Source organism: Phragmites australis, chromosome 2 (genome assembly GCF_958298935.1).
Source record: "Phragmites australis chromosome 2, lpPhrAust1.1, whole genome shotgun sequence".
Taxonomy (NCBI): domain Eukaryota; kingdom Viridiplantae; phylum Streptophyta; class Magnoliopsida; order Poales; family Poaceae; genus Phragmites; species Phragmites australis.
In genome coordinates this window covers 38,717,497-38,773,621 of record NC_084922.1, presented here as the reverse complement: position 1 = coordinate 38,773,621, position 56,125 = coordinate 38,717,497, and the positions used below count along the sequence as shown (strand labels likewise).

The window sequence follows — 56,125 nt, the reverse complement described above, 5'->3', positions numbered from 1 at the left end:
TCAGTTGGTCCCCATAGCATTTGCATTGACAGAGGAAGAGAAGAACAACAGTTGGTCATGATTCTTGTACTTGGTTCGATGTTACGTAATTGGATTAGCACACCATATCTGTATGATATTGGATCGGCACTAGGGTCTCCTTAATGCAGCTAGAGAACAAATGGAGGGTTACCCTCCTCTTGTGCACCGGTGGTGCATGCGTCATTTTGTTGCAAACATTTAGAGAAACAAAATAGCAAGGAGGTAATTAAGAAACTGAAGATACTTTGCAAAGTTAAAGAAGAGAGAGAGTTCAAGAAAAGGCTTCAAGAATTGGAGAAGGTTTTGAACGAGCTTGCGACAAAGTGGTTGAAGGGTGAAATGGCTCATAAGTGCAAATAGGTACTAGCATATGACGAGTGTGGTTGTAGATATGGAACAATGACCACAAATATCTTGAAGGTATTCAACAACGTCCTTAAAGGCATTCCTGCAATGCCTGTGTCTGCCATCATAGAGTACATCTTTCATAAATGCAATTTCCATTTTATCGATCGATGGAAGAAAGCATGTAGTGGACTTGATGCTGGTGAGGTGTGGAGAAAAGCTATCTCTAAGCACCTTACGAAGCAGGTGAAAATATCTGCTACCCAAGAGACACAGCTCTTTGACCTAAGGACCTATGTTTACCGCGTCACATCAGCATTTCAGACTAGTGTAGGGGGGAGAGTTATGGCGGCAGGATCTTTAGAGTCGACTTAATTACAATGGAATGCACATGCAGGACCGCTCAATTGCTACATTTACCGTGCTCTCATGTCATCACAACATGCTGGATGAGAAGAGTGGACCACACATCATCCTACTACTTGACCCTAGTGTATTCTAAGAGAATAGCTTTAAAGACTTGGGAGTCCACCTTCAAGCCTGTATTTGATCCTTTGTAATGGCCATAGTACACTGGTGATGAATATGTACCAGATTATGGTCTACTGAAACAAAAACAATGGAGGAGGAAAAGAAAACGGCTCTAAAACAAGATGGATGATTCCAATAATAACTATGATGATGACATATACAAAGCTGGAGACTTTAATGAGGTGTCTATTAAAATAAGTTGCTCCATATGCCACTAGTTTGGCCACATAATTATACAAGAAGAGGCCAAAGAATCAGACAATTTGTAGGAAAAAGAGAATTCTAGAAGAGGGGCAGTAAACCGCAATTTGGCATAAGTGAACTATTAAATACTGTATTTTGTTCCATGTCGATTATTTAAATATATTATTGCAACTATCTTGTTTTTGTTCATTATCTAACGACTGTGCATGTTTCATATTTCAGAGCGATGGCACACCTCGATTACCCGCTCCTTGAGACGTACTACGACAGGGAGCACCGAGCTCACCTCATTGTCAACAACAACGAGATATGACTTGTCCGTAACTATTACGTATAATTGGTAAGTAGCGTGCAGGTGTAAGTAACAATTTTAATTTAAATTGTTTTCTTCAGGTGCTGAAACATCTTTGGATACGCACTCACAATCATCTCAGGTGGGATGAGAGGTACGCCCCAATCACCTACATTCGGCATGCAGGCTTCTTGCCGTTGGCTAAGTTGGTCACGGCGGGGTTGTCGATGTTCAACGGTGCAGTGCTGACAACACTTGTGGACCACTGGAGGCTGGAGACACACACCTTCTACCTCCCTTGCAGCGAGCTCACGGTCACGCTGTAGGATGTGGCCATGATACTCAAGCTACCAGTGGAGGTGTAGGCTATGTGCGGGATGGTGCAGCCTGTTAGATGACGCGACATGGTGGAGGCACTCCTTGGTAGTAGGCCTCCTGAGCCAGAGCAGGATGTGAAGCACAAGAAACCTTCTAGCGCCAGTTTAATCTGGTTGGCTACAGTAATTAACTATTCTTGGCATCCATCTATTATGCTACCATCATTATTTTAGCATAATTATTACTCTCATCATTATTTTAACGCATTCAAGTTTCTCAAATAAACATACCAAACACAAATAAAATAGTAGTTTATATATTATAATCGATAATGTTTACGCATGAAGTTCACAAATAGTTTATCACATAATACATTAATATAAGACACTAACCATATACCCATCGAACTGATCCCTCATGCTAATCGTCCGACCCATCATAGAGCAACTCATCATCATCATCGTTCGAGACTAGCATAGGTAAATTAGCAACAAGAGCCTTTATTGTCTCCATTTGCATCGCCTTAGCTGCTTACTCTTGATCCTCTATGACTCTCCTCTTGTGCTGGGGATACATAGCACGGTAAAACTTACGAGTTGCCTTCTTATGGTGCTCTAGATAGATTGACAGCATCATCGGATGACGCTTACTTCATCACGCAATCTCATGACCCACCTTATCTTTATCAAGGTACTCCTCCTATGAACATCTCCACGTACTCTATTCCCCAAAATCAATTCATATGAACTCTCATTAACAAGGTACAACCAACATAAGATATCAAAATAGAAAATATAGAAAATACGTATAAAACTAACCATATCCTTTCCAACTACATACCCGCAGTAGTATTGCACACCAAGTTCAGAGGACACTATCCCATATCAAGCTTTCACACCACAATTGCAACTCCTTGGATGACGTGGTTCTATCACTCTATTCCCCTTCACTTGATCCTCTTCCTCCTCTATCTATTCACCATCGGGACCGTACAATAAATCTTAAAAGTTACAAGTAGCACCATAACGCTGCATTAAAATTCATGATACAAGGTACATGGCATCTAATTCTACCTCATTCAAATTATAAACAAACAACTATGTTCAGTTTTTACCTTTATCATCCCTTCATAACCGAAGTAAGGAGATCCCCTAAAAGGTTCACAAAGCATGATTCGCTTTCCACACTTGCACAACGGAGGATTTGCTACATGTCTTCTGCTAACTTCTCATTTCTCTTTATCCGTCAGTTTTGGTGGATTTGGTGGAGGGGGAACTCAACGAACAAACTTGTCATATGGCTTCGGATACTGACTAAACCATTTTACCTTTAGAATCATATGGTCATATATCTCAGGCTCATCAATCTATTGGAAGAAGTAGTACATCTTCCACTCCTATAAATTATTAAAATATCATATCAGCAAAAGTAATAACATATGTTTCTACCCTTACCCATAATGAATATATACTCACATGATAATCCTTGCACATATAGTAAGCGTGACCACCAATATCTTCATATAGCGACTGAAGGACCACGACATGCTTACCACAGTCACAAGTCGGGATAGGGAGAGAGGGAGGAACCAGGGCATCCTTGCAACTAATATCAAGATACTTCTTGCTGATGTGTGCCCAATTTTACTTACGTCACAAATTGGTCGTCATACCATACAACTGCATAAATACCAATCTATTACGAATTTGGTATGCACTAAACACTTTTACATTCAACACTACCAAATCCTATACACTAAACTTGGTTATCATCTTGAACGATCAATTTTGCAACACAAATTACAATAGTAAAATAGTTTACGTACAAACATAATAAACATGCTACATTAAGCATTGAACAACAACAAACAACTATTAGCTAATCTAACCAAATTTTAATATTTTAATCACATAATTTCCAAACCCTAGCTAGCCCACAACCATCTAAAACTACAGAGAAAATCAAAATTGAATGGATGCAATGAAGTATTTACCTTCAATGAGCAATTCCCGATGAAATCCCCTTTGATTTGGATCCAAAATTGATGAATTTGATTAAGGATTTAGAGAAGAGGGAATATGAGCGAAATCAAGATCCTTGGGCTAGGTCTGGAAGGAGGAGGAGGGGGAGGAGGAGGGAGAGGAGGGAGGCCGACGTGGCGCTCTGTATTAGCCTAAGTCACGCCAAGGTGTTAGCATGATAGCGGCTGTGCCAACACATTTAGCGTGATTAGGGGTGCTATATCAGTCTCATGTGTAAAAGCGATAGGGCTGACGTCAGCGTGACCACCTTGGTCACGCTAATTCATATGGCATGATCATAGCGGGGAGTTACGCCAAGGACTTTGACGTGATAACAAGGGTTACTTTATATAAAATCAGATTTTCACGTGCTGTTTTTAAAGCATTATTTTAAATAGGACTAAAAAATCTGAAAAATTGTAAGTGCATCCTTTTCCTCTCTCGGTACTGTTTTGTTCAAATGCAAAGCGATAGGATGTACTATTTCTTTACACAAGTATAGATAGAATGATATCCTGGTACTTGATGAAGTGGTGAGTTTCCCAGATTAGTCATTGTGCATCATCATTTCTGCTCAACAATGAGGGCCTGTTTCGTTTCGTAAGCAACTAAAGGAAAGTGATGCACTGACATTAAAACTGTTCTCATGAAGGTGCGTGCCTAACACTGTCGATGTGGTGGGTGGCAGCCGAACCCAAAGATCATCAGGCTGCTGTTAGGCGTGTTGCACACCATCTCCACAGGCCTCAGCAACCATTAAATACATGGTCGTCCGTACTTGTATAATGCCATATGGATCTGTATTCTATCTGTGACCTTAATCAGTCACCCATTCTGTACGAAATGGAGGAGTTGATGCATCTGTTCTCAAATTGCCACATTGCATGCTCTGCAGTTAATAAGTAGGAGTAGATTTTTACCATATTGCGAGGCCTTCCACAATGTGCCCAGTGAAGCTAGTAAAAACAAATGGGCCGCATGTGAGAAATAAAACTCGAACTCCCTATGCTGCAACGTGTGAAGAATTAGTATCGTAGCTATCTATAAGCATGAGATCTATATGAAATATTAAATATCGCTCCCCTTCATCAACCATTCATTTCCTTCGCGAGGAAAAATCCCCTCTTTCTCTCTTTCTTCCCTCAGTCTTGAGCAAGAGCAAAATTCCCCACTTAATTTCTCTGTCTCCCAAACAAATTGAATGCCCTCCTCCTAGATCTTGCTTCTATAGATGTTTCCTTAGCCAGATCTGATAGCATCGGAAGGAGGCAGGCAGAGACCAGCAGCACAATGAGGAAGTGGTTGGCGGCAGCTACGTGAAGAAAAGGTGACCCACGGACGGCGACGCCACGAGACGAGGCAGGCGGCAGGTGGATCGATGAGGCCAAGGGCTGTGCGTCAAGGATGCCCGGCGAGTACGGCCATGGCGGGGCCCAGGCGCTCATCAAGTTCCCCGGTAGTGAAGCGCTACTCCGATTCGTGCACACCGTGTGCGCCGCCGGTGCTACAGTAAATTTATTGTTGTTTAATAACCTAACACCGGTGCATGTTCTTACCCTGCTCCTACTTTTTAGGCATCATTGAATAATTGTTCAAACTTTACTTTTTGCATATGGCGTTGCTTCTATGGAATAATTGTAGTTTGTCATGTTGTCTCTGTGGTACTCTAGAATTAGTTTAGTGAGGTTCATAACCTGCTATGTTTTTTAGTTTTTGTTTGATTTTTCTTAATTAATTGAACATATCAACATATTAAACTCTCCTATTAGTCGATATAATTGGCAGCTCTCCCATCAGTTTGTTTGATTGCTGGGAGACGTACCCGGACAACTGTTGGCTCTCACTTGTCACCAGTAAAGTTCAAGTTTTAGAAGCAGTTGGCATCGACGATTTCAGTGCCAACTATAAATATGGTAACTACGACTGAAATGGACTTGGATGCAATGCGGAGGCATCTCCACTGAATGTCACGTCACGATCATTACCACCGATGGCACGGGTTCACTTCGGCAGCGCCAATTCATCACTGGATTAGCTTTTTTGGCCCCCTCTATCCATTTTTTCCTATCTGTTTATTTCTCACTTCACGTGGGTCTCCTTGTTGACAAGCTTATGATCTGCTGGGTGATGCGTACCATCGTCCCTTCTCTTTCCCCTCTCATTTTCTCGCCAATTTGGCCACTATTTTTCTAAGGACCAATTTGGCCACTACTCGTACTATAGGGCAGTTTGGTTCATGGCCCTAGAGTGCCAAGCTAAAAGTTAACTATGTCTATAGAATTTGACTACTATTTAGTCCCCGGCAGGATTTGGGTGCTGGATTTGCTCGCCCCAGTTGCCCTCCTGCCAACCAAATCCTATGCAACGACATATGGCAGCAGAGTATAGACATGCTAAAGCACACTGATGGTTGGCGCATAACCTTCAAATGACTATATCTCTCAAGTCGTGATTCTAATTTATAGTTCATTTGAAATAATGTATTCTTTGCAATTTAATCAACAAAACAAGACCCATATTAGCTATGTTCTAACGATCAAAATTCTAACGTCATATAGGATTCACGTATCATAGTCACTGCTTAGAATTATTTGAAAACATTTTAGATATTTGACTTGACTACATCGCCAAAATTTTAATGTTGGGTTGGCGCGATAGTGACACAAACCAAATAGCCCGATGACCTGATAGGATGTCCTTGCGCTATCCTTTTGTCATAGAGGACTCGGTTTTTATCGTCTAGGCCGAACCTTTGGATCGCCAATCTAAAAGTACTGGACTACGATCAAAAGGCCAAAAGGATGACAAGAACGGATAGAGCCATCGCGTGCACCTAGCCGGGCACAGCCGCTCGTAGGCGCTGCGTCGGACGGCCGGTCGGCCAGCGCCGCGTCTCGCCACGTTTCGTGGCGTCGAAGCGCTGCCCTTCTGCACGCCCGAGTTAGATTGGGGTCTCCTCCCACGACCCCATCCGCCTATTCGTGGCCGGCCGTTCGCTTCGGTTCGGCGCCGACCCGCATCTTTCGGCCGCGCACCCATCCTCGTGGCCATCTATCGCTTCCATTTGGGCGAATAACTCCTGTCACTTCACTAGTTCACTTCAAGTTCACCCCCTGTGGCCTGTGCTAACGCAGCGCCACGCACGGAGATCAACGGGCACAAATGGACAGACGCACGGCAAACCTCTTTGGCCTCACTTCGTAGCATGGCAAACGGCAAAAGCAGCGCGGCGCACAGAGGGACGGGCGAATGAAGGAAAGTGTCGGGTGGCGGTAGGGGTGAAAACAGAATCGATCGGAATAAGATTTTACTGTATTTGAAACTATATTTTTATAAAAAAACATATTTGAATATGAATAGTCCAAACATGAATATGATCATAAGATATTGCCAGAAACTAATACAAAACGAATATAGATCAAAGACAAATACGACCGATGAATTACCGGAACCTAAAAATCACTCAAATTGTATGTAATACAATAAAAAAAAGAATATATTCATACTAGAAAGTTACTACACAATAGCTGAGATAATATAGTTTATACATTTATCACTTGAATAATAAACAACATAACTTAGTTCATAATAATTTCACAAACTCGCATGTTATGCTTATACAAGTTCACACAATAGCATATATATTTAAACTTAGTTCACCACAAATTCACAAGACTAGTAAAATACTAATGATAACATATACATAAATGAAAATGAGAGCCTTTATCAGGACAGGCATGTCGCAGTAGGGGAAGAAGATGGTGAGGGCACCCAGCCCCACGCTATATGCCGCATCGAGCATGGACTGTGCCCTAGAACCACCGTCAGGTCGGACAGGAACCAGCAGATGACCATGTCCTTGCCCTTGATTGTCATCACGTATGGTGGATAGCGATCAAGAGAGAAGCACACTGTTAAAAAAGTAAATATCTCGTCCTTCCAATAGGCGATACGTTTAAAAATAAAAAAATATTTTATTCTTTTACTCTTAAAATTTAAAATACTATTGAAACTATTATAAAACATTTTGAAAACTTTTGATGATATAGCGGATACTTTGATCTAGCTCTATAAAAATTTAAACAGAAATATGATTTATACAATAAGAAATAAAAAGACAAATTTCATTGTACACGGAGATATTATACAATGAAATTTGTCTTTTTTCGTTCTTATTATACAAATCATATTTGTAGTTGAATTTTTTAAGCTAGATTATAGGATCCTCTATATCATATATACTTTTATAAATTTTCATAATTATTCCGGTAATATTTTGAATTTTGAGAGCATTACAATGTTGTATCGACGCCCATACTTTGAATAATATCTGAACTTAGAAACTCCAGATATCCAATGCCAATATCATCGGAAATGCTAATTCCGAACAAAACTTATTCAATACCAATTTTGAAAAATCTTTCCGTTTCCTACTCGAATCGGTCAGAAATTATCAAGCCGTTTTCACGCCTACGTGGCCGCACCGAAAATGGGCGCACACGTTCCGTTGCCGAAGAGGAGGAGTCTGAAAGCCGTTAGGGCCCTGGTTGGTTGGTTTGCATAGAAATAAACCGATGGGAGCGGACGTCGCCGTCGCAGAAGATACGGCGCGTTTACGACGGCGCCAATTAGGCAGTTACACGGAAACGATTCCGGTCAACTCGGGTAGTATATCCCTTTGCCATGTCAGGCCCAGGCCAGGGAGATCAGAGATGGATTACCAGGGGCTCTGTGCCTTGGCTGGGATCGCAAGCTAAAAGGAAGCGAGAGTGGGGGGATCAAAGCAAAAGCGGCCAAGAGATAAACCAGCGCCCCCACCCCCCCTCTCGTCGCAATTATTTAATCGAATCCATCGTGTTTCCACGTGGCAGCCCAACCCATCGGGGGCGAAGACCGGAAGACCCGGCTCGGCGTTCTTCACCACGGGATCCAGTCCTGGCGCGGCCGTTATATACCCGCCCCCGGCACGCTCTCGCCTATGTTTCGTCGCCCTTCGCCTCTGGCCTATCTGTCTGTCTGTCTCCCTCTCCTCTCCCCTGCCGTGCGCGCCTTCCCCTCTTTGCCTCGGGAGACAGAGGTACACCTGGGTACGTAGTGGCAGACCGGCCGGTAGTTGAGTTGAGAGACGGCTGGTAGGCGGGAGAGAGAGGAGGCCTGAAGGAGAGTTAGCCTAGCGATGGTGTTCTACTACAAGGCGCGGCCGGACGCCGGCGACTACACCATCTACATGGGCGCCGACAAGAACGAGAACGAGGAGCTCATCAAGTACGGCCTCCCCGAGGACGTCTGGTACGTACGTCACGTTGCCCTCGCTTCTTCCCTTCCCCCGGTTCATCTCTCCGTGCCGCTAGACCTTGCCGATCGACCGAGCCTATCGCATCTGCGATGTTGCGCACGTACGGTCCCGTTAGAATCTGGCTTCCGGTACGTAGCAGCATTGCGCAGCGCATGCGGACAGAGCGAGGAAAGGTAGATGTAGATGACCAGTGAGAAGCCGCGGCGACGGCCGACGTGCGACGGCGCACGAAGCATGTGGCGTGGCGCCGCGGTGATATCTCATCAGTTACCGAGAGAAAGAAGAATATGAGAAGAGGAGTCGGATCGACACGTGAGTCAGCCTTGGCGAGAGGCTGGTGGCGACACCCCCATCCCAACGCCCCAAGCCCCAACTACCATGCTACCAATATACGACCAAAACCAAGGAACAGAACCGATCGACAAGTTGCACGCTGCCATTGTCATCTCCTCTGCTGGCTGCTTTCTGTGAGACCTAAGAAAATTATATGAGACTCTCTACAGAAAGACCTTCGTGAGATCTTGATCTATACCGTTCGTTCTGGATTCAACGGTCTGATTGAACACATGTAAAAAGAGCAGAGGACACGTGTCACACGCAGATAGAGATCTTTCTGTGAGACTCGGTCTCATATAATTTCCTCCCCTCTCCTGCAGTCCTGCTGTATCCGATCCGACTTGTTTGGACGAACTCCTGCTGTATCTGTTTATCTAGCCTCTAGCTAGAGGACCTCACCACGGCCTGGGAATTTTCTTTCCTTCAACATCTGAAATTACTAGTTCGCCAAAAAAAAAATTCTGAAATTACTAGTTACTACAGAGCAATCGGAGTGAACATTTACTGGAGAACGTTAGTTGATGAAAGAACATGTGGATTAACGAGCTATGTTGCTGCAGGTTCCATGTGGACAAAGTATCCTCGGCGCACGTCTATTTGCGGCTCAAGAAAGGCGAGACGATAGATACCATCAGGGAGGGCCTACTGGAGGATTGTGCGCAGCTCGTAAAGGCGCATTCCATTCAGGGTACGCGCCTATTTTGAGCAGTATGGTTTATACTATATCCTTTTTTTTTTTATCTTGGATAGAGCACTGAACTCATTTAAAGATTACACAACCTAGATGCTACTGTATTGAATCCTAAGCATGATCAAGTATAACACGGTGGCGCATGATGTGACCTGTGTGTGTGGAGGCCTTTCTACCATTTTTGTGTTAGCTTGAGTAACTAAAAAGAGTAGGTTTAATTTCCTAAGAGCATCTCCAATCAAGCTCTCTTCTCACCTCCTATCCTATATTTGAGAAAAAAACGATGAAAATTGATCTCCAATCGATCCTCTATCCGACCCCTTTTATTTGAGTACCTCTCAAATCTCCTCTCTCACCCCTTACATTTAAGGGCTCCTCATCCAACCCCTCATTTGGGAGAGAGGGGAGAGAGAGGAGAGAGAGTTACCGGATATTAATAAAATAGAGGTGATTCGAATATAAGGAGTCAAATATGAGGGATCGGTTGGAACACGTTGAGAAATAGGGAATGAAATCTGGATGAAAAAACCCTAAATAAAAGAAATAAGAGGTCAAATATGAGGATTTGGTTGGAGATTCTCTAAGACCATTTAGCACCCAAGTTAACTATTTGCATCTCCAATTATACTCGACCTGCACGGAAGAATCAAAATAGAGTATGATGTGACCTGTCGGGTTTTCGCCTGCCCTACAAAGCTTCAGCGCCACATTGCATGTTGCAGGCCGCCGGAATCTTATTTTCTCGATCGCTTTTTCCTTTCGTGCTGCATCGGCATTCCCTCCCGTATTATTAGCTCTCCTTGGGACCACTGAATTATCTGCTCTCCGTGATTGTGATCATGGAAACTTGACGACAGTTGAGTGATGCGTGCAGCTTTGCATGTGCTTGTTGTGCAGGGAACAAGATGAACAATGTTGAGGTGGTCTACACACCCTGGTCTAATCTCAAGAAGTCCCCATCCATGGATGTCGGCCAAGTTGGCTTCCATAACCCTCGTATGGTAACTACTCCACTAATTATGCAGCTCCTCTACACTTCTTTCATAAATCGTATTCTACGCTGCAAGATGAATATAACTTTATTTTCGTAAGTTGCATGCATGTACGAGCATGTTAATCACTTAATAATTTCACTCATCACTAGAGAAAACCTTGTTACTGCTGGCTAGTAAACCCACTTCAGTACCGATTTTTTTTGTCGGCAGTAGAAAACAGACAATGATAGTCTCCGATTATCACTGTCGGTCCGAAGAACTGGCAGTGAAGGAGGTTATCACTGTCAGCTCAAAGTTTCAACCGGCAGTATTCTCCCTCTCCTACCTCTCTCTCCTCTTGATCTCTCTCTACTATCTCTGTCTCTCTCTCAATACATGCATACAATAAGACATATATTTAATGTAAATCAATAATAAAAATATTTTTACTAATACATAGTAATTCATGTAATTTATTAATATGCAAATAAAGCTATTTAATCTAGCTTAATGATTCGTCCTTTATTATGGTCATGACGTATATAGAGAGGTTGGTCGATGTCTTTCATGAAACATAGGTTGACATCCTTTCCGAAAGGAGATAGCGCGTCGAATTGAAAAATATGGTGTCATTTGAACATATATACGCTGTCAAACCCCCTGGTAGACTTTCTTCTTTTCGCATACTAGAAGGTATGGTGTCATATGAAGGTCTCTCACGCGGTGACAGCACAATCAGTTTATAAAACTCATCGTTTGGGTTAATAACATGTTCGATGAAGAACCCGACGATCTGTTCTTGAATGGCATGTATTTCTGCAGGGAGTATCGCACTTGTACGGTGTTTGAAGCGCTGCATTTGAAGAAATGAAAGAATTAATCCTTGAACAAGTATATAAATTGAATAAAAGGCATCAATATGTAATTTCATACCTTAACATAATTAAACATGGCAACGTCTCCATCTTCGCTGAATGTATGTATAAAACTAAGAATATAGAGCCCGCAGAGATTGTTGCCGGGTGGTTGTCTCATGCACTTCAAGATAAAATGATTCGTCGATGGAATAAATTGAACATTTTTATTCGTACATACGATTCGTTAGTGGAATAAATTCAACATTCGTCAGAGGAATGCAAGATATGAATATTCCATGCATAATAGAAAGTTAATTTTTACATCATATTGCTTCTTGTATAAAAAAAGTAGATAACACTTTTTTTGCAATATCGTGTATACGCCATGTACGTGAATATGAATACTAATTAAACTTAGATGAAATTGATGTGAAGATTAAATGATCGAGTTTACCTATTTAGCATGTTGATGAGATCTTGGTAAGTTGACTTATCTCTTTTTTTTGAGTCCAATACAATAATCTTGCTAAGTCGGGGTGGATGACAAGGAGGATCTAATGAAAATTGTATAAATATGTCACCATTGTAAATTAGTACTAGAATCGAGTTACCCATAAAATCAGAACGACCTAGCACGCAAACACGTACGCAAAGCTGTAGTAAGAGTATGAATGTCTTATGTTAGTGGCGAAGGAGACACTTCAATAAGTAATTCTCAGTGAAGTCTGGATTCATCTTTATAAGTTCATTGTTGAAAAGCCCTGGATCGATGAATCATACTTTATTATCTAATTATTATCTGTGTGTGGATCTCAATTCTCTGAAAGAGAAAAATTAGTCATGCAATTTCAAAGTATAAGATCATATAACATGAATTATATACATAAGTCACTTACAGAGTTCACACTCTGATTATGGACACATCGAGGGCATCTTTGTTATACAATTCATACAAGCACTCGAATTTCACCCAGAAGGAGATGTCCCCAGTGAGAATATATTCATCTATGTATCTTACGGAGAACACATTCCTATATATCCTACCTGGATTGCTCCAAGTACCATAGATGTAATTAAAGCATTTGAGTTATAAGGTTATTTTTTATATCTAGTTTGACTAAAGGTTTGCCCAACTTAAACAGACATCTAACATCCAACTTTGGGATTTGCGCTCCCGCAATAAATCATGCTAGTTGCTCTACTGTTAATCTAGAAGTAGCCAGAAAGCCCCAAATACTTGGAGCTTCCTCAATTATTGGACTTGATTTGCTCTTGGCCACAATTTGGATAAATCCTTCTTCTTTCACTATTATGTGAACCTAATATGGTCATATTTTAGCATCCTTGAGCCATATCATCATCGGCAAAATTGGCTCTCAGTTCTATTAATTTAGTTGGCCCAAGGGCTAAATATGTGCTGCTCCCTAACTAAACCAGCTAGCACATCATCAACCGTGCAAAGGCAAGATTTCAACTAATTAAAGGCCTATAACAGTGAAAGGAGAGTTCAATGGATTTAGTTGGCCCTAGGGCCAAATTTGCCCTGCTCCCTAACTAAACCAGCAAAGGAGAAGGACCAGGAGCCCCATGTCGCCGTTGACCCCGCAAAGGAAGAGGAGTATGGAAGGGCCTATAATTATTGTACTTGCGCAATCCCACTTTTAGTCCAGCTAATTGTCATCGAGCATAAAAAAAAGAGAGAAGGACCAGGAGCAGCAACAAGGCAACAAAGAGAGAAGGAGCAACATTTGTTCTTATCAATTTTAGCAAAAAGGCAGCAAAGAGCAACTAAATATAAACTAGATCAAGCAAGTATCTGTTCCTAGCATGTTTTGAGTATCATCATAGAGCAAGATCAGCAACAGTGAATTGATCATAGCAACAGTGAATTGATAACCACATAACCAAAATGACAGAGCCACCAAAACAACAGCAACACCAAATTCATACAAAGACTGGATAGCAACATTCATTAGCGAAGCACGTTGACCACTTCATTAGCCGGACATATCAGAGAGATAAAAGTAAAAACACTTCTGGACAACATGATTGTAATAATTATTTGCTCTCATATTATACACATTAACTAGCCCAAGGACTGGATACATTAGCTAGCCCAAAGATTGGATACATTAGCTTGCCCAAGGACTCGATAGTTCTTCCTCCTAGCTAAGCATGTTGAACACTTCATTAGCCAGACATATCAGAGATAAAAGTAAAGCACTTCTGGACAAGATTATTGTAATATTTGTTTGCTCTCAAATTATACACATTAGCTGGCCCAAGGATTGGATAGTCCTTTCCCCTAGCTAAGCATGTTGAGCACTTCATTAGCTGGACAGATTAGAGAGATAAAAGTAAAAGCACTTCTAGACACCATGATTGCAATAATTATTTGCTCTCAGATTATACACATTAGCTGGCCGAAGGGCTGGACAGTCCTTCCCCCTAGCTAAGCATGTTAAACACTTCATTAGTTGAACATATCATAGAGCAATAAGTGCACCGAAAATTTAAATAGATCAGAGCCTACTGAACCAGGAAAAATAAGTTCTACTCTACTAAGACAAATAAGTAAAATCATGCGAAACAGAACTAAAACTACAAATAGATTGTGCACTCTAGCTTTAGTGCAACAATAATCATCGAGCAACAAGTTCAGTTAAGTGCAGCAATCATCATCAAGCAACAAGTCCAGTTTCAGTGCAACAATCATCATCGAGCAAGTAACTTAGGACCAGCTTAAGTGCAACAATCAAGTCCAGCTTTAGTACAACAAGATCTACACTACTATATGCACATCAAGTCCATCTTCAGTGCAATCATAATTGAGCAAGTAAATTGGGAAATGAAGAGAAACTAAGGAAAATTCCAATACACACTTCACATCATCGAGCATATATAACTAAATTCAACCAGGGCATCAGAATAACAGAGAGGGAGACCACAACAAGATCGAGCATTTCACCTCACATCATCAAGTAATTTAACCTGGCATCAGTATGCTGATCGACACACATCACATCATAACCAAGTGATTTACCCTAGCATTTCACCTCACATCATCACATAGAGGAAATGAACAATGATATACACCATCAATTCACCAAGTTAAACCATAGGTTGTTGGAGGGGGAGGGGATGGAAGGGGAGGAGTGGGAGGCTTATCTCGATGGCGACATGGGATCCTGTCGGTCCTATGTGGGGGTGACGGCAGCGCGGGTGGCCTCTTGGTCTTCCTCCTCTTGCTCGGGGCTATGATGGTGCGGATGGCTCTTGGCCCACCTCTTTCTCCTCGATGGCGACACGGACGGCCCCTGGTCCTCCTCCTAGATGGCGACACAGGAGGCCTCCTGGTCCTCCTCCTTAGTGGTGACGACGGTGGCACGGATGGCCCCTAGTCCTCCTCCTCGTCGGTGGGGTGATGGTGGCGTGGGCGGCCTCCTAGTCCTCTTCCTCTTCCTCAGGGGCTATGACGACAGCAGTGTTGGCGGGAGGCATTTAGCGGAGGGTTCAAGTGAAAAAAATTCTAAGTGTCAGAGGACACAGGCGCTTAAGTGTTTTCATTGTAGTTAGTACTGAGATTCATTATTAACATTCAGTTAATCTCTAGTAAGCCAATATTCATATTAATTTTAATTTTAAAACATATTTATTTTAATTTCAACTTTCTATATACCTAAATTTTGCTATATACCTAAATTTTATAAATTTTTTTATAATTCATTAAAAATGGTAAATAAATATGCTTATACCTTAATTTGTATATTGGAGCTTGCTAATTAATTAAAAAATATAATTAGAGCTTTCTATATACCTAAATTTCATGGCTAAATTTTCTAATTCATTAAAAATGAAAAATAAATATGTTCATACCTAAATTTCTATATTGGAGCATGCTAATTGATTAAAAATATAATTGAGCTTGCTATATACCTAAATTTCAAGGACAATTTTTTAATTCATTAAAATGGAAAATAAAAATGCTCATACCTTAATTTCTATTTTGGAGCTTGCTAATTAATTAAAAATATATAACTGGAGCTTGCTATATACCTAAATTCCATGGCTAAATTTTCTAATTCATTAAAAATCAAAAATAAAAATGTCATATATATATATATAGCTAATGTAATCAATAATAAAGACATATTCATTAATACATAGTAATTCATGTCCTTAATTTATACGTAGTAATTCATGTCCTTTATTAATATGCAAATAAATCTACTTAATCTAGCTTGATGATTCGCCATTTATTATGATCACGACGTATATAGGGAGGCTTATCGGTGTCTTCCATGAGACCTAGGTCGACGTCCTCTCCGAAAGTAGGTAGCATGTTGAATTGATTGTAGTCTTTCTCATCGACGATATTCTCCACTCCGATAATCCTTCTTTTTTCTTGAAGAACCATGTGGCGCTGCTCTTTGTTAGCCGGGTTCAGGTCTTCTATATAGAAGACTTGGATAACATCTTTCGCAAGTATAAATTGTTCTTCTCTATATTCGATGAGTTTTTGATCCACTGTAGTCATATCATACTTGTTGATCTTCACACCCCCTGAAAGTCCGATCCATTGGCAGCGAAAAAAGATGAACCTTTAACACTCTATATCGAGCTCCTAGATCTCCTCTATGAATCCATATTAGGTCTCTCTATTACCATTGCAGTCGTAGGCATCTATACGAACACCGCTATTTTGGTTGGCGCTCTTATTATCTTGTGCTCTTGTATAAAATGTATAGTTATTTATGTCATATTTTTTGAATGTGAGGGTTATAGTTAACGGTCCGTGAGCCAACACATTCAACTAAGCACACTCTATCTGCTTATCCATCACCTGTCTATGTAACTAGGCGTACTACCCTGGGTCTTTTGTGCGTAGAATCTTCTGTTATTCTTTGACATACAGGATCATTACAACTAATTATTGCAGAACTGTGAAGTGTGCTTGCGTGAACGAAACGAGATTGTTAGTGCAGATTGAGTTTGCACATATCGTTCCTTTCCCCTATAGCCTCCACTTATGACGAGATACATGCACACCAATCGATTTGAGATTCATGTAGTCGACACAGAAATCAATGACCTCCTCGGTTCTCCAGTCGTCGGCATACAACCTTCTGGCCTATTTCGGTTACAACCATATTTCTTTAGAACTCTAATGAACCTCTCGAAAGGGTACATCTGATGCAGAAACACAGGACCAAGAATTTGTATCTCTTTCATAATCTGAACAATGAGATGCACCATGGTATCAAAAAATGATGGAGGAAAACACGCCTCAAGCTAGGATAGAGTATTAACCACGTCTTCCTATAGCGTATGTAGCTTGGTTGGATCGATGGCCTTCTGTGATATCATATTGAAGAATAAGCACAACTTATGATTGAGTTTTGGACCTTCAGCAACATAATATCTCTAATTGCAATTGAAAACATATGTGTCATCACCACATGACAGTCATGAGACTTCATGATAGTTAATTTCATATCTTTTATCTTTACTAGTCTCTTTATGTTGGCGAGTAACCAGATGGAACTTTGATTCCATGAAAGCACTTGCATATTGCAATGTTCTCTACTTCGCCCAGATTGTAGCTAGCGGGATAAAGATATTTGTCGCATTCTTCTATATCTTCAAGATGTAGATCATGTTTGATTTTCAAACATTTCAGATATTTCCATACTTAGAGTGTATCCTTTATTTTGCCATATATGTCTAGTAACATACTAATCAAGCTATCACACACATTCTTCTTAATGTGCATAACATCTATTGCATGCCAACCACCAAATCCAGCCAATAAGTTTAGTCAAAGAAACAAATTTCTTTTTTAATATAGGAGCTCTAAGATTAGATTTTGAAACTGGTGTACTCCAAGGACAACCCTAAGTCCTTTTACCATTTCATATACCTATCTCCTAGTGCGATACTTAGTAGGTGATCGAGTCTCATGTTTTCCCATCAAAAGCTCTTATATTGCTGCGATACGGGTGATCTTTGCGAAGAAATTTACGATGACCTAGGTATATTATCTTTTGGCAGTTCTTCAGCCACAAGCTCTCTGTTTTATCCAAGCAATGCACACATACAAAATAGCATTTGACAGTTTGGCTCGATAGGCTACCAAAGGCTGGCCAATCTTGGATTATTACGAGCAACATTACGCGTAGGGTGAAGCTCTCTTGTTTGTATTCATCCCCTAACCGCAAACCATCGTTCCACAGTATTACAAGATCTTCCATTAATAGTTTCAGGTAGACATCGATATTGTTATTAGGTTATCTCGGCCCTTGTATTAGCACCTGTATTATAATATACTTTCGCTTCATACACAACCAATGAAGAAGGATGTAGATACATAGAGTCACATGCTAAGTGCTATGACTATTGCTCATATTGCCGAATGGATTGATTCCATATGTACTCAACCTAAATATTATATTCCTCATATCTTCTGCAAATGGATTCTTGTATTTCCTATCGACGTTTCTCCGCTGCATACAATATAATTGGAGCTTGTTATATACCTTAATTTTATGGCTAATTTTTGTAATTTATTAAAAATCAAAAATAAATATGCTCATACATATAGCTAATATAAATCAATAATAAAGATACTTTCCACCATAAGCTACTAATTGAAGCTTCTATATTATATATATATATGAGGTATAATAGCATCTACATTGTCTTAAAACATCATGGCCATAAGTTTATCTTTATCATTTCAAAATCTAGAGTAATTTAGTAAATAAAATTTAACTAGAAATGAATTGAAGATGAAGTTAGATACCTTGGAACACCTATGACATGAGGATTCCTTAAAATTTTGAATCCCTCAAGAACTAGGTGACAAAAAATGACTGTTACTGAGCAAGAACAAAGCTCCTATCTGTTGTGCTTGGGCTGGGAGAAGGAGAGGGCCATTTTCATATAGCTGAGACATCACTGCCAGCTCATATCACTAGACAGCAGTGGATTTCTGCTATCACTACTGGTTAGTGGCTTCAGCCGTCAGTGATGATCTTTATCACTGCCGGTTTATAAGACATGATGATTGATTCTTCACACGCGTATTATGAATCAACAATGATATCTTATCACTGTAGGCTCATGGGTTGGAATATAAGATTGGTTCGATTTGCAGTAGTGACTTATACTAAGGTCATTTATTGGTACTATATGAACACAAACTTTATGAGGTGGTTTCCACCGGATATTTAGCCTAGTTCTATATACGTAGTACTACATTATCATAGTGACACATATGTATGCATGATGAACTTAAAACATCATTCATGAAACCATACAAGGACTAGGGCGTATGATTTTGCACTTAATTTGTTGCTGATGAGAAATGGTATACTATGAATATTTTTCCTGTCTAAAATGAATAGCATAAATAATTTTGTTAAAGGAAAAAGTGAGGAAATACCTCCAGCGCTGCTGATCAGGGTGTATCTGGACAGGAACACACCTGAATACAGCATTTTATTACGACCAAATTGCTTTATGTCTTGCATTATTGCACGCAACCTTTTGCATTATATATGTTATGTTGGAAAAGCATTTTGGATTGAAGAGTGGCCAGTGAGTGGGTAGATAGCAGGCTATTTCCGGGGTTTGTTAAATCATCTCGCACAAGTAGTTTGCGAGCATTGCCAATAATACTGGTAGCTATCTTACAGTGACCAATCCTGAAGGCATGCATGTCCCGTGCATATCTGCTTGCTCTAGCGCAAGTTCCTTCTCCATCTTCAGTATTCAAGATCTCATCTTCTAACTACCAACTGACCCTCACGTGCTTTCTTTGTGATAGCTTTCCTAACCTATTTCTGCAACAGTATAATTCATAATAGCTATCTACTGACTGACAGGTCCGTATGTTGACAGTCGAGAAGCGTGTCAACGAGATCATCAACAGGCTGAACAAGACCAGGGTAGAGCGCCGGCCGGACTTGAAAGGTAGGAGGTCATGCATTATATAATGCTGACATGCATATACTAGCTTGACATATGATATGTGCTTAATCTTTCGTTGGATTCCTTTGTGTACAGCCGAGAAAGAGGCCTCAAATGCAGCGGAGAAGGCCGAGAGGAAGATGCAGTTGAAAGAGAAGGTACATGTGCATGCATGCCCTCCTGGAGCTAATGAACACAGGTTCCTCTGATGTTTAAGCAGATTCCTGGAGCTAATATACTGGGCGTTTAATGGACTTGCAGAAGCGTAGGGAGGAGATGGAGAGGCTGGAGAAGGAGAAGTGGGCGGAGATACGGAGCTACAAGGGCCTCATGGTCGCCGAGAAGATGACGTCCAACCGCCAGATCGCCTCCGCCGGCAAATCCATTCAGGAAATGGAGGATGAGTTTGTCTGATGATTATGTATGTCGTGTTTGTGTGTGTGTGTGTGTGTAGTAATTATGTACGGATGTATATCCATGCGCGCGCGTGATCTCAACGAGTTAACCAATGATCCATCGATCATTCGATCCATTCCCTGACACGTCTGTACATACGGATCATGATCGTTGGAGACATAGATTATGATGAGAAGAGCGTACACATAAGGTGGAACAAGTGTCAAGCTGTTGGGAGAGATATGGATCCATGAGGCTGGTGCAAGGCTCGAGTCAGCAACATGCTGCCATGGCTCAGCCTCACAATCTAATTAAGCCAGCCTTCTTCCAAAAAAACAAAATAAAAATAAAAGCTGGCGTCCCATTCCCGTTGCGACGCCTAAGCTAAAAACTTAACAGGATACGTAATTTTCTAGATGGGATCGGCACGTGACTAATCAGTAATCAATCGATCGCAAAAAATACTATTAAATCAATCAACGTCAAGCCGTCAGCACCACTGGATAGGCATGCTGAATGCTGAGTGGTAGCGCATCAGACCAAACAGAGCGAAGTGACGGCAAATCTTTAGGACGAACCACGTACCGGGCTTCTCCTCCTGGGGTTGCAGAATTATTTGGGTTAGGCCTCCGCGATTCCCAACTGTACAGGCCAGATGCAGCCACGGGCTCGGCCCGAGAGGGGAACGCCGAACTGGCGGGGGCTACCGCTACCAAGGTCTGTCAACAACGAGTTCGAGCGACCTTGAGCTGTCAGGCTCGTGCTCGATAAAGGATCTAGCCGAGCTGGAAGGAACTTACGATGATGACCGAGCTCGGAACAAGTAAGTAGGTTTGAGTTTAGCCCATTTAAGTTTTGATAATGGAAAAAAACCTTAAGTAGGTCTTGTTAACTTTGTTGGTTGTTTATTTAGGTAGGCTTACAGATAATACCTCTATTTCGGTCCTTACAAGGTATCTTTAGGTCTTTGAGATAAAAAAAAAATTAATGTCATATAGACTTAATAGGTGACACACTTAAATAAAAATTACAATATTTATTAACTCGAGTCTTATTGAGCTTAAGCTCGTGAGGCTCGTGAGTCTTGACCTAGGTTCGAGTTGAGCTCGTTTTGAGATTGAGTTGAGCTCGAATTAAGTTGAGAACGAATCAAGTTTAGAACGAGTCGAACTTGAGTAGCTCGTGAGTTTACAAGTTTTTTTATAGCCCTAGCTACCATCCTAATCATATCCACCATTAGACCGCATAACAGTAGAAGTGCTCACCTCGGTGTCGCTAAGGCCCCCAACCCCACTCCAAGCACGACGCGACATCGGCCGATGTCACAAGCACGCTATTGCTCGTAGCACACGCCATGCGACCATGGCCTGACAATGCTATATTGCTAGGAGTCGTGAAGCGCAAAGGCCTGAGTGCAGCTGCTTAGAGTGTAATTGGTTATCCACATGAGAGAAATCTGATCTACGAATATGTATAATCTTAAAAAAAAAAGTATTAGGTTGCCCGTATATACTATTCTAACTTGACCTGACAGATACAAATATACACCCGTAAATGAGCCTACTTGTTAGTGTCAAAAATATTTTATACGAGCAACTAATTACAATTCAACTCTTACATCCCTCCTATAATCTTAAATAAAAACTCAATTTAAAATATTCAAATAAATACAACCAATCAACCAACATAACTGCATACAACCCATTCAACCAACATCAAAACCCATACGGACAAGAGAACGTACGTGCCTGCACAATCCGAAATTTGAGCAGTCAATGTATCACTCGATCACATGAGGGGTGGCAGAAGCCAGTGCCCAATAAAACCTTTCCTCTCCTTTGACAAGAGCTGCGCATCCGGCTTTACCGGTCCCATCTCTCCACAGCGGTCAATTGGTCGTGGTAGCGTGAGATAGGCAAAGGATGCACGGATGCCCAGGCACGCGCCGCCCTCTGCCGCGGTCGCAGGCGGGTGTCTGCGCGCCCCGGCGCGCGTACACTGCTCCCGAAAGCGACCATCCCATGCCGCTCCCGTCCTCCAACACCCAGCGGTCGCGCCCTATCCGTCCGCTCTCGCCCATCCGACGGTGGAGAGCGGCCCGGTCCGGCCCGAGCGCCGAGAAGAAATCATCGTAAACCGCGCGCACCGCTCCGCTCCCACCTCGCGGCTTTGAAACATTTTTCTCGTGCTCCCACGCGGCCACGCGCGCTCGCACTGCCACTGTACATGCTCTGCGTCCATGGGAACGCCCACCGTCCTGTTCTTCTCTCGCCTCCCCCTGCTCCGCCTCGTCTTCGTCGCGGCCGTCGCCGTCGCGTTCGGGGGTGCGGCGCCGCTGGACCCGCAGCAGCTGCTGGCTCTGCGCGCGCTCGGCCTCAGCGCGCGCCGAGCGGCGGACCCCTGCGGCGCGGACGCTATGGTTGGCGCGGTGAACGCCTCCTGCGACGCGGGAGCGCCGTTCCGGCGCGTGACGTCGCTCGCCCTCACCAACTGCTCCGACACCACCTCTGTCTCGGCCGCGGCGCTCGAGGCGCTCGCGCCGTCTCTGAGGGCGCTGGCGTTCTCCGACTGCCCGGCCGCGCCGCCGCGAGCTCTCCCACCGGAGCAGCTGGCGTCTGGGCTCCGGGCCTTCTCCTGCACCGCCTCGCTCCACCGCCTCTCCGCTGTGTGGCTCTCCCACCTCACCAACCTCACCGAGGTCACCGTCGCGGACACGCTCCTCGCGACTGGCTCCCCCACCGAGCTCGCCGTCGTCGTCTCCCACATGGAGCACCTAACACGCCTCACCATCTCCAACGCCAACCTCTCCGGCTTCCTCCCGCACCACTGGCACTGCCCCAACCTCACCCACCTCGACCTCTCCGGCAACCACATCACCGGCGCCATCCCGGACACCCTCACACTCCTCGGCGGCATCACCCACCTCAACCTCAGCTCCAACGTCCTCAACGGGCAGATCCCCACCTCCATCGGCGACCTCATTTCGCTCACCACCATGGACCTGTCCAAAAATTCCCTCTCAGGCGGCATCCCGGACACCGTCTCCACGCTGCCAGAGCTGGAGGTGCTCAACCTGGGCTCCAACAGGCTCAACGGGAGCATACCGCGGTTCCTGGCCGAGATGAGGGGACTCAGGGAGCTCAACCTCGAGAACAACGACTTCGACGGCGTGGTACCTTTCACCGCCAAGTTCCTGTCGAGGCTGCGGGTGTTCAGGGCCGCCGGAAACGGCAAGCTGTGCTACAACCGGTCGGTGCTATCCGCTGAGATCGTCGTGGGCGTAGCTCCTTGCGACAAGTACGGTTTCCCGGTGCTGCCACCCCCGGCAACGGCGCGGTCGGAGCGGAGCGCGGACTACGACGACGGCGGCGGGGACGGGGACGCGGACGCCGGGGCCGACACGAGGGGCGGGCCCAGCGCGGTGGTGCTCGTGGTGGCCATCGGGCTGTCCTGCCTGGCGTTCTTGGTCATCTTGCTCGTCTGCCTCTGCAAGGTGTGCCGCTGATTGGCGCGGCGCCCGTGTCGCTTGCGATTTTTCCATGCCTCTTTTGCTGAGTTTGTTAATCGGCCTTGCTCGCTGCTGTGCTGGAATTGTATGAACTACTGATAGCTAATTCTTATTTTGCTCTGTATTTTTTTGGCGCCATTCTTCGCTCTTGGTCGGGTTAAAGTGTTTAAGACCTTGAACCAGGAGCAAAGAATAGCTGTATACAAACGAACATCTTTCATTGGAGCATTTGCAAGAACAGATTACGATCTCCCTCCAATGTTGTCAGCCCGTATTCGTGCACAATATATGCTGTGTCACACTGTCACAGTTCACAAGAGCAAAATTAATCTGTATCATGACTCATGAGCTGCTGCAGGCATAGCCCAGTAGTCCACTGTGGCCACCCCAAGAAAACACACTGCTAAACCAAGCTGGCAGCACGGTTATAAGGGCTCGTTTGGCAGGGCTCCAGATTCTTCTAGAAACGTTTCGGTTTCAGATTCTTCCTGGAAACGTTTCTCCGGTGAATCACCTTCAATTTTCTGAAAACGTTTGGCAGGGATTCTGGATTCGGATTCTTGAAGAAAAATGACCTGAGTGATTCTAGAAACGGGTGAAACACCATTTTAGGTGATTCTCCTCGTAGTGTTAAAAATGAGAAACGTTTCAGGTGATTCAAGGTGAAACGTTTCACGTTTTAGTGCGTTTGGCAGGGATTCTAGAGAATCACCAGAGAATCTGAAACGTTTCTTGCAACCAAACGGGACCTAAATATCGCCTTGTTTATCACTGTTACCAAACGATTCGGTTTAAATCACTTTTATAAATCGAGCGGTTACCGATCAAACTTAAATTTAAAATTCAAAATAAAATAAAAAAATTTGATAAAAATCGATTGGTTTCTATCGAATTTCTTCGTCAAATCAGCGTATAAGCTGGTTGTGCCCATATGTGACTCTCGAGCATGAAGATGCTTCTTCTTCACAGAGTTGTGCAGCCGGAAATAAGAGTTTGAAGTGGTATAAGATCTGGTAGTTGACAACACCAAATAAAGTTACTATGTTTGTATGGCGGCTTTGTTCACAATAGTGTCCTTGTTTATCCGAATGTAGTGAGAAGGGGCGTGGCCCTAGATACGATTTGCCCAGTATGCATGAGACCTGATAAAGACTGTAATCACCTTTTCTACAAGTGTAAAAAGGTGAAAGAATACTGGCGCCTGATGGGTATGAAACATGTACATATAGTCAGGCCAAGATATGATGCAAAAAATATGGGTAATGGACCGAAAAATGCAGTTGAAAGTCATTGTGTCCCTCTGGAGATGGTGGTCAACGAGGAACAAAGCTAATGCAGGTGAACGAATGCAAAGTGCAGCTGAGATTAGTAGCTCGGTTATATATCATTTAACTGAGTTCGCGAAACTTAATGCGAAGGAGTAGAAGGAGCATTCTTGCAGACAAGACAAATGGAGTTCACCGTCGGGAGAAATATACAAGATTAATATCGATGTTGCTTATCATGATGACACGAAAACTGGAGGTTGAGGATTGGTAGCAAGGAACAACATGCGGAGGCAGAAGCAACAATGCAAAGCTTGCGTCTTGTTCACTTGGGGATGGGAAAGTCGCTACAATCGACAGAGAAGGAACGGAGCCAAAACTGTGCTTTGTTCAGGCAGATTCGAGATTTTATGCATTATGAATTTATATCTTGTGATATCTCGGGTTGTTTTAGAGAATCTAACAGAGTGGCAGATTGTTTAGCTGCCTATGGTGCATCTGTAGTTGCCTCTGGCTCGTATGAGCTGATGAGCACGCACAAGACTTTGTATCTGAACTTGCATCCGGTGATTTGCTTGGATCCGTTGTTTAATGGAATTATGTGTTCCCTAAAAAAAGGAGCTTGGTTATCATGTAATTTTGGTTCGTCCGTGCGGGTCCCCTCGTCGCCCCAACAATCCAAAAACTTAGCTGGTACGAGAGTAGTCGCTTTTGAGGCCTTTTGGAATGAAGGAAGATGTAGGAATTTTAGAGGATTTAATTCCTATAGTAATTTTTTCAATCAATCTTTTTGGAATAAAGGATCAGGCTTCTCAAAATCCTATAAAATTCCTATGAAATTGCATGACCTATAGAAATTTTGGAGGATTCCACCACCGGATTTCGAGACTTTGCCGAGCCTAAAAACACTCGGCAACGTGTTTGCCGAGTGTAACACTCGGCAAAGCACTCTCGGCATACACAGTGTCAGCAAACAGATGTTTGCCGAGTGTTTTATATCGCGCACTCGGCAAACATATTTGCCGAGAGCCAAATACGACACTCGGCAAAAAAAAGCGACCTAACGACGGCAGGGCTTTAACGGTCTCTTTGCCGAGTGTCTAAAGGATACACTCGGCAAAAACGAGGACACGTGACGCTCGCACATCGTCCCTTTTTTGGGCAGTTTGCCGACTTTGCCGAGTGTCCGTCGAATACACTCGGCAAAGTGAGCACAGAATAGCGCCCAGATAGCACAGTTTGGCGACACGTGGCACTCTTTGCCGAGTGTATTAGAGCACACTCGGCAAACTGGCATCCAAAATGCCATATTGAACAGCCTTACGACACGTGTCAGGTTTGCCGAGTGTAACACTCGGCATAGCCGTGTTTGCCGAGTGTTACACTGGGCAAACTGTTATTTACCAGATCGACAATTGATCCATAGCAGATTCAAAACTGTCGTTGCAATTCAAAACAATTTATATATATTTCACAGATTACCACCTTCACATAAACATCGCATATTACATAAACATCATATAAACATCGCATATTACACAAACATCACATAAACCGTCGCATAAACATCACATATGCCACAAACAGCGCATAAACTATCGCAAGTGACACAAACATGACAAATTGTCGTGACAAGATAGCAAAACATAGTCCAAACAAAAAGAAAATGTAGCAGGCCGTAACGGACTCAACACTTGATTACCACCTTAACCTGCATCAATTAAGGAGTAGAAACGCTAATTAAAAAGTATGCATTTGAAAGTAAACAGAAATGGTAAGTATGGATATGGGGTTACAAAAGTAAGTTTTCAAAGTGAGGAGAACAAACCAAAGTGAAATGGAGTACCAAAGTGCGAACCTCCAGCTCCAGGCGTATTCGATCCCTCTGATGGATACTGCACAAAGGAGGAGATAGTTAGCACAACACTCTATAGCTGTAGGAATGGCAATAATGGTGATTACAAGGTTATAAACTAACTCACAGGAGTGTATGGAGCCTGTGGAGCAAGTGGACAAGAAGGCGGTGGCATCGGTGGCGGAGTTTGGCCCATTGCAGCATAAAGGGGCGTCATCATCGCATATCACTGGGATTGTTCTACCACTAGCCTCTCCTCGAACGTTCTCTCTAATTCGTGCCGGAGCCTCCTTTCTTTATCCAGCTGGGCCTACAGTATGTCAGCGCAATCTCATCATCGTTCCAATGCAAAGCATGTACATCCACTCACGATCATCCATCCTCTAACATATTGGGAAACATACACATATAATATTTTTTATTCAGCAAGTAATATAAAAATCAATTTCATCTACCTATACAATTAATTATTTCCATCAAATATTTGTGTTTTACCATAAGAGGGAATCGGCATGCATCAAACTATCTAATAGGTAAAGATAGGTCATAATCCCACCCGACGATGTGTAGATTGGGCCGTTTCCATGCTCTACTCCGATCCGAGACAGAATTTCAGCAGTACCTCCCCGCTGTTCTCCAAATACACGTCTCGGCAACAAGCCAAGAGAATGTGTATCCGGAGAACAACGGGAAGACGCTGCCGAAACTCTGTCTCGGATCGGAGTAGAGCATTGAAACGAACCCAATCTACACATCCTCGGGCTGTCCAAAAAATGTGGACAATTCGAAACAGTTACGGTTATAGATATGCAAAGACTTGCATATTTATAACCATAACTCTTTCAAACGGGAGACGCATAGGTTACGCGACATGCACATCTTAAAGCCTAAATTAGCCAAAATTCAAAATTTCGGCGGCACCTCCTTTGTAATAAATAGCAAAACTGGCATAACAACACAGGCATAACAACACAACAACACAGGCATGACAAATATAGATGATACGACTATCTAAAGACTAATTAGAGGACAACCCAGACTGAAATATGAATCAACTTTCATAATCCATTCCCCGGATAATATTGCCACGAGGACTCCATATGATCTACTTCATGTGCTACCAGCAACACATGCTCACAATGACATGAGTCACATATGAAGTCCTCATGGCAATACTGTCCGGAGGAGGGGGGTGGCCGGAGGAGGGAGGAGCACATGGCTTCAACGGCGCATGGCGTGTGGCGGTACCTTGTACCCGGGCGTCGGAGGGGGGCGGCACGGGGTGACGCTGGCCGGCGCGGGGGAGGCGACGTCGGGCAGCGCGCGGCAACGGCGGCGGCGGGCCGAGGCGGCGGCGGCAGGAGGGGAGTCGCGCGCGGGATAGTTTTCGATCTGTCCCCGCGCGCGGGGTGGGGAAACCCTATATTCGGTAAATTATCAAGTGTCGACTTTGCCGAGTGTCAAATCTAGAACACTCGGCAAAGCACTTGTTTGCCGAGTGTGAAATCAAGACACTCGGCAAACAACTGGTTTGCCGAGTGTAAATGCAAGACACTCGGCAAAGAACTGTGTTTGCCGAGTGTGAAAGCAATAACACTCGGCAAACACCTGATTTTTTTTTTGCTACATATACACTTAATGAATTAAAAATAGCAAACAGACCTAGAAAAATACCAAATTTTAACATCGAATATGCTATGTTGTATGTTGAGTGTAGAAAAAGTTTCAAGGTCAAACGACGATTCAAACGTCACTTCGGTTTCAAACCTGATCCGTTCCCTCTCGAAACCACGATTCTTCCTCGGATGACAGCTGGAATGATAGTATATAGCAGAGAAATTCCTTTTTTAAGGCAAGTAAGAAGAATTATCATTCTCCTTCAGAGCACAACTGATTCCAAGGGCCGCTCCCAGGAGTCCACATCTGCTGCATCTCAATCTTGAAGCACGACTGAATTCTAACTCTAAGTTCATAACAATATCATCCTTAAACCATACTGTAGTAGTACCGGAATCGATGTGTGGCGGCCTTTGGTTGGTTGTTATTACGAGAAAGAAAAGAGAACAAAAGGAAACCAAAAAGAAAACAAAGAAAAAAAATCTTTTGCCGAGTGCTTCATATCGGGCACTCGGCAAACATAAATGTTTGCCGAGTGTCCGTTAGACGACACTCGGCAAAGGGGCGACTCGCCGTCAGCCGCCGAACGGAGGGACACGTGGCGCGTTGTTTGCCAAGTGCCCGAATTCGCCGAGTGTTTTTTCTCTATTTTGCCGAGTGCTGTTGTTTGCCGAGTGTTTATTGAGGTATTTACCGAGTGCTTAATTGTTTGCCGAGTGCGTTAGTCGGGCACTCGGCGTAGGTGGTTGTTTGCCGAGTGTCCGATATAATGCACTCGGCATACACGTAGGCACTCGGCATACACATCGTTTCCGGTAGTGTTCATAGCATGAGGTCCACCTCATGGAAAAAAAATATTATGTTCTCTCTCATCTAATTTCTATATTTTTTCTGCGCTCTATCCAAATGGCTATTTCTGTATTTTTCATGTGTTTTGCATTCTTCTGTTTTGCATTTTCATTCCTACCAGAATCTAGGTTTTCTCTCTATTCCTGCATTCCAAAGAGATCCCGAGTTATGGATGCCACTTCTGGCAAGTGCGAATACTTGTCTGATACTCATATAGTATGACCCGTATTATGTACTCCTGTAGTCAAATTCTTCTGCTTGCGTATGCTATACTTTGTTAAGTACAACAGAGAAGAGATGTATGATGATACTAGTAGCGTACATATTGTGCACTCCACGTACTGAAAATGGACACGCAGTCAGCAGATCACCGTGAATCGCCAACTTTGGTCTTTGAACATTCATGATTGCATGAGCATCATATGAAGGATTGATTTCCCCAACTCATGAATCATGACCCTGCATTTATGTTGTGCAAGACCCACGGTCCCACCGTGCAAGGCCACCGCAGCAGATCGACAGGCCCTGGTAATTTTATAGGTCTTGCCAAGTGAAGCACAAAGGCAGTATTCACTAAGCCCCATGAGTATTTGAGATTTGGCTTGAATATAGGAGTCATCACTGCAATCCGGTAGGCATCATTTCGTCACGGCGCGCACCGCATTTGTTGACACATAGATTGACCTTATATGCAGTTCATGACAACTAGGTGGAAGCGGATGATGTTGAAGCTGCTAAGGGAAGGGACCGTACCCGCATTAGCCGTCATCAGCGCTCCCTTTCGTGAAAAGAATGCAGAAAATAGTATAGATCTGATCTATGTAGCGCAGAAAATAGTCAGGGCTCAGAAAGCTGATGTTGAAGTGTTGGCGCTCCTACATGCCAACAGTTCGTGTGCTTGGTACTCGAGGATTTTTAAGGACCTAGTGCACATCTTGTTTACACCAATGTTTAGTGGAGTACTAATTATGTTTTTCTACCGAAGTCCAGTGCATAAAATTCAGTTGGGTAGCAATCATCGATCAGCTAGTCTTCTGCTAAGACAGCACTGCAATTTCAAGTCCCACCGATGTAAATGATATCCCCTTTGGGTATGGAAGTATATAAAATCTCTTCTCCCACGTTTCTATGATTTACACACACTTGAACAGTGGCTCCTTACAATTACAGCGAGTTTAACATCAAAACTTTTCATGTCACAGACAGCAGTTAACAATTCGACGCAACAATACTAACCTAATCACCTCAGTCTCACTCAGATCGTGGGCAAAGGCCTGAGGCAACAAAGAGAGGAAACCAACCGTCTTCACGTCAGATGCACACATTCGCAACCATCGTCTTCGAGGGCACCACCGGCGTTCGGTGGTTCAACAGTCGATGGTGCTGCAGCTGCTGGTGTTGGCGGTCTCCGAGCTGCCAATAAATGGGTCGATCTTGACCCAGAGGAGGGAGAAGACAGAGGCGAGCAGGACAGACCAGAGCACGACAATGGTGGGCGTCCGGTTCTGGCGGCCCATGAGCCCCTTGAGGAACGGGTACAGGTGCATGATCACCCACATGGCGAAGAACACCTTGCCGAAGAGCGGGCCCCATGACTCGTAGCCGCTGTTGAGCGCGTCCGAGAACCCGGCCACCACGCCCACCAGGTTGAGCACCAGGATGGTGGTGGGCGGGATCAGCACCGTCGTCCACTTGAATACGTACAGCTCGCCGAACTCCACGTCGTCCGTGGCCTTGGCCGTGACCGTGAAGTTGGTGTCCAGACCGGCCACCATCTTGAGGATGCCCTGGAACACGGCAAATAGGTGCGCGGACACGCCACCGATGACCCAGAACTGCTCGTTGCGCCACCAGTCCTCGATGCCGATGCCACTCCACCGGAGCTCCAGCACGCTCGTCAGGATGATGGACATGAAGAGGCCAAGGAACCATACCGTTGCCGCGTTGGAGAGCTGTACGGCAAATGGACAAGGGAATGCCATTGAGTAATACTGGCCATCTGAATTCAGAGCCAAATTATACATGGTAAGAGCTAGCTTACCGTAGGAATAATGAACTTTCCGGTGAGCAGGCAGATGGCGGGAAGGCAGCAGTATGCGACGAGAGGAAGAGAGGTGAACGGGTAGACGATGGTGTTGATGTAGGATAGCCTCTGGAGCCATTTCAGACGACCACCACCGTAACCGTACCACAGCGGGCAATGCCGGCTGAGGAAGATCTCGACGGAACCGAGAGCCCACCGGAGAACCTGGTGCAGACGATCCGAAAGGTTGATTGGCGCTGATCCCTTGAATGCAGGTCTCACCGGCATGCAATAGATGGATCGCCATCCACGGCAGTGCATCTTAAACCCAGTCAGAATATCCTCTGTGACTGAACCGTAGATCCAGCCAATCTGAGGCAAAAACAGAAACAAGAAGTCATACCTAATGAACAGGGTAAGATTATTTTGAGGCATCATCAGGACATGTAATTCTACATAACAGGAGATACTGAAACAAAAGAATGCACACCTCTTTTCCCCATTCAGTTTTCTCTTCATATCCGCAGCTGATGACATGAATGGCTTCTTTAATTAGTGTAGATGGGTTTGCAGACTCAGGGACGCCCCCATTCTCCATAAGAGTTGATTCAATGAATACTGAGGACAGCCCAAACGACTTCTCGAAGCTCATCTGGGAGATCAGCATGGATCGCTCATACTCGTCGTAGTCTGCAAAAACAATTATATCACAATGAACATACAATTTTTCAGATTTAGAACTTCTGATCCAGTAAGGTTCGTGCACTTACTGTCTATTTCCCGAAGATTGAAAATGGCAGACTCAAGGTCTTCTCGGCGAGAGTCTCTATTTATTTCCCTCTCACTTTTTTCAACCTTTTTCTTGGGACAGCAGCAGCAACACCATGAACAAACTGAAGACTTTGGAAAGGCAGGCAGAGATGGAGGTCCATAACCATAGAGCGCTTGCCTAAAGAAACAACAACCAGTTCCCACGTAAACCGGACCTTGGAGGCCATCAAGCCCTTTCATATTAACCTACGCAATGTAAGATTGGACATATAAGTTGTGTGAAGATAACTAAGATGCAATGCAACTTCACTGGTATAGTACTTACATCAAAGAACACAACATTCCTATTGGCATAACGATCACTGCGATCAATGCCATCGAACCTCTGTGGGAACTGTACATAGCAGACATCTCTGCCAACAGTAGGGTCCATCATGAAGCACATTGCTTCACGGACGGCTTTGCTGTTGTTAACATAGTGATCACAGTCAAGATTAAGAATGTAAGGAGCATTTGTCAGGACAGCAGACACACGGACCTGCCAAATTAGAAATTGTTCAGTTAGTACATATTCAAGACAATCATGCCGTAGATTGAACTTCTATGTACGGTAATTAACTAATTATCTCTGAAGAATGTTTTACCAGAGCATTCATAGCCCCTGCCTTCTTGTGGTGTTGGTAGCCCGGTCTTTTCTCTCTTGAAACATACACTAACCGAGGAAGCTCATTTCCATCGAAGTCCCGAGCACCAGTTTCACCAAGGAAAACCTGATACCAAAAGTCAGGGGTATGATAAGAGTAAATCTGGAGAATAGAATGCTGCCTACATGCTAACTATTCATTGGCATTCCAGCAAGGATCAACAAGCACCATATTAGAGAAATGCCAGTTCCACAAAAGAACACTATCCAATTGTTTCACTAATAATATGCAAAAACATGTGCTCACTTTTACTCATGTTTTATGTGCTTCCCCTATTTTTTGGGTGTATAATGCTTGGCCGTGGTGCTTAGTGGATGTCTGCCAGCAGGTTCTCGTTCGCCGGTTATGTTATGTTGTAGAACTTTTTTCTTCTCCTTCTATGAATGGCAGAGCTCCTGCCACTTTTTCGAAAAAAAAACTTTTACTCATGTAATTTGCACCTGACCTAAAAATGGCCAATTTCAATTGGGGCGTTTTGCATATTACAATTTAATGTATCCTGAACAATGAGAAAACATTTTGGACACAATATCCTGGACAATAAAGAGCTAGCATACATATAATGATCATTGAAGTAACAACATGATATACACACTATGTTCCTAAAGTCAATGGGACTAGGTTGTTTTATCGTGAGGGAGGATTTGGCATATTTTGTCTTGACTACGGTGCAAGAAATAGTTAGCAGTTAGCACTTGATTAACTAGAAGCTTACCCTTTGTCATAAGTTAAGTACAATCTATCATTTACTATTACATGGTTGCCAATATGATTACAATTCTCTAGACTTATTTCAGTAGTGAAAAGAAAATTACCTGGATCATGCCAGGGTGGTCACGAGGGTTGTTCCCAGGCCATGGTGTCCCATCTTGCATGATCCAGCCTTCATCAGGTGTCTTCTGAGCCTTGGCAACCAAAGCATTTATCCTCACCTTGTACTCTTCATAGTCCCTCTGCATAAATACAGCATTGTATCCATAACCAACAAAAGACATAAAAGCGGTAAAAGTAAAGAATGTCGTCCAACTGTGCAACCAAGATCTACCTTCATAGCCCTACGCTCCTTGACAAAAGACGGGTGTATCTTGTCCTTTAAGTAGTCAATCTTCTGAGAGAAATAGAATTCAGGAGCTCGTGGCTCAATGGAGTACTTCTTGCAAAATGGAACCCACTTCCTAGCAAATTCTGCAGTCTCTGCGAGTGATTCAAATGTGAGCATAGCAGAACCATCATCAGATACGTAGCACGAAACCTTCTCAACAGGATAGTCCACAGCAAGAATAGACAACACAGTGTTTGCTGTGACCAGTGGAGGCTCTTTCAACGGATCCACTGTACTGACAAAGAAATCCACAGCTGCCAGCCCAGAATCTTCACCGTCTCCATATCTGTAACATACATGAGTGATGAGGTTTATTGCACACCGATGCTTACCAATGTATATAGTCTTAATATGCACTATTAGGCTCTAGAAAACGTACCGTGCAATCAGCCTATCAACATAAGTTTCTCGGTTGATTGGGCACCACTTAGGAAATTGATCCAAGATCCAGGAGAAAGCAAACCAGATCTCACATATGACTGACGTCATCCAGAGACCAAAGGCACTGTAAACAGGATTGGTGATACGGTAGTGAAAGAAGAGCCCGAGAACTATCAACCGCATAATGATGACAGCCCTGTAAGGCGTAAGCTTGTTCTTCGATATTGGAATGATTCGGGAGAGTGGCTCATATGCATCTGTCAGGCTGCGAAGTAGCTCGTTGTTACAACATTGAACAAAACTAGAAATGTTACCCTAATTTACAACAAAAAAGTTGAGATGATCCAGATACAAAAATCAAACTGATTTATTTGAGATCAATACTTTTCATACATCTTATCAGAAAGTAGATGTAAAGTTAAAAAGATTTGTAAATAGTTTACGAGAGAGTTCACTGGTGGACAGGTTGAACGTAGAATCCAAATCTGAAGAAATGCTAGTGGTAAATTAAAAGAAAGGATTGGCTACAGGCCAGGCTTATTAACAGATCGAGTTGATAACTTAAACATGATGAGATAGTAATTCAATAAGAGACCAAGTTCAGTTTGAAATGCAGACGAGCTGGCATCTAGTACGTCTAAAACAAATGTTGACATAAGTGGCCTAACTTTGTAACAGAGCAACGATAAGCCAGAAGACATTCTCAGCTTCATGTTATCAGATCTGGTTCGATATTTACAACAATTTAATCTAAAAACATCACAATAATGTTCATTTATAACATCGCATTATGCATATAGAAGTGTAGGTTCTTGATGAGTCATAGAGAAATCTCTAAAATGGATCCTTGATTCTTACTCCTTTTCATCCATGATCTGTTCTTCGACAGGGGGAGCCTGTGCTTTTGCTGTGGCCTTTTTAGCTGAGGCTTTCTTCTCATTCTTCTTCTCCTTCCAACTTTCCACCCTGTTCTTCCAGATGGGCTTCCCAGACTCATCATTCAATTCTTCAAATCCACAGTAAGGGTAGAAATTTAAGTGCTCCCGAAACAACAGGAGAAGGTAAAGAACATAACAATGAAGCAAGTATCCCTACCACTCCCAACTCCAGACATACTGCTAATGGTCCTGGCATGGCCTCCTTCATCCTGTTCCAGCAAAATTCAGTTAAACCCACAATGTCAAAATCGCCAGAGAGCCGATCTATAGCAGTGCTACCCGGAGTTGAACATGTACTGGAAGCAGTTTCACCTGGCGATCGCTGAGGTGGCCGCTCATGGTTACCCGCTCACGCAGGCCGCCGCCGGCGTGGTGGCTCTCCACCGCCTCGGTGCTCCCGTCGCCATGCGCTGGAACAGAGAGCGATCCGTCAATGTTGCTACTCTATTTACTTACCACGAGAGCGGCAAAATCCCGATACCGCACGCGAGACGCACCTGGGTCAGTCGCGGCGTAGTCCCCGCCGCAACGCGCGCAGTTGGTGCGTCCCTCGGCGGCGTCCTCATCGAGGCACGCCCTGCAGAGTGCGTAGCTGCAGGCGCGGCAGGCGGCGCGCGCGTCGTCCCCGCACGCTGCGCAGGGCTGGGCCGCCGCCGACTCCATCATGGCTCCTCCTCACCCCTCCTCCTCCCCCAACGCGGGCGAAACGGGCGAGAGAAAGGGTGAGAGAGAGAGAAGCTAAGCGTGCCGGAGGTTGGAGGCGTGGTGATATAGCGGCAGCCCATGGAGGCGGTGCGGTGAGGTGACGCTGGCAGGCGGTGGGTACGGTTGGGGCGTCGGCGTCTCATCGGCCGGTGGATGGAAAGAATGGAAGCAAAGGGTTCGTTGTGGCGCCATGCGGAAGAGGGGTGCGTGCGCTGCGGCGTGCGGCAGGTGGTTCGCGGGGTTTCGAAGCGAAGGAAGACGGCTGATTTGGATTCCCCCGAGGTGCGTAACCTGCAAGACGGGCGGATCGGAGGTCGGGGGCGAGGCGGGTAGTTGGTCATCGATAGCGTTGGTGCGGGGCCTGACTCGCGCGAGGTTGTGTGGATCCAATTCCTGTGACTTAATTGGAGTGAAATGAGAGCGAAACAGTAGTAGATTACGGCGAGAGCTATAATATCACGACGCGCAGGTACTGTAGTAAAAGTACTGTTTGTAGGGTACGGTTAAGATGTTACTGTGCTAATAATGTTGTAGCGTTACTGTAACACTAAATTTGATATATATATTTACGATCCAACGGTTCACGGTGAAGTGAACTTCACTTTACTTTACAGCGCGTTTGCCGCTTGTGTGGAAAGAGGGAGGGATTGCTTGCGCTGGGGCGCTATTTTTTATGCCCGTTTCCGAGCTTACGACAGCAAAGGTAGGATGTAAATCTTGAAGGGAGTGGTTAAGTATTTTTCAGTGTATTGTCGGTGTAATTTATCAGAGAAGTAGTATTGAGAGACTTAAAATTCTCACATCGAAAAGTTTGTTATTTTTTAATTAAAACTTATAGATTCTATTAATCATGATGTACCATGAATTTATGGGCAATCACATCAGTTGTAAAAATTAGTAAACGATCATACCGCATATCGACATCTTCCTCACCATGCAAACCAGCAGCAGCTATGTGATACCTCTTGCGTTTTTCACAAGGAGCGTTGGCACTGTAAATAGGACTCGGCTCTCGAGCCCGGAAACTATATGGGTTTGGCTCAATCAGGGGGCTAATAAGACGGAGCTCGAGTCAGTTGCTCTAACTGACGCGTGCGTACGACGTGATGTTTTGCAAATATGAGACCGGGCAAAGTTGTGATGTTGCGCGCCATGATCCGTCCTGCAAATCTTCCAGCCCAAAAAGCATTTTTTCAAAAGATTTTCTCTTCATATTTCTCTTCATACTAGCAAAATTTCACTTTTTATATTTTTATTTGACTATTCATTTCAAAAGATTTTCTCTTTATATTTCTGTATATTCCAACAAACTAGCTAAATTTCACTCTCTGTATGTATATGGACATGTGGTAAAAGAATTTACAATACGTATGCTTATGTAGAAATCGTAATTATGATCTCGTAATAGAATCTATCGTAGTGTAACCATAATTATGATATCGTCATAGGCATGATAATTAGAGTTAGATTCCGCCACATACATGTTAACCGAAGTTACGATCCTATCACAAAAGCAATTATGATCTTGTCATAGGCATGATAACCAGAGTTACGATCTTACCACATGTATGGTAACCGGAGTTACGATCCCACCACAAAAACAGTTACGATCCCGCTATAGGCATGATAACCAGAGTTACAATCTCACCACAGGTATGGTAACCGGAGTTACGATCCCACCACAAAAGTAGTTACGATCCCGCCATAGGCATGATAACCGGAGTTACGATCTCGCCACAGGCATCGTAACCGGAGTTACAATCCCACCACAAAAGCAGTTAAATTTGGAGAATTTTCATTTAAAATTTATAAGAGATTTTTAGTTGAAACTAGTTAAAATGGGTTCTCTGTTATTTAATCTATGAGCACAAAAATTAATGTGATTTTAGAAGTTCTATAAAATCACTTTTTGAATTTATGAAAGAGGAGAGAAAAAAAAGTTTTAAAGCAAAAGCTAGTTGTCTTCTCTCTCGCCTCTCTACAGGAGTCACCACAGGAATTTGACAAGTAGGGAGGCGAACGTCAAATTTGGCCAGCGAGCGGAGCCAAATAGTGATGCTACAGGGATGACGAGCTGTTTAGCTCTTTTATTAAAGCTATACTTTTCGATCTTCTGATCAATTTTAATAATAACAAGTCAAATAACTTTTTTACTAGAGATGCTCTAAAGTAAGGAGAGAAAAAATGTAACACAACGGCCTAAGACTATCCCCAATCATATTCCCTTCATTTCGTTCCCTTCCCCGTTCTCATTCCCTTTATTTTCTCTTATCTCCAACAGCTTCCCTTCGAGGGGAATCGCGAAGGGAACGGAGAGAGAATCCCGTCCTGAAGGGAATGACCCTAGAAATCCCGTCGTGAAGGGAACCGTGAAGGGAATCCGTTGGGAACGCTGAAGGGAATGGGAATCCCTTCACGACGGGAATCTGCCCGTGAAGGGATTCCCTTGGGCATGGTCTAAGGCAGCATTGTACGCTGAAAGCGGGATGCAAATCATCCCGCCCAACAACGAGACGTTGGGCCGCACGATTCGGATCGTGTTTGCCTTGGACGTTCTACGAGGTGTAAAGGCCCAAGATGAATGTATTTTTTTTCTGAAAGGGCCCAAGATGAATAGATGGAGCAGTTGGAAGCTAGATGGGCCTATTGTACTCTGCACGCTCGGCTGCCTGTTTTGTATTCTAACCATGAGCTAGCAACCTCGCTAGTCACTGCTTTTCTCCTTCCCAGTTGTCAGATCCCGGGGGGACTCCGCGAATTCAGTAGCAGATCCAGACGCAGAAACAGCAAGAACACGACCAAACTAAGGAATTTTCAGGGATAATATTGAGGATACATATGGTGAAGAACAGTGGAAGTTCTACAGATCTACTCTAAGGCTAATCCTTCACTCTTCCTGCTTGTTCTCCACGTGAGAGTTGGCCTTATAGACTTACAGAATCGTATTAGCGTAAATGAACATGATTTCTGAGCTTAAGCTCGATTACAGCGACAACAGCAAATGGGAAACAGAGTTAACGGCTTTAACTGCCGACTGCCGTACAGTGAATTAGTAAATGTCTTCATCGCCGTCGATCTCTGCGAAGGGTAAGGAACGCTGTCAGCCGTCTGATCTTCATAACGCTCGTTTCGTCAAAGCCTGACAATCCCTCCCCCTAAGCAGGCCCTTGTCCTCAAGGGTATATTTCTGGAAACCAAGCTTTCAGTGTAGCATAAATAGAAGGAAGGAAAAATTGATTGTATAAAAGTAGCATCTTCCCATGTAGCTTCAGCAGGTGAGAGGTTAACCCAGTGAATAAGCCACTGACTGACAACAGTATCACACGGAGTGATAGCTCTTGTTTGTAGGATTGCATGTGGTGCATATTTGATATATCCTCCAGATGCAACCAGTGAAGGTCTTTACTTGGAACAGCTTTGGCACCTAAATGTTTCTTGAGTGGACTAACATAGAATACAGAGTGGATGAGAGAATGTGCAGGTAACTGAATTTTGTAAGCAACCTTACTAATTTTCTGCAGCACCCTGAAGGGTCCATTATACTTTGTTGTCAGCTTGAGATTTTGTCGGATTCCAAATGCAGCTTGACGATAGGGTTGGAATTTCAGGTAAACCATATCACCTTCTCTAAAACCCTTTCAGTTCTCTTTATGTCTGTATATTTTTTGAGTTTAGTAGCTTGATCTAAGTTTGAGTTTAGTAGCTTGATCGAGTATCCTGTTTTTAGGTTAGTTACCTAGTAGGTGATGCACAATAGGTGTGGCTATTTCTATTAGATCAGAGGAAAAACCAAGACATCAAGGAAGAGAAGTCATTGAAGCCAGTACAAGGTTGTATTGAATTAAATAAAGTCTATGTCGGTTTACATTTACTGAATAATCTGATGTGCTTATTGGAGTACTTAAGCAAAAGACCTTTTCAGGGGATGCCCTAGAAGTCATATTCACCGGATGATTCAGTGTTCACCAGAGAAGTTTTCCAAGGAGCAAGTCAAGGAGAACCTTAAGCAACCGTACACAACGAATGATTTCATCTGAGTATTTTTCCAGAGAGATTGCAGAATGAATAATTGCTTAGAATATATGCTCATCGCATTCATCCAATGAGTACACTGGATAATTACATCGGAAGGTTTTTGCAAAGAAGCAGTTCGGCTTGAATGTGGCGAGTTACATTCACTGGATGTTACCGTGATAAAGTTTGAAGGCCATCGAATGATCTGATGATGTGGCCTAAGGCACAGTGACTAGTTTTGTATTGCACTTATCGGATGTTCCCGTGCTAAGAAAATTGTACTTATTGGATCATCTAGTGTTCATAGTTTTCTAGACCCAATGGGTCAAGCTAGTTTTTATGGTTGGGGCTATAAATACCTTTTCACCCCGACCATTTAAGAGCGGTGAAGCTAATGTCCTGTTTGTTTCAGCTAGAGATTGTTACAAGCTAGATTGTGATGATGTCCTGTTTGTTTCATAATCTGCAAACTGAAATAAATATGGCATTATCACAATCTAGCTTGTAACAATCTAGTCCCAAAATTGTTACAATTTAGCAATTTGGGTTTCACCAGCTTCTGCATATTGTATAATTAAGCTACTTACAATCTACAATCTACAAACTGCTTTTTACAATATTCAGCTGAAACAAATAGACCCTAAAAGAAGACATACCCACACATTTAGAGTTATTTAGCCACTCAAGTTGAAGAGATTGAAGATCAAGGAAATTAGCATAATATTAAGCATTTGATTATTACTAGCTTAAGCCTAGTGTGCATCTAGTTAGGTGATTAGACTAGAGTTGGATGTGAGTGATCCACATTTATTACTCGTAGTGTTTGTCTGCACCTAGATAGCTTGGCGGTGGTGTTGTCTTGTGAGACTCTTTGAGTAGATTGTGGAGTGACCGCAAGCTTTGTAAGCGATTGGAGTGCACCATGCCAGAGTGAAAAAACACTACCTTAGTGGAGATGGCGATTAGCGTCCTGGAGAGGCTTAGTAGGAGATCCACCAATGTGTGACGAGTTTTAACAATTATCCATGGAGTTAGCTGATCGAGAAGCTTGGCCCTTGCGAGAGGATCTAATGTGGACTATGGGTGAGAGGCAACTCACCGATACAACAGAAAAAAATCGTCATGACGAGTTTGCGCTCTCTAATTTATTTACATTCTACATGTACATATTGCACATTTATATTTCTCATTTACATTTCCTAGAAATGACATGTGTAGTTGATAAAGATTGGAACTTAACTTATAAAGCCTTATTTCTTTAGAGTAGCCACACAAGATAAATCTAAAGTACATTTAGATATAAATTAATTTAATTTTATTTTGTTAAATTTAAACTTTAGTTTTTAAGTGATCCAAAGTCAACTCCTCTTATTGCATCACCGGTTCTTACACTGTCTTTGTGAGACTATTTATCAGTTTATCTATGTAATATGTTAGAATGTCGTACATTAACTATTTGGCTACGCCTATGTATATATGACTCAAAGTATGTAGTATGTTATGTATTGCTAATATGCTTGTTGGAGCACAATGTAATGTAATTTTGACTTGTGGAATGATCGGATAATCATAACATATGTGATATATATGATTATTGTTTTTATTGAATATTCGAAGAAACATTTTTCATATTTGATACCCTCTATGCTCAACTTCTACTTAAAAAAATATAGGATAAGTTATAGAATCAGTGATATCCAGCCGTATCTGATCCGGTTTTACTCCTGTTATCATGGGTACAGGGGGCGTTGCAGCTGCAGCCAACGTCGTCATCGTCGCAGCAGGGTAATGTGGCAAGGGAAGCATGGGCCAGTAGGGAACCATCGGAGCGACGGCGACCGACGCCCCATGCGGAGGCGCATACTGCGGCTGCACGACGGGGTACAGCGCCGCCGGACGGGGAGCGTCGACGACGGACATGGCCTGCTGGACCTGGTTTTGCAGCGACTTCAGGTACCGAATGGTCTGGTCTAGCGTCGAGGCGTGGCTGGACTGAAATGTGTCGAGAAGAAGATCGATCATGTATGTGTCAGATTACAACGCTGATGTGAAACAGAAAACTTCGAGACCCGATGACCGGCGCATCCAGCACAATGTGAACGCACATGGTGCCACGCCATGAGTGGACAAACTCTCCAGTTTAATTTTTGTAGCGATCTCACCTTGTCGCATCCTGGGACGAGACGCTGCAGGGTCTTGAGCCTCTCATTTATCTTGTGCCTTCGTCTCTGCAAGCGTATTTATCCAAAAACATCGGTACGATGATGGGGAATGTTTCAGTGATTGATACTGTAATCAAGTGATCGATGCGTACCTTCTCCGTGAGCTTGTGTGTTACTCCGTGGCGAGACCTCCTTGCCCCTCCTGTCGTCTTCCGCCTCTCGCTGGAGTCGCTTCGTTCTGTCTCCTGTCAGATCGAAAGAGCCAAAAAAGGGTCATAATAGTGCATCGCGGAATAAATATTTTATTTTCTTTACCAAGTAAAAGCAGGAGAACGCTAAGAAGAACAAATCAAACCAGAATTTCACACAACTAATTAACATAGCGGAAAATCACTACTCACTTGAGTACCAATGGTCTTGGGAGAAAACACAGTTCAGGTTCAGACTTCTGAAGATATTAGTACTACCAAATCTGGACTTTATTATTTGTTCTTTAATTTAATATTCCACTATGAACATAGATACTCTCTACTAATATTCATCTTGAACGACGAACGATGATATCCTCGTGCGATGCATTTGTCCTTGTTCCTGACGCCGACAGATTTCAATCACAATATTGATTGAATAATGCAATGATAAGAAGAAAGTTCTAGAGCGAAACTGAGTGAAGGCAGCTCTTGGAACTTGGAACCAGGTCCAGGGGAGACGAATATCGACCGGCGGCTACAAGAAGTCAAGAAATATCGGCCCCCCAAGTTTGGGGCCTACATACAAATGTGAATTTCGAGAGTCTGAACTTTGACGCCTATCTCGTCGCCGTTTTGAAATTATTTCACAGTAAGACTAATAATCACTTTAGCTCAAAGAACCCTCCGGCCATAAAAATATGACTTTTTAGAATAGATTCGGTCAAATTTGTAAAATTTTAACTAACAATAGCTTTTAAAATATTTAATTTAAAAATCTTAAAATCATATGGAGTAGATTTGTCTTGAAAAACCTAATATCATAAATTTATTTGATTTTATAGACATGTTCTAATAAAAAATAATTGTTAAAGCTATGTATTAGAGACCATGCTTTATTTGAAACATTATGTATTTTTGACCCAATGGAGTATTTGTCAAACTCTGGTTTATGACTACACCATGCCCCAATTCTGAGAGCACTCGAGTTAAACGAAGCGTAAGTAGGAAACCAATATACAAAGAAAGAAGAAAAGAAAGAGCTCTCCAAGCATAGCCGGTTGATGTCTGGAAACCAGTGTAGAAAGATTGAAATATTTAAAAAATAGAAATTTGAACTTTAAAGTTTCGGGAAGGTTTTCGACGTGCCATACCGCATACCGAAAACTTACGGAAACCAGAACCGGTTTCTCGAAGAACTGAGATAATCCCTTGAACCACACAAATCAGATTAGCAAGAATAATAGCATGCTACACACACATATATAGAGAGAGAGAGACGGTATTTTTTAGATTAGCAATAATAACAGCATCCTACAGGCCTACACATACATATATAGCTGGCATGCATGCATCCATATAGATATAAGTACGAACCTTGGTGCCCATGCCTTCCGTTATCGGAAGCTTCTCATTCTTGTCCGTTGACGTTGCCCACGTCGCCATCGACATGTCGCTCGACTCCTTCGGCGGTGCACGCTGGCCATCAGCCGTCCGCCCGCGGCCGCTGCCGTCGTGGGCATGCTCCTCACCATTGATAATTGCATACAACCACGCAGCCATCTCGTCCTCGGAAGGTGGGCCAGACCGCACCTCGGGCACATGCGCCGCCGCCGGCAACTTGAACCGTGACGACAAGCGGAAGCACGAGACCGCCGGATGTTCCAACTCCAACGTGCCTTGTCCTCCTCCTCCTACTCCTTGCTGCACCAGCTTGAAGAGATCATCCCTGTACAACAACGTAGGACGTCACGTTGTTTGCGAGCAGAAGGCAGTGCGTAGGAATGTAGGATGCATGGCCCCACATGCACGTAGACCCAGCATCGTTTGCACGTCACAAAGAGTTGTGCACTTGTGCTAGACTTGCAGCTATAGCTTCCAAGGGATAAGCAGTGTGAATTAATTGGAAACACTTATAGCGTCCATTTTTCAGAACTTGAAACGCACCAGCAAGCTCGGCAGCAGCAGCTTACACTAGCTGGAATCAAATGCACTTTCCCATTTCTTTGGCAAGCCAATACATTGAATTTATTTTGGCATGTATGTATGCGTATGTTCCTTGAAAATAATATATATGTATATACGTACGTACATACATAGGGGCGGATCTCAAGTCCTGGAACAAGATGAATGCCCCCGGGCCAACTCCCAAGTCCCAACTCAGCAGAGTAGCAGACAACAGCCCACGGGCCACGGCGGCCCACCTCAGCAACTAGCCAGGTGCTAGCCCTAGCCTATCTTCGGTTGTCTCACACGGTCACGCACTCACGCCAGACATGTCTCATGCTAGAATCCTTATTAGAAAGCAAAAGCTACATGAACATATGCACGTCGAAAGCAAAAGGTAACAAATATATATTTCTACAATGTTAAGATTTTATTGTTGCCATCAATACTATTATGTCAGAGAAGAATCATCTATTTAATGAAATCGATTCAGAGTTATTAGTATGCATGGATCCTCTTAATCTAACTCACTCATTCTCTATTTTTTATGTGGATGAGTTTGTAAGACTTGCTGAGATCTATACTGAAGACTTCATAATAGCTGATTGTTTACTGATAAGACAACAACTTCAAAACTTCATTCTCAACATTAGGAGAAGTGAAGAATTCCGTGGATGCTGTGATCTTAGAAATGTTGCTGAAAAGATGGCACAGATTTGGAAGAATAAAACTTTTCCACTAATTTATCGCTTCATTATGCTAACATTGATCCTTCTTATGGCAACGTCAGCAGTTGAGAGGATGTTTTCAACTATGTCAATTATAAAGATATATTTGCGCAACAAAATGGGTGATGAATAGATCAATGACTTGATGAAATGCTACACTGAGAAGGAGATATTTAGAAGTATTAGCATTGACAAAATAATAAAACGGTTTGAAGACATAAAAACCTCAGATGTTAGTGCCTCAAACTAAATTAGTGGTATGCTCTATTTACTTTTCTCTTCTATATTCATAATTATTTGAAACTAGAAAGAATTTTTTATCGCTAATTTATCGTGTTTTGTGTACATTGTAAGAGGATGAGAATTGGTGGTATCCTATACCATATACTCTAACATAAATATATCTCTTCATGAAGATTGAAGAATATTATACTATTATCGCGATTGAAAAATATTTGGCTAAATTAGTAGTATGCTCTTTTCTTATTATGTTTTGTATTTTTTACCGTTATAGTCGTGTTAGATATTGCTTTGAAGTTTAGACCATTGTTTGTTAAACACTTGATCCCCACCCCCTAAAAATTTAGGTTATGATTAGTGAAGCTCCTTTTTATCTTGTTTGAGTGATTCTGTGTAGATGATCATGGCTTCCTTCCTACTCGATGTGATCGTGCATATATGCGCATTGCATGCATTCAAGCCTTCAAGGATCGTGCACGAGTGCCGGCTGTCGACGCATGCATATGGTACAGATGTATATGTAGCGCATGAAGAGCAGGTAGCTAGCTCACGTACGTGGAGTAGTCACCGAACATGTCGGCGTTGCTGCTGCTGCTGTTGTATGTGGCGGCGTCTATCACGCCAGCGTTGTCGTGGTGGCACCACGGACTCGCAGGATCTGGGTAGTTCATCTCTATCGACACGCGCGCGAGAGCACTTGCTTTTCTGTGTGTGTTTAGACGTCGTCGGACATCTGCGAGTACCTCTATTTATAGTGGAGAACGAATGAAACTCGTGGTGCTGGATGCTCAGAGAGACAAGAGGGAGGGAGGCAGACAGCGAGAGAGCAACTAATGACGACAGGCGACCAGACCACGTTATCGCTAGCTGCTGAGCATCCACCTATCAAAGGACATGTATGTGCTTGTTTCTTCGAGGAGTGAGCCTGGATGGACGATAGGAGGAGCCAAAAAAGATAAATTTGAATTAGTTCTAGAAGTTATTAAATTTATTCTTAAAGAATAAAATACAGGTATTAGCATCCGATGGATCTATGTTTCGTGATCAGATTACAATATTTTTATCATTTATACATAAATTCATCCACAGTAACAAATATATGCCCTTTTATATAATGATTAATCTATCCATTCAACGTCCTATTATTACCTTTGCTAATTTGTTATGAGCCTACCATAATTTGCTAAAAAATCTCTATAATTGAAAATAATTAAAGCTAGCTCAGGTCAATAAAAGGGTAAAGTAATGAACATGAATCATAATCAACAAACACTTTAAATTTAGTAAAGATTGGCAAGAAAAAACACTTCGATACTATAAGTAGTAAATTAATTATACTTGGCGATATCTAATGCCTAAAATATATTAAAAAAAGATATATGATACTTGAAATATAGATAATAGATAAAAATGAGTTTGTATATTAATGAACACTTTTTCCTTTGTTTTCGCCAGTTATGCAAAATATATTTATCTTTAAGTATAAACTTATAAGATCTCTTAATCCTTAATTAATTAGAGAATTTTTTAGAATTAAACAGCGGTATAATTTCTGATTACGCAAGCGATGGAGACACTAAACGTTGCTTTTAAACGTATATCTAGATCGGCACTTGTTACTCATACTTATCTAAAAAATACTAAGTACATGCATGGTGCGGGGCAGTACATGCATACTGTAGAGGACAGTACAAGCATGCATGATGCAGCCCCCCTTGTCTCCGCCTTCAGTTGTCAACATGCGTATGTGGGGTTCAAGCTTCAATAGAATATATGATAAAGTATTCCGAACCTTGCCTCTCCTGTAGCTGCAGGCTAGCTTGACCTGCGGCGGTGGACAACGACAGCGCGGCTGACAGGTGGGCCTTTTTTCTTTTTTGTCCGGGCCCGACTCCTTGTTTAATCAACGACAGCTAAGGACCATGCGTGGTCGCGACCCTATCAGGGCTCGTTTGGCAACCCGATTGGCCGGGATCGCGCCTCAATCCCAGCTTGGGTGAATAAGATCTAAAGATGGTTAAATGGGCCAATCGGGTCGGTCCGGCACGGGCCCATCTCGGCACGGCCCGAAATCGGCACGGTCCGAAATCGGCGCGGCCCGATTGGCCCATTTACTGTTACGGGTCGTGCCGTGCCGGCCCGCGTGCCGAGCCGTCGGCTCACGGCACGGCCCAACTGTCACCGTGCCGTACCGGGCCGGCCCACGGCACGGTAGGCACGATGGGTCCGGCCGGCACGATGGGCCCGTTCGGCACGGTGGAGGCACAATAGGCCCGTTTGGCACGACGGACCCGATCGGCACGGTGGAGGCACGACGGGCCAGGTCGGCACGGGAAGGCACGACGGGCCCGGCCGGCACGGGAAGGCACGACGGGCCCGGCCGGCACGGTGGAGGCACGTTGGGCCCGTCAGCACTCAAAAAAATAGGAAAAAATAAAAAATAATAGCTAAAAAAATCCAAAAAACAATAAAAAATATGGAAAATAAATACATAACATCTTTATTGATTGGTTGCCTCGTTAAAAACCTTTCTATTAGAAGGAAAAAAGAGTACAACCAATGATTATGCTCCGAAAATTACATGGTTTCATTAGAAACCCCAGAATTTTGCTTGCAATTTTTCATATGCTTCCTCAAGTGTCCCGTTCCATGTGAAGATCTGGCACCTATTTCTATACTGCATATATTACACTTAGCAAATCTTACCTGTTCCCCGTTAATTTCTTTGAAGACCTTTTCAAAATGTTGCCACACTTGGGACCATGCACCTGAGTTCTCGGCGCCTTGATCTATGAATTGAAATATGAAATTAGTTTCTTGATGTGAAGTGAATACTGGCTACTTGGCTAGCAAATAGGAAAAGAGAGATGGATGGGCAGGGTGGAGTTTGAGATGGAGTAGATGGTATTTATAGGGATGAGAGGAGAGGTAGGTGGGGGTGGGGCCGCGGGGGGTATTTTAAAAAAATAAACAAAAAACATGAATAAAAAAACTTAGAAATAATAGGGGCACATGATTAATTCTAAAAATGAGCTTTATTGATAGGTTGCCTCATTAAAAACCTTTCTAGCAAAGGAAAAAAGAGTACAACATAGCTCAGAAAATTTAAAATTACACGTTCTCATCAGCATCTAGATACAAATTTTGGAATGATTCTTAAAGCTCAGTATTTTCTGCAGTGTGTTGCATTCGTGCTTCAGCTTGTTCCCAATCCTTTATTATGGTGAGTATTTCAACCATCTCACTTGACAGATTTGTTCTTCTCTCTTCGATTATCCTTCCTGTAAGACTGAAGGCAGCCTTAGAAGAAACTGTAGATACAGGAACCGTTAACAAATCTCGCGCTAACAGTGAAAGGACTGGATAATTCGTCTTGTGCTCATGCCACCATTGCAGTATGTTGAAGTTTTCTTGTTCGTGGCTGATAACGTCACTGTCGATGAAGGTAGTTAGCTCCCCTCCAGATGTTGGAATTCCGGTGCCCGTAGACGATCGTGACGAAGAGTCTGAACTTCTTGATGAAGAACCTGCACCAAATATTTTCCCCCACGTTGTCGTCTTCTTACTTGTTGTGGGTGCTAGTGGAGGTCGTTGCAGGCGAACTCCGCCATACTTTGTTTCATATTTACTATAAACTTCGAATAACTTAGAACGAACATTAGTATAATAATTAGAATAATCATAGCCAAGAGCATCACCTAGAATTGCGAGAACTCTACAAAAAGCTGCAATTTTAGCTCTAGGATCTAAAATAAAGGCAAAAGCGTATAACAAAGGAATTTCTTTCCAATACTTTAAGAATTTAGATTTCATAGGAACTACACAATCTCTTAAAAGATTGTCATTTTCATAGTTGTTTAAATGAGTAGCAATTTCAACAATATTATGCACTACTAAACAAGATGTTGGATAATAAACTCCTGATAAACTCACAGTTGAATCATAAAAAAATTCAAGAAACTCCAGTATCCTTTCAGCAACATACCAATGCGCTTCCGTGAGTAAAGTTTGACCCCCATGCTGATGGTAATGTGTATGAATAAACACACCAAATGTGCTCTTATATGGTATAATATTTTTAAGCATCAAGAAAGTAGAGTTCCATCTCACCGGTATGTCCAGAGCAAACTTACGTGGACGCACACCTATTGCAACACAATACTGTTTATATGCTGCAATTCGTTGGTTAGAGGAGTTCACAAAAGATATTGCAGTACGAAAATCTTCTAAGTATCGCGATAACCTCTTCAAACCGGATTTTACTATAAGATTGATAATATGACAAGCACAACGTTGATGTAACAAGAAAGTTTCAGCATAAGTACTAAACAACGGAGTAAGAATATCCATTGCTCTAGAATTTGCACCGGCATTATCTAAAGTGATAGAAAATATTTTATTCGTGAGGCCAAAGTCTGCAACTACTTGAGATATTTTTTCAGCAATATTTTCACCGGTATGCGCGTTGTCAATCAAGCGAAAACCTATTATTCTCTTTTCTAATTCCCAATCATTATTAACAAAATGAGCAACCACACTAAGATAATCCTCTCTAGCCCTACCTGCCCATATGTCCGAGGTCAAAGCAACTGAAAATGTACATGTTTGCAACATTTCTTTAAGTTTGCTACGACACGTATTGTAGTATTTTACCATATCCCTACTAGTTGTCTGTCTAGAAACATGCGTGAACCTAGGATTATGAGCTTGCTTAATGTAATCTTCAAATGCAGCAGACTCACCGATATTGAGTGGTAGATCCGCTCTTGCAATGAAGCGACATAGCTCTTTTCGAGCATTGGCAGAGTCGTACTCCCAATGATGAACAGAGCCGTCAGGGTTGTACTGCAACACCATCTGCTTCATGGCTGCTCTACTCTTTCGCTTGCAACTTATGGCGTGCCTCTTCAAGTGCCCCGTTCCACCCGAGGGCTTTGCAGATAATTCATTTTTACAAATATAACACTTAGCATACCTGACACTTACCCCATCTTCCTCTTTGTAGATCCTTTCAAAGTCTTGCCAAACTTTGGAAGTACCGGCTCTTGATCTTTTAGACCCGCTGCTTGCTAATATGTGCGCACTTGTAGAGCCTGACGATGGCACTCCTGCTGCATCACCTGGATCTGGATGTGAACCAACCGGAGGTTCACCGTCGGGTCCATCATCACCTGCAGCACTAGTATCAAAGGGGCCGTAGTCCCCTGTGAGTCCTTGGAGAAAAAAATCATGATCTATGGATGTATCATGATCACCGGCATCCATGATCAATGTCGAATGACACTACAAAAATTGCAAATATTCAGAGTTAGAAATAATCAAATAATAAAATAAGACTCAACAACGATGCAAAAAAATCACCAAGATTTCTTCAACTTCAAGATAGCAAATCAGCAGGATGACGATTTTGGAATTGCTCGGATTTTTTTGCAACAATTCAAACTAATTTTGCCAAATTATCGCTAATTCTCACGAACTTTGAGACAAGAATGAGAGGAGGAAACAAGAGAGAAAATGATGTTGCTGGTGTGGAATGGAAGGGCAAGGTGCTCCTCTATTTATAGGTGAAAAATGGTGATTTTTGCAATTTTTTTTCGAATTTTTTGGAGCTCAAACGGTCACAAAACGACTATAAAATTCAAAAATATCGGGTTCCCGGCCCGTTTAACCCGTTAACCCACGTGCCCCCGCCGGCCCATCGTGCCCCACGTGCCGGCCGGGCCGTGCCCCCCGCGGTGGGCCGTGCCGTGCCGTGCCGGCCCGGCCGTGCCGGCCCGGCCGTGCCGTGGGCCGCCGCGTGCCGAGCCGGCACGGTGGGCCGTGCCGTGCCGGGCCGGCCGTGCCGTGATGGGCGGCCGTGCCGTGATGGGCCGCCGCGTGCCGTGCCGGCCCGGCCCGGCCGTGCCTCCTGGGCCAGCCGTGCCTGAGCCGGGCCGTGCCGTGCCCGTGCCGGCCCGACTCGACCGGCCCGACTCGACCGGGCCGTGCCGTGCCGGCCCGCCGTGCCGCGCGCTCGGCCCAGGCACGGCCCGTGGCCTCGTGCTGTGCCGGCCCGGCCCATCTCGGCTCGGACCGGGCCATGCCTGGGCCGTGCCTACAGTTCCGTGCCTCGGGCCGGCCCAGTAAGCACGGCCCATTTGGACATCTTTAATAAGATCTAAGCGTGGGATACGACCCGACTTGGGTGAAAATCACATTTGGTTTTGGTTGGGGCTAGAACAAACCCGCAGCAATCCCTTTTGATCCACAGAGGAAACTATCATCCCCAATCCAATCTGAAATGGGTGTCTCATGTGGTCACTGTAGCATTCCAAAATTCCAAAAATCAAATAAAAAGAAAATTCTTTCTTTTCTTTCTAGGCCGACTCCGCTCTGGGCTGATCTCTCCTGTGGCCCATCTTTTTCTCGTAGCCTCCCCCCGCTCTCGTGCTAGCTTGCTCCCCTTTTCGCATCCTCGGGCTCAACCTAACCGTGCTTCGTCTTCCTCACGTGCGCGCACAGGAGTAGCACCCCCTTGTCTCCTTCCTTGCATGAAATCCGGTGACGTGCCTGACCCCTGCCTCTCGCGCGCTCCGTTCGAGGCGGCAACGCTGCACTGCACGCCGACTGATGGCGAGCCACGCCGCGCGCATGCAAGCGCTCCCCGCGCACACCCCTACCTTGAGCCCTTCCAAACACGTCGTCCCACACCGCTACGCCGGCCGCATCCGCCTATAAATGGCACCCACCTGCGCCTTGCCACCACAGCCCCGCTGGCATCCCAGGCAGGTAGCCTCCCCTCACTCACCCCTCCCCTGCTCCCATCTTTCTTTCTTCCCGCCGAGCCAAGCCACCCCCTCTCCCTCGATCTTGTCCTCCGACTCAAATCCGCCACCGCCAAGCAACAACGAGCACCATCTCAACCACCGTCACCCTCTCCCGCACCTCTCTTCCTCCCCATAGCCCCCTATCGAGCTCCACACAAGCTCGACAGGCCACGCCCATGGCGGCTCACCATCACCCTACCTCCACCTCCTTCCCCACTCGGATTCCTTGCAAAATGGGTTCCCCGTGTCCCCTTCTCTCTCCCTGTTCCCTCACCGTCGAGAATGGTGGTCGGAAGGCCCATTCTGGCGACCTCGCTGCTACGAATAGAAAACTGAGCGATAGTGCCACCTGATGCCTATTCGGCCTTGACATTGTCTCCCTCACCTTCATCTCCCCCCTCTCTCTGTGTGTGTTAACCCGACAAGTGGGCCTGGCTACCAACGTCGTCTGGCACCGTCACCCCTTTAGACCGCCACGACCCAATATCCAGCTTAGCCATGGCCCATCAACACGATGATGGCCCAGTCACATAGTACACGACTCATCTTCCTAAAACCAGCCCAAATGAACAGTGTCAGCCCATAAGCATAATACCCTTTTCCTTTTATTTCCAGATTTAATTTTCGGAAACCTGTTTCTCCTCCATTTCAGCTCTGATTTCGATGATTCTTTTGCCAATATTTATCTAAATTTAAGCCCTATCCATTCTCATTAGTTTCATAATTTTCAAGTTTATTTGTATGTTTGTGTGTATTTATATTGTTTGTTGTGTACCACGTTTTAGAAATCGAAGCGTTCGAGGAGGAGGAAGAGGAGCCGGGAATGCAGGACTTCGAGCAGGACCTCCTCAAGGACTTCAACAAAGGCAAGTCTCAATCTGTTTTCCCTCGTTAATCATATTGAACATATATTTTATCACCACAACTTGTAGCAACTGTTTTCCACTAGATAATTGCATAAAGTATTGCTTATTGGTATAATTTAAATTATTGATCTAGGTATGTTTTATTGTAGATTAGCCAACCTGATTACTATCAACCTCAATATAGCCATGATAACCCTAGAATTATCACTATGTGAAAAAATATTGTAAGTAATGGGTAATAACCGTCATGGGTGATGTCACCCTGAACGCGTCATTGATAACTAGTTATAAGTGATAGGTAAGGATCTGTCACCAATTAGGTAATTGTTGATGGGTTAAAACTTGACATGTCAATAATAAATCTCATAAGTGACGGGTCGTAACTATTACAAGTCATAAGTGACGGATCACAGTTGTGACCCATCACTTATGATTTGATGAACTTTTTTCATGTTTTTAAAAACAAAAAAGTGTAAAAAAGTCAATCATAGATGATGCAATTGGATACCTACATAAACTACATCACGTTTAAAACTAAACCATAAAGCCTTATTCTTGAATTACCCCTTTATGCATCTATCAAACACCTTGAAGTAGTATACAGCTTGCTGAGTAACTTCCGTACTCCCTCTTACTGTCATTCAGATGAGGAAGCCGATGCCGACTTCGCTAGAGGTGAATGCGAGGATGAATAGTAGTCTTAGAAGTCACGTTTCCACTCTAAGCTGCTTGTGGCTTGGGCTTTTGCTTTTCGCTGTGTTTTGTTAGCCTTTCGGGCATGTTTGTAATATATAGTATGGGTTGTAACATTTTATACTTTGAACTATAATACTTATGTATGAAGTTTGACTGTGATATTATAATTTTTACTGTGTGTATCAGCTGCTTGATCCAGGGACTGATACCGGAGGAATAGGAGATCCCGGCATTGGGGTCCTACAACTATGTTGCTCATGAGCCTTTGCGGAGCCCTTTATGTATTATTAGCTTGGTGGATTTATTTCACCAGTTTCTTTGTTGTATGACTATGATATCATATGCTGTAAGACTTATATTTACTAGCAGATGATTCAGGGACTAATATAATAAAGTTTTAAGCATCGGGGATGACCTAGGGCGCTTTAATCACGTGTCGCTAAGGACTCACCCTCTCGTAGATGATGATGATGTTGGTTACCTCTCTCGTGATTCACTCCAGCGTTGCAACCCTCTAGCAATTCACTCCACCACCTCCTACTCCACTATCGTCAACTTATGTTGGCTCTTACATCCCTTCCCTCCCCCTTCCTTGCATCTCATCGATTTGACATGTTTCTCGCGGATCCACCACTTCAAGCAGGCACAACTCAAGGTGGAGCCCTCCCTTCACCACATCACCACTATCACAGACTCACCAAAGGTGTCATGTTCTGTGTGACCATGCGTGAACTCTAGCCATGATGGCAAGGGATGCATGGCAATGGCATGGAGCATGGTGATCACTTGACACCATGTAGTGGGAGCGGCCATGGAGTGAGGCAACGAGATGCATATGAGTGGAAGCTTGCGGGCATTGTGAGCATTCCGGTTGTGCGGCTGAGGATGATTGCGAGGCGGAACACCCAAGGCTTGTCGTGGTGGTGTTCAGGTTGGTCTGCAAGGCAAGAATGGCAAGCACGCCACCTGCTCGACGAAATGCTTCAACGGCCAGAAGTTGTTTCATCAATTTTTCTCTTGATTTTTTTTTTGCATTATTTCTGCAATATTTGTACTCAATGCTCTTGGATTTTGTGCTTTGTCTCTGATTCGGCTCTTCCATTTCTCAATATTTTTTTAGCAAACGTTTCTCATTTTTTAGAACGTATCCCTAATACTCCTACATCCTAGATGAGCCGCCAGGTTAATGTTTGGTTGGTTTTCAAACCCAACGTGGATTGGGTGGTCGGGAATGGATCAATCCAATACAGGGGGGGGGGGTGTCTGGTTCCACATGGACAACTTCTCCAATTTGTCAAATGAATGAGCCCTCAAGCATGAGTTGAGCCAAGCGTCGATCAAGCATTTCTCTACATACCTACTTTAATTTCTTTCTCTTTTAAATAAAATGAAACTTTCCTACTTTTGGTGCTCTCTCACAAACTACAATGGCACAATGCACGTCTCGATCCCTTTGACTGAACACAAGTACCACTACCACAATAAGCCCAAGTGCAGTCAGTTTGGAACGGCTTGTACAGTCAGTTTCTGAACCGACTACACTCAAGCGATTGTGATAATCACAATCGGTTTTAGAACCACATATGATACTCATTATTACAGTTGGTTTATAGTTACAACCGACTGTGATAATGATATTATCACAAACGGTTGGAATTGAAACCTGACTGTTGCCACGTCCCAAAATACTAATTACGTAATTAGACATGTATAATCGTCATCGCATGTGCTTACACGTGTTTGTCTATCAAAAACAAGTTAAACATGTCTCAAACGCCTTAGAGATGTTTTAAAGCACTTTGGAGAATCCCTACATACCTTGGAGAAGGAAAAGAATAGAAGGAGGATGATGAGAGAAGACTTAGGAAAATTTCAGCAAAAGAATCCCCTCGCGGTCTAATCGGTGTCACCCGCGGTTTGACCGCTAGGTGCGCTACCACGTGGGCTGCCACGTGGATTTCCCATGGTCTGACCGCCCAAGCTCACGGTCTGACCGTCAAGACATAGAGGCTCAGGTTAAGTGGATCGATCACTTTCTTTTGCTCTCCCCCTCTCATTTTCTCTCACTCACTCTCCCTCTCTCCACCCAACCCTAGAGAGAGAAAGAGAGCTCTACTCATCGTGTTCGAATATCGGAGATCAGAGGTAGGAACTCCCATGAGCTTCCCGGAGGACTTCCCAAAGTTTTCCCCTCTTCTCTCTCGTCGGAGACCTATTCATCTACCGTAAGCTTCATCACCACTCCGGGAGCCGATCCGTGAATCGGATACTCCCCGAAGCATTCCAATCCAATAGAAAGCTTCCATAAGCTGAGATGAGCTATCACCTACCATTTCTCCATTATTTCCGAGCTCGATTCGACCCTCGTGTCGTTTAGGCCCAAGTTCAACCTAGCATAGATCCAATCCATAGGGTATTTTTGAGTTTATCTCGGTGAATGATGTCCAAATGACTTTAGAAACACTCCACTAGTCTCATAGAGCATTTTGGTACCCTTCATTGTCGAA

At 43.6% G+C, this 56,125-nt stretch overlaps 4 protein-coding genes across 4 annotated transcripts; 2 read left to right on the top strand and 2 right to left on the bottom strand.

Moving 5' to 3' along the window:
* Nucleotides 1-8,703: 8,703 nt before the first annotated feature.
* Nucleotides 8,704-20,510, top strand: LOC133910087 (uncharacterized). The gene is made up of 6 exons (XM_062352609.1): nt 8,704-9,021; nt 9,925-10,052; nt 10,953-11,056; nt 19,773-19,860; nt 19,954-20,015; nt 20,119-20,510. The coding sequence occupies exons 1-6, from the start codon at nt 8,909-8,911 to the stop codon at nt 20,269-20,271; spliced, it is 648 nt and encodes a 215-aa protein (XP_062208593.1). The 5' UTR covers nt 8,704-8,908; the 3' UTR covers nt 20,272-20,510.
* A 1,948-nt stretch (nt 20,511-22,458) lies between these two features.
* On the top strand, nt 22,459-23,963 carry LOC133910086 (receptor-like protein 51). Its single transcript, XM_062352608.1, has one exon. It carries the CDS (start codon nt 22,493-22,495, stop codon nt 23,756-23,758), a length of 1,266 nt encoding a protein of 421 aa, XP_062208592.1. The 5' UTR covers nt 22,459-22,492; the 3' UTR covers nt 23,759-23,963.
* A 6,456-nt stretch (nt 23,964-30,419) lies between these two features.
* LOC133908745 (cellulose synthase A catalytic subunit 4 [UDP-forming]) lies at nt 30,420-36,276 on the bottom strand. Its single transcript, XM_062350887.1, has 13 exons — nt 35,764-36,276; nt 35,579-35,676; nt 35,424-35,475; nt 35,187-35,334; nt 34,327-34,593; nt 33,891-34,233; nt 33,661-33,798; nt 32,786-32,911; nt 32,467-32,679; nt 32,141-32,387; nt 31,861-32,060; nt 31,389-31,742; nt 30,420-31,299 (listed from the first exon to the last, which is right to left on the bottom strand). The coding sequence occupies exons 1-13, from the start codon at nt 35,930-35,932 to the stop codon at nt 30,715-30,717; spliced, it is 2,940 nt and encodes a 979-aa protein (XP_062206871.1). The 5' UTR covers nt 35,933-36,276; the 3' UTR covers nt 30,420-30,714.
* Nucleotides 36,277-41,644: 5,368 nt separating this feature from the next.
* Nucleotides 41,645-45,921, bottom strand: LOC133906793 (transcription factor APG-like). The gene is made up of 6 exons (XM_062348809.1): nt 45,806-45,921; nt 43,713-44,064; nt 43,508-43,546; nt 42,300-42,392; nt 42,148-42,213; nt 41,645-41,977 (listed from the first exon to the last, which is right to left on the bottom strand). The coding sequence occupies exons 1-6, from the start codon at nt 45,919-45,921 to the stop codon at nt 41,645-41,647; spliced, it is 999 nt and encodes a 332-aa protein (XP_062204793.1).
* Nucleotides 45,922-56,125: the final 10,204 nt, after the last annotated feature.

What these genes read in the sequence shown, in the direction of transcription:
- LOC133910087 (XM_062352609.1), top strand. Translation starts at nt 8,909, where the DNA reads ATGGTGTTCTACTACAAGGCGCGGCCGGACGCCGGCGACTACACCATC. An exon ending in GGCCTCCCCGAGGACGTCTG is followed by an intron (nt 9,022 to 9,924) that starts GTACGTACGTCA and finishes ATGTTGCTGCAG; the next exon opens with GTTCCATGTGGACAAAGTAT. An exon ending in AAAGGCGCATTCCATTCAGG is followed by an intron (nt 10,053 to 10,952) that starts GTACGCGCCTAT and finishes CTTGTTGTGCAG; the next exon opens with GGAACAAGATGAACAATGTT.
- LOC133910086 (XM_062352608.1), top strand. Translation starts at nt 22,493, where the DNA reads ATGGGAACGCCCACCGTCCTGTTCTTCTCTCGCCTCCCCCTGCTCCGC.
- LOC133908745 (XM_062350887.1), bottom strand. Translation starts at nt 35,932, where the DNA reads ATGATGGAGTCGGCGGCGGCCCAGCCCTGCGCAGCGTGCGGGGACGAC. An exon ending in CTACGCCGCGACTGACCCAG is followed by an intron (nt 35,677 to 35,763) that starts GTGCGTCTCGCG and finishes TCTCTGTTCCAG; the next exon opens with CGCATGGCGACGGGAGCACC. An exon ending in ACCACCCTGGCATGATCCAG is followed by an intron (nt 32,912 to 33,660) that starts GTAATTTTCTTT and finishes TTTTGGTATCAG; the next exon opens with GTTTTCCTTGGTGAAACTGG.
- LOC133906793 (XM_062348809.1), bottom strand. Translation starts at nt 45,921, where the DNA reads ATGAACTACCCAGATCCTGCGAGTCCGTGGTGCCACCACGACAACGCT. An exon ending in CGGAAGGCATGGGCACCAAG is followed by an intron (nt 43,547 to 43,712) that starts GTTCGTACTTAT and finishes GTGTGGTTCAAG; the next exon opens with GGATTATCTCAGTTCTTCGA. An exon ending in TCGTCCCAGGATGCGACAAG is followed by an intron (nt 41,978 to 42,147) that starts GTGAGATCGCTA and finishes GACACATTTCAG; the next exon opens with TCCAGCCACGCCTCGACGCT.